Genomic DNA, 60,963 nt, shown 5'->3' with positions numbered 1-60,963 from the left:
TACTAGACTTTAATTATATATATTATATATATATATATAATTTTTCTACATGTATTTTAAACATTATATATGAAAATTATTCAAAATTTTTCCCAAATTCTCTTTACAGAAAGTTTTCAGTCCATTCACACAATGAATTTTTCTTGCTAAATTGTGTATTACATATATATAATTTTTTTTAACAAGAAAAAAGAATTTAAAACTATGTTATATAAATGTAGTTTGTATTTTTTAAAGGTCTTGTTTATTTTAAGCCTGCACTGCTTCATAACATTTGGAAATTTTCAATTTAAAGAATATTTTTAATAAATTAGAAAGAATATACAAATTTAATAAGCAATTATTTATTGTAACATCTCACAATGCTGGGCTGCAATTTTTAATCATATTTTAATTTATTTAATTTAAAATGTATGTTCTCTATCTCAAATTAGTGGCTTCTCCTGTACATCATACTTTTCCTTTAACAATCATGTCAGTCATCTATCTAACTCCTTTCAGGGGAAAATTTTTGAATTGAAATAACATATCTTCCTGTTTGAAGTTTGTTTATAGTTAATAGGGGTCTCCCACCCCTAAGGTTTTCATATCTGGTCCTGTCTTTCATCTCTCTAACTCCATTCTTGAGATTAAGACAAACAAACATGCAGATGGACAAACTACAGATGACAGTGGGAATTTATAGGTCTACAATTTTTTCAACTTGCAGCCCAATAATAAAAAAATTTGTTTAGATTTTTATAAAGTTTAATGTTTTTATGAAAACCTAAATTTATCAAAACTATATTTGAGATTTGAATGTTGTTCATTTTCTCCCCTCATTCTTTATGTAGAACTTAAAATCAAATGTAATTTTCATTTAATATTTGCTTCGACTATAGAGAGAGAAAGGCGGCCCTCGGATCCTCATTTAATATTCAATTATTGACTTTTATTATCTCTGAACTGGTTATTCCACAGTTCAGATGTTAATCAAACTGTGCAGAAAAACTGTGTTCACAAGCCTTTTATTTGGAGAAACTAATTCAGTATTTGACTTTTCATATATTTTCTTTTGCTATATAAACTAAACATTTTGCTGCACATAAAATTGTTTAGATGATACCACTATAGTTGATTCTGAAAATCACTGTGCATTTTCATGTATAACATTGTAATTGTGTATACAAATAATTTGAGTTTATAGAATTCATTTAAGTATTATCCTGAAAAAATTGTTTTATTAATGATTGAAATACTTAATTTCTGTGTAATGTTATATTTTATTTTGAATTTTAATTGAAATTTCTGTTTACTTTAGTGAATTTTGCAAGAAAGATTATATTCAGTGAATGAACTGAAGACTATATTTATGTTTATTCTTGCATATATCTATGTGATTAGAAATTATAAATACCTAGAAGTATCTAGAACTGAACAAAATATTTAAAGAAAAATTTAAACTTTAGCTTTTATCTTGTTAATCCTCTATTTATACATTAAAAGTTTGTTTATTTCAGAAAAGTATTAAACAAATGTTAATTCATTTAAATTAAAAGTTTTATTAATAAACAAAGAGCACTGAAAGTATAAATTCTAGTATATAAACTGAAGAAACCAAGATTACGAACAAGAAAAAAATTATGTTAATTAACAAGTATTTGAATCCATGTTTTTTGAATTGTAATGTGCTGAGTGCTATCATATATAATGTTAATTGATGTTGCCATGAAAGTTAATAAAAAATAATGTAATCTTTCTTTATTATAAACTTTTATTTGTTATGCATAGCATCATCAATATATGCAAGTTTTGGAAAGGTTGATTTACTAAATGTGCTAACCAACTAAATTACCAAAACATCTCATGAGGTTTTCTAAAAATTCTCTAAGATTGAGATGCAAATAATCTAGGTTCAAATTACAGCATGGAAACAGAAAAATATCTGTTTTGGGCTGAATTCTGAACTCAGAATCTTTAGTAACATGCCAAATACTGGGAGCAGAAAGTATCTGTTTTCCGGATAAATTAAACATTTGGCATGTTGCTTAAGAATGTGGATTCAGATTTCAAAACAAAAACTTGTGTTTTGTTTGTACTTTGTCATATGTTCATCTAAAAAAAAGACAATTTATTTTATATACTAGAGTTTATACTTTATATTATAGAGTTTATACAGTGTTTCTTGTTTACTAATGATTTAGCTATTGCATTAATGACATTAATATTTTTTAAACATTCTTCATTAATTCTGTATACATTTGTGGTAATATCTTTAACAACAATTTTTTTATTATTGCTGCAATTTATTTAATTTTGTATATGTATATGCATACAAATATGTTTGAGAGCTAACTGTTTAATATTTATCTTACTTGTTTTTAAGCAGGTCATTTTTCACTTTAACTTTTTCTATGATATAGGAACCTGATGTTTATAATTTCTTTCTTTAAATTTGTCTATTGGAAAGCTAAATACATCAGTATTAAAGTACAGTAGACCCTTGATTTAACAGACAAAAAAATTTTTGTTTTAAAGGAAAAATGTTTAACCATTTATTTATTCACAGACAGAACAGGATAAGATAGGTCAATGAGTATAAATCATTCACTGTACATTATGAGAATATTTTATTCATATTTTTATAATAAAACATTTTAATACATCCTGTATGTTGTAAGTTCATTGTTAATATATGTTTTTAAAAACAGATTCGATTTAACAGAATTTTGGCAATAATGGATAGGCCTTTCCCAAATAGTCCCTTAAATTGAGGTGCTTGCTTTGTTTTCTCTGAGATTTATCTGAACAAACAAATGTAATATCAAATAATACAGATGCTAAATTATTGATAATCTTAATAAGTTAAACATAATCCAATTGTTAGAAAAATATTTAAATAATTTATTAAAATATACAGTTGTATGAAATTTTGCAGCACGGTCTGCAAAATGAATTGACAGTATGACATAAAATATGCACGTAAGAACTACTAAATGACTTTAAATTCAAGCTATTTAATTTGTTTTATTATTAGCATTGTACTTTTAAGTGCACATAGAAAATTTACGTGTGTTTAATTTTGCTCACTGTTTTATTAGAGCTAACTAACTTTAGTATCATTTTCTGAAGTACTGTAATTTTGGATGAATAAAAATACTTCACTAAATTATTGTATAATTCCAATAATATTGATGATGTAACTACATTAGTTGTGTTTAAAAAAATCAGGCTTATTCTCTTCAACAACTTCATTAGATGATATCTGATATAATTAAATTCCTTGTTATTTTTGGTTTCCTCTCCCTTTCTTTTTATGTGATGTTCTTTTCACCTTATACCCATGGGATGAAAAAAAGTTAGTAAATTAAAAGTAATGTTTGGTTTATATTTTACAACTAGAGGGGTAAAAGGAAATGCTTTTTCTTTGCAAAAAATGTTTGTTAGGTACTTAGGCTTTATATTATGTTCATTGTAGAACTTATACAGAAAGAAAACAGCTTTTACAAAAATATGCTCAAGTTATTAAAGTCATCAGAAAGCTTATCATGTTTTTGAAGCATGCTGTAAAGCTGGTAATAAGAACAATGTTTCCTAACAACATTCCCATATATGAAGTAAGATTTCTCATTTGTTTCCAAAAATCTCATTCTACATAGTCTTATCTTGTTGAAGTCTGTCATATCTTCAATTTGACAGACCTCAGTCAAATACATTCTGCTTGAGTTCTTTTCCTTTCCACACATCTTCACTACAGTGTGTAACAGAAAGAATACTTATTAAAATAAATCAAGACCAATATGGAAGGATACAAACAAATGTATTTAGCTACTATTTAGTCATTTTTTGTTGCATTTCTATTCACCACACAAAATCAAAATCATTACACTCTAAAAAAAGATCCATAATTAAAAAAAGAAGCATTTGAAAGATTGAAATCTTAATGAAATGATACTATGTAAGGACAATATCCTAACATAAATTTTTAATAAAGTGAATCTTGCATAATATGGCACCAACAAAGTTTGTCAAACAAGACTGGTATTTAGCCTAATGAAACATAATGTTAGTACTTTAAAAAATAATGTCAAAAGAGATGGCATTAAGAAATTTTTGATTTGTTGATTAGTTTTTTTGTCAGGTATGTACAAAATTTCTTGAAGTTTTGTTTCTATTCACTCAAATTATGGTATATGTTATCCAGGATGTTGATATTATAGTATCAAATATATATCATTATCATCATCAAGTGGCATTGTCAAATTAAAATCATATGAATACTTTCTGTTACACAGGATACAACCATACATATACTTATAGACAGGATTGGTGAGAGATTGTATGGGACTCAGGGTAGTGTATGCCCCTACTGCTCCTAAGCAGGCCCATTTTACTATTTGAAGACTGTTTTTTGTTAATAACAAAACATAAAAAGTATTTAAAATTTTCACAGAAACAAAAGAAAACAGGCCTTCTTCATCTTATGTGCTTTTTACATATCAGGAATAAACAGTTTTAGGGCAGAGTTGACCTTTTATTGTAAGCTGTTATCAGCCTCAATACATAAAACATATAAAAACATTTAAAATTTGCTTGTAAATTTTAAATTTACATAAACATTAATAAAACTATAACTTTTAAACCACCTGTCATAGTGTCATGAAAATAATTGGCAGTCCATTGAACATGAATTTAGTGTCTCCAGTGGTGAAATACAGAACTAAAGAAAACTAACTTGACGACAGGCAAAAAAATCCAATTACAAAATGAAAGAGCATTGTTTAGTTAGTAGATAACAATACTTGGTTCAGCAGAAGCACTTACAGGAAAGAGTAAAAANGGTTTTCTTCCATAAAATTAATCGATTCTAGACTAATTTGACTCAACATTTCCAAAACACGTATAATTTTTTGGGAATAATCCGTATAAACTATGCTATAAACAAAAAATTGTAGGATTACTTACCAAGTGTGCACTGTTCAACCATGCTATTGCTTAAGCTTGTTTTCGTCGCAGAGCAGCGCACCAAACGGCGGACGCATTTTCTGATAAGTTATTTTTCTGTGAAAAATTCATTGAACTTTGGAGACATTATTAATAGAAATAATTTTTATGGCCGTTGAATAAGAAATGTTTTTTTCACAAGAAATGTATAAAATTACAGGACTGTATTAGACTTACAGTACCTAATTTAGGCCTATATACTGTATAGACAATAGTAAACTCAACTTACCCGCCTAAACTCTCCATAGCGTGTAAGTAGTTCAGTTGCTCGTCCACTATTGGTCCAGATTCGACCAATCCTGTCGCAACACGAGTCGGCAATGACATTTTACTGCATTTTACGAGTCTCTTTTAGCGTCTTTATATGAATACGGTTGCAATTTTTTCGCCGCAATATAGGAATCAGCATTATATGAACCCGCGTTATAGGGGGTCTACTGTATATATTATTGAAGAATGTTAATAATATCTTGTGGAATTTATCACCAGCATGTTTGTATAACTCTCCATTTATGCCATCATCTCCTGTTGCTTTTCCATTTTTTGTTTTGGTTAAACTTTCAAATAGTTCTTCCTTTGATAATTCAGTCCTATTTTGATTGTTTTTAAAAATCTTGTTAGCATATGTAGGATCTGTCCAAAGTGTTTGATAATAATTAAGAAACTGATTGTTTGTCACACCACAATTAATGTTAATGGGTTCTTTAATTTCTTGATTTATTAATTTTAATATTTTGAAGGCATTTGGTCTTATTTTGTTGAGATCTGATTCTAGTTGTGAAATAAATTTTGTCCATGATTGTCACCATCTTTTCCTTATTTCTCTTTTTGCAATTGCTCTGCAGCATTTATATTCTATTGCATCTTCAGCTTTTTTACTAGTTAAAAATTTTTCATATGTTGTGTTTTTCTGTACTATTAGTTGTTTGATTTCATTGCCCCATATTTTCAATTGCTTTCTTCCACAGGAATTGACTTTTACTGTGCCCAGAATCGGGTGCTGCCTTTATTATTGGTTTGATATTTTCCCATTCATTTTCTATATCTCTGTCTTCTGGAATTCTCTCCATATATTGTTCAATTCTTTTAGTATATAACCATTTGATACTATCATCATATAATAATTTTACTTTAAATTTTCATTCAGGTTCATATCTAATATTTGGTTTCTTTTTTTAGCCACCTTGGGATTCTTAATTTTGCTTGGGTGAGGAAGTAATCAGAGCCTACTTCAAATCCTCTGTATGATCTGATATGATCTGACATCTAGGAATAATTTTGACATTTTTTTCATTTGCAATAAAATAATCAATGATTGATTTGGACTGCTGTCATTGCCAAGTATATTTATGTATATTTTTATGATTATAAAACATATTCATTATTTTAAGATTATTATAAACAACAAAATCAATGAGTCTAATACCATTTCTGTTACTAGTATTCTCTCTGAAGGTTCTGATATTTTTATTTACTGGAGTGTTTCCCACTCTTGCATTCAGCAGAATGCTTCAAGATTCTATTATTCTCTGATTGGTTTGGAATATTTGGATTTCAAGTATAGCTTGAAGTAGAAAATTCAGTACAAATCAGTTGTGGAAACTGATCATGCAAGTTTATATGATTGTGAAATGACAGCCAAAGTAAAAAACTTGCGATTGCAATGCAAAAATGCATCCATCTGTTTCCTGCATTGCAAAACATGATTGTTAAACAGGCTTTACACATCTAAACATTTGCAAAACAGATTTTTTTCTATTTTTTCTTTGAAATTGTTAAAAAAACTGGATGCTGTAATGATAACTATTTGTAAATAAAAGACTTTTTTCTTTACAAAGTGTTTAGTCAATTATCTGTCAAGCAAAAGGTGATGTGTACATTCCTTCCAAACATATTTTTAAAAAGTTTTTCCCTCTCAATATTTCTGAAATATTATTATAAGAGTTTTATATACAAAAAGAGTAATGAGGTTAAAAAATTCTATTATTATCTTTTAAAGAAAACTTGTGAACAGTTTTTGTTTATTATTAAATTTTCAATAACTGTGATAAAACACATTTTGAATGTTAGCTCCTCATATAACTAATCTTCCTGACCATGAGCTAAACCTGAAGCTTTGAAGAAAATAAGCTACTGGAAAATTTTTGAGTTTCTACTTCACACCTTTTTCATGCTAGAATCTGTTGCTAGCACACATACTAGCATCAGATTCTAGCAAAGAATTAAGTGCTCTTCACAATATGCTTTTTTTTATTATTGTTTTTACATTAAAGCATTTAACTAAGGAATTAAGATCAATATCAAAAAACAAAAAAGTACCATCTAGGAAATAATCTCCAGCATCATTCTTACAAAGTTTCATTACTATTGCACAAATTGTTTTTTCTCTGTTCTAGGGTCTAAGGAAAATATTTCCAAAATTTTCTGAAGTTTTGACCATAATAAATGCTTATAATTTTGGAATCACAAAGAGCTTTAGTAAATATTTATCTTGAAGAACTTTTCAAAGTGGTTGGAATGACATATATCTAGTTATCAGCTGATAATCTGATAATTGGTTGCCAAGCTTCAAGCCCAATGTATATCTAAGAGGATGTTTTATATGACCGTTTGGGATCTAGCTCAACAGCTCTTAAAGATACGATGATCAAACCACTAAAATTGGTCAGTGTCGTTAAATTGTGCTTGAACCAACTTTTGATCAACATTGCATAAGAGCACAGAACTCTAAATGTTTGTGCTCTTATGCAAATTTTAATGAACCAATCAAATTTTTTGCATATTTTTGTATAAAAATTTGATTGGTTTGTTAAATATGCAAATAACTAGAATCGTTGAAGAAATTCAAAATCTGAAGAATGATGTCATTCATTTTAAAGCAATAAATTTCATAAAATAGAAATAATTCTCTCTGTAGTTTTGTCAAAAAAGATTTCAAAATCTTACACATAAAATTTTGTAAAAAAAATTTATTGGGTAATTTGATTGTTTCATAAGAATATTAAAAAATCTTTTGAAGAAAATTAGTAAAATGTATATTTTTAAAAAAGTCTATAAAATAATTAAGAAAAATTAGAATAATTTCATATAGATGTATAAGTTTTGAATCATAAAATAAACGTTTCATTTTTAAGCAAAATAACCTTTACTTTAAGCTTATGATTAGTTATATACAGGGTGTCCCATCAAGACTGCATAAACTTTGCAGAGTAAGAATCTCCACTTAGAATACATAAAACTATGACCCAATAGCCATACCTCTACAATCCATAGTTTTTGAGAAAAATGCAAAAGGAAAAGTATGATGTCACATTCGGTGCATGAAAAATAAGCTTTTTAGAAACACAAATACATCAGTACTTGAATACAACATTATGGAAGATGCTCAAAATGACCACCATGAATATCAAGGCATGCAAATGCACCATAGAATGACTGACTGCACAGAATCCAGCATTGTATTGTCTACAAAAGTGAATACAGCATGAAGATGGCAACCAAGATGCTTTCTGTAGTAACTGGGGTTCAATATATCAATTCCTTCAGATGGCTTCATAGGAATTCAAAGGTGGCAGATCTGGCAATCATGGCAGCCACACAACTGGATCTTAATGTTCAATCCAGCTACCTGGGTATTCCATATTCAACCAATCATCTATAGCAGTGGTTCTCAATCTTTTTGAAGGGAAACACTAAACTTTGACATTTTTATTCGCAGAACACTTACAATACATCAGTTTTAAAGCAGGGGTGGCAAACCTTTTTGAAATCAAACACACTTGATTTCAAAAAGTCTAGTAGATGACAGCATTGGCATTTGCTGATTACATTCCCATAAAAAAATTATTTTACTTTGTATTGATTTTTCTTTTGCAACAATTTTTAATTGTATATTTGATTTTTTTGCAGAACACTTGATGTGTTCCGCAACAGACCATGAATTGAGAATCACAAATCTATAGTACAGGAGAGCAGAAATGTACTAGTGCTCCATCTTGCTGGAACATAGGTCATGTTTTGCTGGTAAGGATATGTCATTGAGGAAATTAGTTAGTGCATCATGGAGAAATACCAAGTGTGAATGTCCCATGAGACATTGAGGCAACAGATATGGTCCAGTAATGCAATTTCTCAGTATGCCGATCTACACATTTACAGACCAGTGGACATGATGTTTCTGTGAGCAGATTGCATGAGGATTGGACTCTAGCCAACAGTCACAATTACCATGAGTGGTTATTGTGACTGTTGAAGACTACAGAAAGTAACTTAGTTGCTTGTCTTCATGCTGCATTCGCTTTTGTGGACAATACAATGCTGGATTGTGTGCAGTCAGCCATTCTATAGTGTGCACATGCATGCCTCTATATGTGCAGTGGTCATTTTGAGCATCTTCCTATCTAAGCATAATGTCATATGCAAGTATCGATGTTTGTGTTTCCAATAAAGCTTATTTTTCATGAATCAGATGTGACATCATACTTCTGCTTTTGCATTTTTCTCAAAAACTATGAATGGTAGAGGTATGGTTCTTTGGTCATATTTTTATGTATTTCGAAGAATGATTCTCACTCTGCAGAGTTTATGCAGTCTTGATGGAACACCCTGTAAATTATAATGATTATATGCATAATAATTATTTTATTATTTATAATGTTAGTGTTCTATCAAAATTTGTGATGGAACATCGACTGAAAAACATTTCAAAGAATTTGAACAGTATTGTAAAGATAGTCTTATAGAAGGGCGGTGTTGTAATAGTACAAGAGGAATTATTGGGTATGTGTTGAATAGCAATTTAATTTTTTTTTTATCAAATTAAATATCAAAAAATAAAATATTTATCGTAAATTATTTTTGTTCATGGTACTTAATACGACGTCAATTATGTTGTCATACCTGACGTCATAACCTCATAAGTTATAATTTTTTTTTTTATCAAATTAAATATTAGTAGGAATTTTACTTTNAAAGATGAAATATATTTTATTGATTTATAATAAATAATAATAAAAATAATTTGTTTTTAATATGTTTATTTAATTTTCAAAAAATTGCATAATAATCATTCACCATAATCTTCGTAATTAGTGCTGATAAATAACTCCTGTTTTTTCTAACTAACTAACTAAAAACTGCCAATACCAAGTCAATAAAGGTGTCAGTGAAGACCCAGGTTCAAGCCCAGGTTATAAACCTTCAGAATTGTTGGTCCCCATTTCTTACCTCTGAATGTCCCTTGTGGGTCTGGTAAAATTCATAATGGACTTTGAAAAAGGATGGCCTTGTAGTGTTTACAGACTGGAAAGAGTTTAAAAAAAGTTTGGACAAACCCGTTATAGACTTATCATAATAGATATATATTTACATTGTTATTTATCATAATAGACTTCAAAATAAACATAATGAAATTTAGTAAAAATTGGTGAAAAACCACAGATCTAAAGGCATGTTGTACACGATCAAATTTCTTGAATTCAACCCACTTTAACACAAAACGACTTTTAATCTTAATACTGTGTTGAGTAATAACAATCCACAAAACCTTTTTATAACAGTGTTGTGTCTGTAACAATCTTCACTAACGTTTTTGACCTCCACCGAGGTCTTCTTCAGGTGGTGACTAAATGGTATCCATTTAGTCGCCATCTGTTTAGTCACACCCATACACCATGTAGTCACCACCTGAAGAAGACCTCGGTGGAGGTCGAAAATGTTAGTGAAGATTGTTACAGACACAACACTGTTATAAAAAGGTTTTGTGGATTTCCATCAATTCACTTTGATAATGTAGACTATTTGACCTTTCAAAGTTCTTGAATTCAAGAATTTTAAAGTAGAATACTCTTCTACTAGATTCAAGATCTTGAAAGGCTTCATCCAATCCAGATAAGCACTTTTGTCACACAAATTGTCAGTTTGGACTGAGAAGAACCTGAGAAAGCTTAAAACTGAGTATCAGTTATGTCTAACCTCTAAAACACATCTTTTAGTTATTATTATAAAAGGAATAAATGTATGGAGTAGCTCAGCATTGACAAGCAATTCTGAGTTATTCCACAAGAATTAAAAAGTACTTTGAGAAATCAATATTCGATTTAATATTCAAATTTATAAATCCCAGAAAGGATCCTATCGACATCAACTGTGTATTGATTAAAGTTGTTGCATTTCTCATAACTTGCTACTTTTTGGCGCCATATTTAAACTACAAAACCTGGAGAGAAACCAATATTGTCATCTGCAAATATCTATTGTATGATGTAGATAAGCACGTCAAATGATGTTTATTTATTGAATCTCGAAAGTACTGTACAGTTCTATATAATCGTGTAGGCAGAATATTGTTTTTAAATTTTCTTGATTTCAGTGTTTAGAGGTAAGAAATTTGATCGTGTAGACGAGCGTTAATGACCAAGTATGTAAGTGAATGGGTAAATGAACAAAATCTGAAAATTGAAAACGATCTAAATGACTGAAAATTTTCAGAAATTACTATCAAGATTATTAGCCAATAAATTGAATTTAAAAAGATATATTGATATTTTAATGTGTGCTTTAAGTATTTCTTGATTTCTTTCTGAAATCTCTTAATAGAATAACCTAACATTCTATTTTATCATGGTGCGATAAAACCGGTTTCTTCGTCGTATCTGAGAGTAGATTCATTTAAACAATTCCCGAGTAATCTGGAATTGTTCTTGAATTCGGATAGCTGTTCCATTTTGTTGTTTCTGGGGGATCTTATAACGTACTTTCAGTTCTACTTGTCTTTGCCATTTTTCGCGTTTTGAACAACGGAGAGACTACATAAAATTTTATAGCATCCTTCGTTTGCATATTTCCGACTAAGCAATACACAAAGCAGCAAAAATTTTGTATGTCTAGCCGAGCAACCTCTGTCGAATACTGCGTACACGTAAATTTTATTGCTTCCAATCTTTCGGAAGAATAATGAGAATACATGGAAACAGGCATACTTGGAAACGCTCGTTACAGAGATTGAGCCAATTGTTTTTGTAAACCATAGCTCAAGTAGAGTATTTTATTTATTAAACAAGTTTTGTATCAAATGCAAAGGAAGATCATAGGAGGAGTTAATTTTAAAAAGTATAAACTGTAGAAATAAACAATAATAATTGTTCACACGCTGCTGTGACGGTTGCGAAGTGGTGAAGGTGCTCTAGAGCAGGGCTTCTTAAACTTTTTTTTATTCATGACCTCATTTATGATTGTGATTTTTTTCGCGACCCAAAAATATAAAATAAAGATATATACAAATTTGCAGAAACAATAATGGTGTACTACCACAGTTCACTCTTGTGTTACAATGGAACAAAGACAACTGAATACACTGAAAAGCGACAATATTACACTAGTTTACACTACAATCAGTGTTGCTGAATCGTTGTCTCGCTGCACCAGAAGTGACACAACGCGCAACTCACGAAACCTATGACACAAAGCGTGCCATTTTCAAGCTGTCACAAATTATTTTCAATATTTTGCATTAAAATCTCGCGACCCCAAATGGGGTCGCGACCCATAGTTTAAGAAGCCCTGCTCTAGAGGATCCGAGTTCGAGTCCTAGTCAGGGGTCTCTGGAATTTTTCAATAGCGATCTCTCACGGACCGCTTCCACTGCGGACTTGGAAAACCCATGATGGGTACGAATAAAATGTCCTCTCTTACGGCCGTGTTCGCGACCAAGGATCAAGAGTTAGAGTTAAAAGTTAACCAATTACCATTCATTTTACTTTTAGTACGTGAATGTTTATTGGTTACTTCTAACTCAAACTCTTGATCCTTGGTCGCGAATATCGGTATTGTCTTCAGAGCGGAGTCAAAAATTAAAAAAAAAAAAAAAAAATTGTATATTCTTTAGATTATGTGAAAATTTATATAAAAACTAACTTTAAAAAGTAATTTAATTGGATAAATTCTAAATAAATTTAAATTAATATTTAATATCGGCTTCGTTACTGACGAAAATTAAAGCCGATCGTAACTATCGCCTCTAGCGGTCAATATATGAAGTTTAAAAGTAAGCAAGGCAATAATTTAATTAAGCTAAAAAGGAGAGGAGTCGTTACATATTGGATTTTTATACCTTTAAAATGTTATTGTAATTATGTAACTACTCAATAATGGAAGTCAAATTATATTAATTAGATATAAATATACTTAGGAATACGATAAGAGCGTAGAAGTTCTCAAAGTTGTGTACAGATAAGATATTCAGTTGTCAACCAAAAGTTAATGATACCAGAACTATGAGTCAACTGTTTTATTTACTAATTTTTTTTGTTAATTTATTAAATGTACATGGATCTTCAGAGGTAAGTAGAATTCATTATATATACTTGAGATTTTATTTAATGTTTAAGACCATTTATGTAATAAGTTTAAAAAAGAATGAGTCAATAATATGTTGCAAACAAAGGGTAATTATTTACAACTTGTACATGGGACGTTTTTGAGTCACAAGTTGTAAATAATTGGTACAATTACACATCTGAATGGGATGGTTGGGACCTTGTCGGAGCTATGGACCGTATCCGTAGGAGAACGTCGAAGGAACTGTACCTCTGTGTGATTCATTGCAAAATATGACCCCTCAAAATTGGTCTACTTTAGGGTCTCCCTAAGACTATAGCATTTAACTATCAATATTTAGCTTATGCCGGCTTTGGCTCGCTTGATGTTTGTGGAATATTCGATGTTATATAGTTTCGGGGGTGTGGAGGCTTGCATCCACACAGGCACTGGGGAGTGAGCAATAGCCAGCACTGACACAGAGCGTGGAGAATAGACAGTATACTGGTTCATGGTAAAAACTGACCTTTGGTGGCAAATATCTCATGAAGGATTGCATGTGAGAATGTCAAAGTCATAGTATAGTCAAAAATTCTGTTGTTGGAACAAAAATATTATAATCACAAATACATTTGTGATTATTTTGAATTGCAAATGTAAGATGCCTTTTATTCTAAGACATATCTATAGTATTTCAGGCAGTAAAAAAATGTTTACATTTGTCTTAAAATTCTTTCAAGATCAAATACAATACTAAATTCAATGGTAACAAAGACAATAAAATTATGAAACTTATATTATAAGTATTATTAGTTTTATGTGGTAGTGAAACTACAATTGTATTAGGGGGACTGCACTAAAATGTGCAAACCTACATTTACTTCTAAACTACTATGGATGAAGAGTCAACTGTTACATATTGTATATATATAAGGTGTTCATAAAGTAACTTGTGAAATAACAGTGATCTCGGTAGTGCAGAAAGTGAGGAATCCATTGAAACTTTTCAGGACAAGTACAGAGTGATATGCATTCACGATATGTGAAAATAGGGGGTAGAATATGTGTCACAGTTATGTTTAATATAACAATAACCCAAAAATTTCAATACAAACACCAGGAATTCACAATGTTATGAGATTCTGCATGATGGAAAACAGCATAAAGTGTTGAAACAGTATGTGTAGAATGAAAAACAATAGAGATATTGGTGTTTGAAGAATGTGAAGGAGGTGAACCAAGACCTGTAATTGTTCATAGATGAGGAAGAAAATACAATATTGTGCACTTTATTGAATTCTATAGATAGATGCTTTTATACCCCACAGCTGATGTCACAGTAAGTTTCAGCGACAATGCTGCCAATGCATCTGTGAATTTGTATGGGTCTTCTGTTGTGGGTCTTGGCTCACTTGCTTTCCATTGTTCAAACACCAATATCTCTGTTGTTTTTTGTTCTATGCAAACCATTCCAATGCATTATGCTGTTTTCTGTCGTGCAAAATCTCATGACTTTTTAAATTCCTAGTGTTTGTATTGGAAATTTTCAAATTATGGTTATATTATTCATAACTGTAATGTGTGTTCTATACCTATTTTTGTTTACTATGAGTATGTCACCTTATACTTATCCTGCAAAAGTTTCAATAGATTCTGTTTTCTGCACTCCCACAATTGACATTAGTTAGTCAAGTTACTTTATGACCATCCTGTACACATACACAAGTACATTTGTCACTTTTTTTCAAGATTACATTCAAATATTTTTTCTGTAATTATTTGAGTTTTCCTTCATTTATTTATTTACAAAGATAAAGGGAACAAGGGCCTATCTAGTTACAGTACTGGTTTTATACAATTTTAACTAGTAAAAAGACATTAAACTTTGTTCTTGTTAATCAGAAAACAAATTTAGAGTAGATTACTATTTAATGGAATATTCTTTATCAATTTTCAATAGACAAAGATCAAATTTAGCTTTTAAATTATCTACAAAACAATGTATTTAGATACGTAGATATGATTTTTAGTTTTTCTTTTGACATAGATAATGTTTGATAATATTTGAGAATTGAACAAAAATCAAAATACTAATATGAAACAAAACACAAGATTACATTCCAAATTAATCTTATCTAAGTATATTAACAATATAGATTGAATATATTAATTTAAAGTCAATTAAAATAATGTATACAGTACATTTATGTATATACAGTAGAATTAGCTTACTTATGGTTATAATAACCACAAATTGTTATCATTTATATCAAATATATTTTTTTCATTGTGCCATCACCAGAGCACGAATTTGACATTTTACATATTGAGGCAGATGGGAAGCCTCTAAAGAAAGGTTGACTGCATCATAAGACTTATTATCTGAGGTGTGCAGAAAGGACAAAATAAAGACACTTTTAATATATTGTCTTATTAAAAAGTTTATAAACAAATTTTTAAGTTTGTTTTTAGTGTCCTGGCCATTTTATCAAAACAATAAATGTTATGACACCCTGTGTATATGGACAACATAAAATCTACTCATCCTAATGTAGGCATGATTAAATCACCTTTTAGAAGTTGGAATAAATATAAAAATATCATGAATAATCAAATAACAAACATAAAACATCAAAAGCTTTCACAAAAACTAGGGGGTAGAAGACATTAAACTTTATCCTTTAAACGTTATCCTTCATTTTACATGAAGGATAAACATCTTAAATTAGAAGACATAGTAAAGGCAGAATGGTCAGATGAACAAGACAAGCTTTTTGGATGGAAATTAATCAAAGAACAAAAATGCAATAACAAATAGTTTTATTTTATTATAAGATTTTCAATCATAATTAAATGAAATAAAATATTATCTCTTTGATAAATAATTTTGATTAAACATTAATCAAATTTAACAATTGGTAACAGTAGACTCATTAAGTTTATCATGTTAATAACAATAGTCAATTCAAGGACTATTGCATTAAATTATAATAGATTAAATATATTATTAATTAAGTTTAAAATAGTTGTTATGTATCTATAACTGTAAATATAATAAGTTTATTGTTTAAATTAGTCAGTCTCTCATATTTGAAATTGAAATAGTATGTTAAATTTTCTTTGAATAATTTTTATATGAATTTATCATCATCATACACTATTCACAAATTAGGCCTTGTTGACCTGTTTCAGTCTCAGTTAGACAGGGTCTAGGAGTCGTTTTTGTGGACGTCCAGGTCGTCGTCGTCCTCGTGGTTGATACTGTAAAATTGCATGAAGTATCCTACCTGGCAACATTCATGATATGTGTTGAAGCCATTTTTCTCTATATATGGAGAGTTTTTCAATTAATGGCCACGTGGAGTTGCTACAAAATATCCTCATTTCGATGATGATCCAGGAGCATATATCCAGCGGTTTGGCGCATAAACTTCATTTCGGCTGCCTGTAATCTTTTGATATCTTTCTTCTTTAAGACCCAGATTTCACTTCTGTACAGAAGAGTTGGAAGAGCCAGAGTTTCATATAATTTTAGTCTGGAATGTTTTTGTACAAGGTGTGGTTTTAAAGTGTTATTTATTATTCCTAATATTTGTAAAAATTTTGTGAGCTTATTATTTATGTCATTCTCACCTTTATAAGAAATATTGCATCCTAGATAAAGAAAATTATTAACTTGCTCCAAAATTGTATTATCAATTACGATTTTGCAGTGTATTGGCTCTGTGCCTCTAAATGTCATTACTTTGTTTTAGCAGTTGAAATTTTCATACCGTAAACCTTTTTGTAAATTATCTTCAGAGTTAGCAATTACCACCTGATCATCGGCAAATAGCATGGTATTGAATTTTATGTTGTTTGGAAGTTGAATTTCTAATGTATATTCTTTCTGCCATTGATGTATTATGTCATCTATATAGATCATATATATCTATATATATTATGACATCTATATATTTATGAAAATAATACCATACAACTTAAGTTCAACAATGCCACTTCAGAATATAGAAGAATAAATCAAGGAGTAAGACAAGGCTCTACTCTTTGATTTATTCTTCTATATTCTGAAGTGGCATTATTGAACTTTAAGTTGTATGGTATTATTTTCATAAATATTACATATATTTTGAAGTAAAATAATTGGTATATTTCTGTTTTGTAGGATGTCAAGAAGTTTGGGTCTTTTTATCATATCAAAAACTTTGGTATAATCTATGAAAGCTAAATGTGTATACAGATTAAATTTTCTTTATTTCTCTAGTAATAATTTAATGGTGAAAGCTGAGTTTATACAAGATCTGTCTTTTTGGAATCTGTTTTGATATTCCGAAAAAAATTTTTGACCTTCTTGTTTTAATTATTCATTTAGAATTCTAGCATAGATTTTATAACAGGTATTTAGCAGGTTAATGCCTCTGTAGTTATCTAATTTTTGTTTATCTTTTTTTTATGAATAGGTAGTATAATACTCTTCTTCCATTCAATAGTATACAGGCTTATTCATATACAGTTGACCCCCCTATAACGTGGTAGATATGTTCCACTTTATAAGAATTTCATGTTGTAGGAATCCTCAAATACATGAGCCAATCACAGCCCATCACATGTGTAGTTTACGGACTATGGCTGTTTGAACGATTTTCTTCCATAAAATTAATCGATTCTAGACTAATTTCACTCAATATTTCCAAAACACGTATAATTTTTTGGGAATAATCCGTATAAACTATGCTATAAACAAAAAATTGTAGGATTACTTACCAAGTGTGCACTGTTCAACCATGCTATTGCTTAAGCTTGTTTTCGTCGCAGAGCAGCGCACCAAACGGCGGACGCATTTTCTGATAAGTTATTTTTCTGTGAAAAATTCATTGAACTTTGGAGACATCATTAATAGAAATAATTTTTATGGCCGTTGAATAAGAAATGTTTTTTTCACAAGAAATGTATAAAATTACAGGACTGTATTAGACTTACAGTACCTAATTTAGGCCTATATACTGTATAGACAATAGTAAACTCAACTTACCCGCCTAAACTCTCCATAGCGTGTAAGTAGTTCAGTTGCTCGTCCACTATTGGTCCAGATTCGACCAATCCTGTCGCAACACGAGTCGGCAATGACATTTTACTGCATTTTACGAGTCTCTTTTAGCGTCTTTATATGAATACGGTTGCAATTTTTTCGCCGCAATATAGGAATCAGCATTATATGAACCCGCGTTATAGGGGGTCTACTGTATATATTATTGAAGAATGTTAATAATATCTTGTGGAATTTATCACCAGCATGTTTGTATAACTCTCCATTTATGCCATCATCTCCTGTTGCTTTTCCATTTTTTGTTTTGGTTAAACTTTCAAATAGTTCTTCCTTTGATAATTCAGTCCTATTTTGATTGTTTTTAAAAATCTTGTTAGCATATGTAGGATCTGTCCAAAGTGTTTGATAATAATTAAGAAACTGATTGTTTGTCACACCACAATTAATGTTAATGGGTTCTTTAATTTCTTGATTTATTAATTTTAATATTTTGAAGGCATTTGGTCTTATTTTGTTGAGATCTGATTCTAGTTGTGAAATAAATTTTGTCCATGATTGTCACCATCTTTTCCTTATTTCTCTTTTTGCAATTGCTCTGCAGCATTTATATTCTATTGCATCTTCAGCTTTTTTACTAGTTAAAAATTTTTCATATGTTGTGTTTTTCTGTACTATTAGTTGTTTGATTTCATTGCCCCATATTTTCAATTGCTTTCTTCCACAGGAATTGACTTTTACTGTGCCCAGAATCGGGTGCTGCCTTTATTATTGGTTTGATATTTTCCCATTCATTTTCTATATCTCTGTCTTCTGGAATTCTCTCCATATATTGTTCAATTCTTTTAGTATATAACCATTTGATACTATCATCATATAATAATTTTACTTTAAATTTTCATTCAGGTTCATATCTAATATTTGGTTTCTTTTTTTAGCCACCTTGGGATTCTTAATTTTGCTTGGGTGAGGAAGTAATCAGAGCCTACTTCAAATCCTCTGTATGATCTGATATGATCTGACATCTAGGAATAATTTTGACATTTTTTTCATTTGCAATAAAATAATCAATGATTGATTTGGACTGCTGTCATTGCCAAGTATATTTATGTATATTTTTATGATTATAAAACATATTCATTATTTTAAGATTATTATAAACAACAAAATCAATGAGTCTAATACCATTTCTGTTACTAGTATTCTCTCTGAAGGTTCTGATATTTTTATTTACTGGAGTGTTTCCCACTCTTGCATTCAGCAGAATGCTTCAAGATTCTATTATTCTCTGATTGGTTTGGAATATTTGGATTTCAAGTATAGCTTGAAGTAGAAAATTCAGTACAAATCAGTTGTGGAAACTGATCATGCAAGTTTATATGATTGTGAAATGACAGCCAAAGTAAAAAACTTGCGATTGCAATGCAAAAATGCATCCATCTGTTTCCTGCATTGCAAAACATGATTGTTAAACAGGCTTTACACATCTAAACATTTGCAAAACAGATTTTTTTCTATTTTTTCTTTGAAATTGTTAAAAAAACTGGATGCTGTAATGATAACTATTTGTAAATAAAAGACTTTTTTCTTTACAAAGTGTTTAGTCAATTATCTGTCAAGCAAAAGGTGATGTGTACATTCCTTCCAAACATATTTTTAAAAAGTTTTTCCCTCTCAATATTTCTGAAATATTATTATAAGAGTTTTATATACAAAAAGAGTAATGAGGTTAAAAAATTCTATTATTATCTTTTAAAGAAAACTTGTGAACAGTTTTTGTTTATTATTAAATTTTCAATAACTGTGATAAAACACATTTTGAATGTTAGCTCCTCATATAACTAATCTTCCTGACCATGAGCTAAACCTGAAGCTTTGAAGAAAATAAGCTACTGGAAAATTTTTGAGTTTCTACTTCACACTTTTTTCATGCTAGAATCTGTTGCTAGCACACATACTAGCATCAGATTCTAGCAAAGAATTAAGTGCTCTTCACAATATGCTTTTTTTTATTATTGTTTTTACATTAAAGCATTTAACTAAGGAATTAAGATCAATATCAAAAAACAAAAAAGTACCATCTAGGAAATAATCTCCAGCATCATTCTTACAAAGTTTCATTACTATTGCACAAATTGTTTTTTCTCTGTTCTAGGGTCTAAGGAAAATATTTCCAAAATTTTCTGAAGTTTTGACCATAATAAATGCTTATAATTTTGGAATCACAAAGAGCTTTAGTAAATATTTATCTTGAAGAACTTTTCAAAGTGGTTGGAATGACATATATCTAGTTATCAGCTGATAATCTGATAATTGGTTGCCAAGCTTCAAGCCCAATGTATATCTAAGAGGATGTTTTATATGACCGTTTGGGATCTAGCTCAACAGCTCTTAAAGATACGATGATCAAACCACTAAAATTGGTCAGTGTCGTTAAATTGTGCTTGAACCAACTTTTGATCAACATTGCATAAGAGCACAGAACTCTAAATGTTTGTGCTCTTATGCAAATTTTAATGAACCAATCAAATTTTTTGCATATTTTTGTATAAAAATTTGATTGGTTTGTTAAATATGCAAATAACTAGAATCGTTGAAGAAATTCAAAATCTGAAGAATGATGTCATTCATTTTAAAGCAATAAATTTCATAAAATAGAAATAATTCTCTCTGTAGTTTTGTCAAAAAAGATTTCAAAATCTTACACATAAAATTTTGTAAAAAAAATTTATTGGGTAATTTGATTGTTTCATAAGAATATTAAAAAATCTTTTGAAGAAAATTAGTAAAATGTATATTTTTAAAAAAGTCTATAAAATAATTAAGAAAAATTAGAATAATTTCATATAGATGTATAAGTTTTGAATCATAAAATAAACGTTTCATTTTTAAGCAAAATAACCTTTACTTTAAGCTTATGATTAGTTATATACAGGGTGTCCCATCAAGACTGCATAAACTTTGCAGAGTAAGAATCTCCACTTAGAATACATAAAACTATGACCCAATAGCCATACCTCTACAATCCATAGTTTTTGAGAAAAATGCAAAAGGAAAAGTATGATGTCACATTCGGTGCATGAAAAATAAGCTTTTTAGAAACACAAATACATCAGTACTTGAATACAACATTATGGAAGATGCTCAAAATGACCACCATGAATATCAAGGCATGCAAATGCACCATAGAATGACTGACTGCACAGAATCCAGCATTGTATTGTCTACAAAAGTGAATACAGCATGAAGATGGCAACCAAGATGCTTTCTGTAGTAACTGGGGTTCAATATATCAATTCCTTCAGATGGCTTCATAGGAATTCAAAGGTGGCAGATCTGGCAATCATGGCAGCCACACAACTGGATCTTAATGTTCAATCCAGCTACCTGGGTATTCCATATTCAACCAATCATCTATAGCAGTGGTTCTCAATCTTTTTGAAGGGAAACACTAAACTTTGACATTTTTATTCGCAGAACACTTACAATACATCAGTTTTAAAGCAGGGGTGGCAAACCTTTTTGAAATCAAACACACTTGATTTCAAAAAGTCTAGTAGATGACAGCATTGGCATTTGCTGATTACATTCCCATAAAAAAATTATTTTACTTTGTATTGATTTTTCTTTTGCAACAATTTTTAATTGTATATTTGATTTTTTTGCAGAACACTTGATGTGTTCCGCAACAGACCATGAATTGAGAATCACAAATCTATAGTACAGGAGAGCAGAAATGTACTAGTGCTCCATCTTGCTGGAACATAGGTCATGTTTTGCTGGTAAGGATATGTCATTGAGGAAATTAGTTAGTGCATCATGGAGAAATACCAAGTGTGAATGTCCCATGAGACATTGAGGCAACAGATATGGTCCAGTAATGCAATTTCTCAGTATGCCGATCTACACATTTACAGACCAGTGGACATGATGTTTCTGTGAGCAGATTGCATGAGGATTGGACTCTAGCCAACAGTCACAATTACCATGAGTGGTTATTGTGACTGTTGAAGACTACAGAAAGTAACTTAGTTGCTTGTCTTCATGCTGCATTCGCTTTTGTGGACAATACAATGCTGGATTGTGTGCAGTCAGCCATTCTATAGTGTGCACATGCATGCCTCTATATGTGCAGTGGTCATTTTGAGCATCTTCCTATCTAAGCATAATGTCATATGCAAGTATCGATGTTTGTGTTTCCAATAAAGCTTATTTTTCATGAATCAGATGTGACATCATACTTCTGCTTTTGCATTTTTCTCAAAAACTATGAATGGTAGAGGTATGGTTCTTTGGTCATATTTTTATGTATTTCGAAGAATGATTCTCACTCTGCAGAGTTTATGCAGTCTTGATGGAACACCCTGTAAATTATAATGATTATATGCATAATAATTATTTTATTATTTATAATGTTAGTGTTCTATCAAAATTTGTGATGGAACATCGACTGAAAAACATTTCAAAGAATTTGAACAGTATTGTAAAGATAGTCTTATAGAAGGGCGGTGTTGTAATAGTACAAGAGGAATTATTGGGTATGTGTTGAATAGCAATTTAATTTTTTTTTTATCAAATTAAATATCAAAAAATAAAATATTTATTTTCAGATTGGATCTGAGTAATTGCAGTTTAAAAACATTAAATGATGTATTAACAAATTTTTCTGGTTTGGAATATTTGTAAGTATAATTTATTGTTATGAAATCTATATTAAATTATAAATATTCTAAACTTTTAATAATTTTTCAGAGATTTATCTGATAATCCAATACAGAATTGTTCTAAAGAATATTTTAAAGGACTCGTAAATCTCACTTTATTGTAAGTATCAACTTTTAATGTAGGAGTCATTTTTTAATTAAGGAATTTAAAAATATTATTATTACTTTATTTATTTATTTTTTAAGGTATTTGCCATCAAAGTGTGAATGTCCTGGAAATGTTTCTGCCTGGAATGATACAGAAGAAGGAAATTATTGTAAAGGACAAAATGCTACTTGTGATGGTATTAATTTTTGATTTATTTTAAATTAATTTTAATTATAGCTTAAATTAATCTATATATAAATATAGAAAAAGAAATTGAAAATTGTTGTTTTAACATAAATATATTTCTTTCAAGTAACAATGACCAAACAAACAATTTTTGGTTAATTAACTTTTTTAATCTTTTTTCCTTGTCTTTTATGTAAATATTGTTTAATTCTCCAATTTCCATCACAGGACTTCAGAGTGGTGTTTAAATGCAACTCTGATCAGATTGATATTGTGAAAACTTTTAATACTATGTGTTATTGGTGTTGGATCCTACAATAAAAGGTCTGCATCAAGTGTATAAAGTATGCTTTTAATGTCATATTGTTGGTCATTTTTATGAAGAATTGTTTATCTTCAAGTTGCTCTACCATCTGTCTCTGGCTGGAATTTAAAAAAGGATAAAACCCAAAATTGTTTGTTTGACCATTATCATTTCAATATGTAAATAATCCTTGCAACTATATGATTTATGAAATTATATAAATACAGTATGTTCTTTATTACCAATAAATGTACAGATCATTTGATATATCTTAACTGGGCAATGCATGGTACTCAATTGTGGCTCTGGAAGTTTTATGAAGTTCAAGAGTAACTTTTTTGTAATACCAAAAAGGTATCACTGTGTATTACCAAAAATAGTCACATATTCAACACCCAATGTTCCCTTTACTAAGTAAATAGACTGGTCTTTGCTACTGCACATTTTTACAACTCGGACAAGATTTTTAAATGAAAAAAAATAGAATAATTTAAAATATAAATATTTTTGTCTTATTAAGCTATCATTTAATAGTTTTATATAAAAACTTGTCATTTATCTTCCTTTCATAGTGTTTGATTACAATATTATAATTTTGTCCAGGGAAGTGCGGTAGTCTATCCTTAACAAAATAAAACACCCTAAAATAAATAGAATAATGAACTAAAAATAATCCCAAAACAAAATAGAACAGTTTGGAATTGACTCTTTACAAACATTCTTTTCATGTTTAGTCATATGATTTTTTTATTAATCATAAATAGCAATCTTATTTGTCAAGTAAAGTTTTATATCAAATCATCTTATCGTATTTTGTTTTTTGATATATAAGAGTCATGTTTATTCTGTTAAAATAAAATTTTCTTTGTTTATTAAATCTAACACATTAGATTAAGCTATTGAAATTCGAAATCAAAGACATGCTAGAAAAAATTGGTATGCTAGATATTTTCATATTTCTTCAATATTAAAAGACATGGAAAAACTTAAATCTTCAAGTGACCTTTTTCTGGTGTTAAAGTTGATTTAGAGTAAAAAATGTCTGAAAGATAGTTTTGATATTACTTCAGTCAGTTTCATTTACAATATCCTTAGGAATTAGTTTAGGAAAGAAATTGGTTCAGTCAAAAAAAATACAAAAGATTTTTCTAGAACAAAAACATATGTTGTGTTGTCTTAAATTATAAACATGCATAAAAACATTACATGACATTTTTTATGAAAAATTAAATTACATAAATGTTGTTGTGCTTTAAAAAATATTTGTGACTGTATCAACAACTGTTTGATAATTTTATGGCATTCGTTTTGTGTAAGCCATAAAATAAAATTAAAAGTAACCCAATGTAATCAGGTGATTGTTTGGCTTTAAAATTAATTGATTATGTATGAGTATATATTAATTTTAAAAGTATTTACATTTCTATAGAAAAACAAAAATACTTATATATGTAAATATGTACTTGTAAATAAATGAAGTAGTTTATTATCTTAAAAATATATTTAACTTACTTGAAGCAGATTGCTAATAATTACTGGTAAATCTTTACTTTATTTTCAGACTGTTACTTGTAAAATTTCTTATTTGCGTAGTGGACTTCTGTTTACTTAACCTTTTCAATTATGAAAATTTTTATCTGTAATTATTAGCAAATGAGTTAGATATATTTTTAAAATTATAAATTTAAAATATGTACTTATAAGTTTGTTGACCTTTAAATGGAATAGAATGTATAAAATGAGTTATTTGGCAAAGATATAAAAATTACTATTAATTGCATGTCTTTATATTCATTGCGAACACGTTATTAAAGAGTTAATATAATTATACAATAAAAAGAATTTAAATTAAAATTATTGAAAATAAATTTATTTAAATTACAAAATATTTTTCAGTGTATTGCTCTGAAAATGGACAATGTATTCATGATGGCCCTGGTTTAGCAATTTGTCAATGTCTACCAGGTTATTATAGTTATAGATGTATGAGAGAGGTAGGTACAAGTTTTATATTCTACTGAAATTGAATTTAGATTTATTTTAAATTATTCTGTAATATTTAATAAACAAATTGTTAAGTTATGTAATTATAAATGTTCTAACAGTTGCAAAGTTGTACATTATTACTCATTTATTAATATCAGATAGTTAAAGTCAAAGAACTATTGAATTATATCACGCTGTATTACTACTACTATTATTAATTAAATGCTAATTGCCAAACAATACCAAATTATTTAGTATATAATTAATAGTAATAGTAATATAGCCAAATATAATTTGACAATCCTTTGGCTTTAATATATAACTATCAGGTTTGGATGTTTATATCAGATAGTTCATTGGAAAAATGAAAGTGGCACATGTAAACTGAGAATGAATTACATCCATCACTTTGAGTTACCCACAATTTTAATAATATTTATCAAGAACTTTCAATTCCTTTATGCTTCATATTATTTTTAGGTCCAAAAGTACTAAATAGTTTATATGTCAAGTTAATTTATCATTCATTACATTCTATATGTAAATACTTAAAAGGATTTTTATGACAGTTTGTCTTGTAACTTAAAATAACTAATATGGAAATTGAGAAACTACATATATAATTTCTCAATTCTGAATTTCCATATTACAGTAGAGCATCGATTATCTGAATCAATTGAGGACTGGGGTTGTTCAGAAAATCGATTTTTCAGATAACTGATTATGTACAATTTTGTTCAAATCCTGGTATGTCCTTATGTACCCTCTCACAGTTGCACCAGTGCTGCCAACTAAAACATGCACACCAACAAAAATAATATTGGAGTAGAGTAGCCCAAGACATAACCAAAGATTGTAGCACCACAGCATAGCGGAAATTTAAATTTGCCTACTGGAAAGCTTTCTGTTAATTGATGTTTCGGTTTATTCAGATAATTCTGAACATTCAAATAATTGATGTGCTACTGTAGTTATTTTAAGTTGAAAGGATTTTTACTTTTACTGTAACTTAAAGTAAAAATTACCATATTACTTAATTTTCTTGAATTAAGCATTTTTTGTTTTTTAAGATACAGGAAAAAAGTTCAAATTACAAATAATTTTATATATACAATTCTTGATTCCAATTTGAAATATGTCATGATGTGTCACATTTTAAATTTGATTTTTGTTTTTGGGTTAGGATAATAATTGCAATCCTGTTTTATGTTAGTGCTGTTATTTTTATAAAAAATTTTCACTATAATTGATTATAATCATTCAATTTTCAAAATCTATCACATCTTTTTATAGAAAAAAAACTGCTAAAACTTCTATGTATTTGTTTCTTCTAATTTTTGAATTTTTTTTTTGGTTTTCAATGAATAAAAAGTTGTTATTGATGAAACTAATATCTCAAATACCACAGTAGAGATAATAGAGACTTATCACATCGCTAATGGCATTAGCAGTGTGATAAGTCTCTGTTATCTCTACTATGGTATTTGAAATATTAGTTTCAACAATTTTCGAGACAAGAAGCTCTTTTATAATAGTCGTTATTGATATTTAAAATTTGATTAAAGCTAGTGGAGTGGCAGTTATTAGATTTTATACCATTGATTTAGTATATACATACAATTCATAGATATAATTCTGTAACATAAGTATAAATTTTTGATTTATTCTGATTTTTTGTCTGTGTTTTGTTCTAAAACTACATTTGATAATGTAATCCTCTATGCATGTCCATGATTTAACATTTATTATATTTTATATATCAATAAATTTTGCATATTTTATGTACTTCAGGTTGTTACTTTTTAATCAGATATAAAGAATGCAATAAAATAATTTTAATATCAAAAGAATTGAAAAAATGTCTAATATTGAAATAAAAATGATTATAATTTAAATACTAAAATTGTTAGTTTTAGATTAGGTTAGGTTATTAAAATAATTGCATATGTTAATGCAATTATTTTAATAACCTAACCTAATACAATTACTTTTTAAATAATTCATATTTTTTATGAGTGATTGGCATAAATGTATTTACTGTATTTTGAATGTAATTGATTTATTTTAATTTATTTCATATTAATTTGTTTATAAAATATATCCAAAATTTGAAAATCTGACTTGAGTTCACTTTTTATATTAGATTATGACATTAAACCTAATATTTGCAAATGTTGACATAATTTTTTTCGTTCTGGAACTGAGCAGAGGGCAGCAAGTGTTCTCCATTGTCTGTTATAATGCATTTTATTTCATTTTTAAGAAATGTCTGCTAAACATAATTGGTCTTTGGTCTTGATCCTGGAGTCTTTGCGTACTATTTTTAAAATCTAATATCTGAAAATAAGTATGTAAAATTATAAATGCTGTTCTTAAATGTTTCATTAATCAAATCATTTAATGGAAATGATTAATCATAATAATCTTTCTGAGCAATAGTTAGTTTTCCCCCATTTTCCAAAACTGAAACAAAAATCAGAATATAAATACTTATGTTTGTGTAATTTTTACACTATTCTTTATCACTTTTAATTTTTAAATGAATTATAACTACTAAGTATTTCTATTAAAGAATTAATAAATATAAGTTTTTGATGTATCAATTTATTCTACAGCTTTCTGTTTATGCTTATAGTTAAATGAAATTAATAAAAATTTAAGAGAATCATTAAAACTTTGTATTAAATTTTTGTAATAAATGTTTAACTTTTAGACTATTATTTATAAATACATTAATATAATTAATTTAAAAAATTTGAATGAAACTATCTAAAACATTTAAGCTTTTTTTTTTTTTAGTTGCCTTTGGAATTAATAATAATTATTGTTATTTGAAGTAAATTCTNGTTCTATATATATATATATATACTATATTATTAAATGTAAGTAAAAAAAATGTTACAATAATAAATAAATTAGCACAAAATTTATTTTGAAAATATCTAACATTTATCTAATCTTTTAATTCACTGGATTTTTTAACTATAAATTTGATATGCTGAATAATATTTGTATAAACTTTTATAAAAATCAAAAAGATAAATAATGCTCACAATGTAAGCCAGATTTACTTTTTTTAATTTAAATTACTATTGAACCCATTTTTAATCTGCATTAAGATTTCAGGGAATAACTAGAAAAGTTTTTTTACTGTGTATACTAATGAATAGTTTGTATATTATTATTGTGGTGGTAGCATTATAGATTTTATTATGAAATCTATAATAATACCAGTAAACTCCAAAAATTCTCAAAAACTGAGTTTTTGAGGATTTTTCCATAGAAAAAGCATTATATTTTTAATGCCTTCTACTAGGGAATGCAATCAGCCTAAACATGTGTTTATATATATATTTTTAAAATGAAAGCAACTACAAAAGAACTAAAAATTTAAACATTTTTCCTTTCCAAAGAGCTAGTTTTTTCTTTAAAATCAGTTAACTAAGAGAGTTAAATTGTCTAGTTCCAAAGAATACAATAAAATGTTAAATTATTGAAAAATTAATAAAAAAATTCATTTTAATACTAGAGTACAAAGGCAACATTAAACAAGATGAAAATTAAATCATAAAATAAAGGTGGTGGCGTCACATGATAGCATTTGGATCTTGTAAGGTCTCAATCCATTAATCGCTTACTGACTTTATCGCATACTAGGGAGGCTTTGCTCTGTTAAGTTCACTCACCCACTTGTTTTTATATTTATTTTTGAACATCTATTCAAACGTTTATAATATATTCAATTTTTGTTAAAAAATGTAAACATTTGTTAACTGAATTGGTTGATAAGCTACCCATAGGTTTTGTCTTCTTAGTCCCAATATAGACTATTTATAAAAAAGTTTCATTGATTCCTGGTGCTATTGTTTTTTTCTGACAGAAAAAACATAGATAAGGTGCTATCCTATAAAACATTTAATCCAGTATTTATCAGTGTGTTAAATACTGGAAAATTGTCGTCTGTATCTATATGGGACAACAATTAACAAATTGGATTGTACAATTGGTTCTAAATATTTTTCCTTTACATGCAATCCAAATGTAAAAAATGCTGATGATAATTTTTTGAGAAGTGTTAAAGAACAAGAAGAATCATTCAAGAGTTATATAACAATTTAATATACTAGTTTCTTTAATGATAAACCAAATTTCTTGGATACACTTAACTTTCTAATTGATATAATAGTTTAAAATAATTTTTGCTACTCACTGTTAAATAATTCTGTGAACTGTTCTTTATATCAGATATTTTCCATGTGATATAAAGAACAGAATTTATATCTTTCATATAAATCTATTATTTTCTTAAATACAATAGTATAAAATATAAATAATTAAATTTTTTATTNTTACATACTGGCGTTTCAATTAATACAGGAAATCAAATGATACCGATATATTTTTATAATGAAGCACGTTGTATTGTAGTTTTTAATTGTTAAATATAATAAAACTGCTGAGAGAATTGCAATCTCTTGACCAGTAACTTTGTTTTAAGTGAATAGGTTTCGTAGGATATTTTATACAAAATGGTAATTATTTGATATGAATCTGCTAAATCAAATGAAAACTTGCTCATCAGTAGCCGATTGAATAAAACCGTTGAATACTCATCGTGGGTTCACGCCTCGCCAACAGTGGAGTTTTTCCGAATTTTCTTCACATTTGTAACACTTAACTAGGTACCAGTTTCCCATAAAAAAACCTCCCGGGAGATATTTTCCTCGTCAGATAGCCCACGTGTCACGATATTTTCAACTTTGTTTTCGGCTGAGATTCTGTCGAACTGAAAAAAGAAAAACCCGGAAATTGCGACAGTTTCAGTTGTATTTTCAGGTAATGCGGAATCTGGGCTTATTTTACTGAAAATGATGGCATTCGTGGCTACAAAAGAAGCCAATTATCAATACATGAACACTTACACTCCCGAGAGATGTTATTTTGATCTCATATATTTACTATAAAAAAACGGCAAATATGCGACACTTCAGAATCTTAGCGGCGGGATAAGATGTGGAATTGTTTCCATATTAATTAGCACACCGCTGGCTTGTAATACTGAAAACTTGCAAGTGGAATCAAGTCTTTGCTTTACACTGAATCAAATATTTCACAAACTGTGCGTAAAATGAAGAAAAATCCGGTATTTTTATAATCCCATATCAAAATAACATATATGACAGGGGTACCAACATTTTCTCTCATAAATAACTTATTTAGTAGAAGACACTTGAAGCAAATTTAACTGCATCTAGAGAGACTAGACTGCTAATTCACTCCTCTCACTAATCCGGCAAACTCTCCAGTATGATTCTTCAGCCTATGCGCTTCCGTTTACACGAAAATGTTAAATTATGTCACATATATTGTTTCCATCTCTGTATATAATATTACATTTCAACACGCCCTATTATTACTTGCCTGCCTCCAAAAAGAATCGATACTGCAAGGCGCAGGTAACGCCTTAATTAATCTGGAACACTTTGCAAGGAATGACCTGATCATCGAGAATACTGTAAATTCTCAAAAGAGATCGTTATGTAATTCCGTTCATATTTTTCCAAAGTAGTTTAATTATTTAACAGTACTATTTTATAAAATTACATAAATAAGGGCTGTAAGATACTAATCTGTAAAATTCAAAAGGTATTAACTTTTTTATTTGTAAAGTAATCAGAAAGATTTTACTTTAATTTAAAAGTTTGTTTTTAAAAATACATTTAATATTTATAACATTTAAGTTTTGCTCCATTCCTTTTGAAGTTTCTTTAGACTTCTCTTCATAAGATTTTTGTTATTATTTCCTTCAATCTTTTCCACTTCAAAGAAAAACTTTTATAGTTTTTTGCTGTTTGTTCTGTTGCTTTTTTAGTTTACTTTTTAGTCGACCCCCCTATAACACGGTTGATTATTCCATTTTATATGAATTTCATGTTGTACGAGTCACTTAGATTTTACAAATACGTGTGCCGGGTTGTGAACGGCTCACGTATTTGTAAAATCTAAGTGACTCGTACAACATGAAATTCATATAAAATGGAATAATCAACCGTGTTATAGGGGGGTCGACTAAAAAGTAAACTAAAAAAGCAACAGAACAAACAGCAAAAAACTATAAAAGTTTTTCTTTGAAGTGGAAAAGATTGAAGGAAATAATAACAAAAATCTTATGAAGAGAAGTCTAAAGAAACTTCAAAAGGAATGGAGCAAAACTTAAATGTTATAAATATTAAATGTATTTTTAAAAACAAACTTTTAAATTAAAGTAAAATCTTTCTGATTACTTTACAAATAAAAAAGTTAATACCTTTTGAATTTTACAGATTAGTATCTTACAGCCCTTATTTATGTAATTTTATAAAATAGTACTGTTAAATAATTAAACTACTTTGGAAAAATATGAACGGAATTACATAACGATCTCTTTTGAGAATTTACAGTATTCTCGATGATCAGGTCATTCCTTGCAAAGTGTTCCAGATTAATTAAGGCGTTACCTGCGCCTTGCAGTATCGATTCTTTTTGGAGGCAGGCAAGTAATAATAGGGCGTGTTGAAATGTAATATTATATACAGAGATGGAAACAATATATGTGACATAATTTAACATTTTCGTGTAAACGGAAGCGCATAGGCTGAAGAATCATACTGGAGAGTTTGCCGGATTAGTGAGAGGAGTGAATTAGCAGTCTAGTCTCTCTAGATGCAGTTAAATTTGCTTCAAGTGTCTTCTACTAAATAAGTTATTTATGAGAGAAAATGTTGGTACCCCTGTCATATATGTTATTTTGATATGGGATTATAAAAATACCGGATTTTTCTTCATTTTACGCACAGTTTGTGAAATATTTGATTCAGTGTAAAGCAAAGACTTGATTCCACTTGCAAGTTTTCAGTATTACAAGCCAGCGGTGTGCTAATTAATATGGAAACAATTCCACATCTTATCCCGCCGCTAAGATTCTGAAGTGTCGCATATTTGCCGTTTTTTTATAGTAAATATATGAGATCAAAATAACATCTCTCGGGAGTGTAAGTGTTCATGTATTGATAATTGGCTTCTTTTGTAGCCACGAATGCCATCATTTTCAGTAAAATAAGCCCAGATTCCGCATTACCTGAAAATACAACTGAAACTGTCGCAATTTCCGGGTTTTTCTTTTTTCAGTTCGACAGAATCTCAGCCGAAAACAAAGTTGAAAATATCGTGACACGTGGGCTATCTGACGAGGAAAATATCTCCCGGGAGGTTTTTTTATGGGAAACTGGTACCTAGTTAAGTGTTACAAATGTGAAGAAAATTCGGAAAAACTCCACTGTTGGCGAGGCGTGAACCCACGATGAGTATTCAACGGTTTTATTCAATCGGCTACTGATGAGCAAGTTTTCATTTGATTTAGCAGATTCATATCAAATAATTACCATTTTGTATAAAATATCCTACGAAACCTATTCACTTAAAACAAAGTTACTGGTCAAGAGATTGCAATTCTCTCAGCAGTTTTATTATATTTAACAATTAAAAACTACAATACAACGTGCTTCATTATAAAAATATATCGGTATCATTTGATTTCCTGTATTAATTGAAACGCCAGTATGTAATACAGGATATGTGTATTTTAAAAAGTATATTTTTATCATTCAGAAGTTTTCTGTTCGGTCTCAAAACATTTACAGGATATCAGATATATTTTATAGGAAAGCAGTTCTATCAGTTTGATTTTAATGTTTTATGTTCTAATTCAGTGTTTCTCAACGGGGGCGATATCGCCCCATGTGGGCGTATTTTCATGTTGAGAGGGCGATTTGTAACAATTTATATTTTGGGGGGCGAAAACAATTTTCTGGGCGATATAGTAAAACATTATATTAAGATTAATTAAATATTTTATTCGTTATATCGTACAACAATTAATCAAATAACATTATACTAGTCACTAGTCTATTCAATGCAGTACGAATTTGGCGTTAGCCCTGGCCCACGGCATTGGAATTTTGAAGTGAAGGGGGCGATACTACGTAACGGTTTTATTGAAGTGGGCGACGATTCGTTAGAGGTTGAGAAACGCTGTTCTAATTAATTGTTTATTTAACGAAGGACGCTAGCACACTTAAGCTATATAATTATTCATAATTACGATCATTACTGATGAGCTGCCACTACAATGGGATCATTCAACATGAATGAGGAATGGAGAGCGATGTCCCGATCCGTATTACTTAATATGTGGATTGAACTAGATCTCACGACGATAGCTACTATTTCCGTTATACGAGAATAACTTTTTAAACTCTTCCGCTCTATCTTAACAAAGCTAAAGGTATCAAAGAAAGGACCTGCCATGTGTTTCAGTGTTACTTTATAAAAAATCGGCATCAATCAGTTGGGGGGATTATAAAACGAGTTAAAGAACACATTAAACAAGACGTAACGATTACTGGCTGTATTAAGCACGGAGGAAACTGTATTGATCAAGCTGAACAAGCGAAGTATGTGGTCAAGACAGCATCTTCACTAGATAACAGCTAAATGGAGAACGGTTCTATGGTCTGACGAGTCGAACTTCCTGATTCATTTAGGAAATATTGGAAATAAAATGATTCGAGTAAGTACGGAAGCAAACAACACAGAGTGTTGCTCTCATCGAGTCCCGAAATCATCATAACTAATGATACGGAGTTGTATTTCTGCCCATGTTGTATGTAAGCTACATAGTGATCAAAGCCGAAAATTATATTTGGAATCAAGCCTTCCTTCTAGGATATTGTTTTTCCGGAATTGTCCATTCCAGTTCTAGCAAGATAACAACTAACCTCACCTATTCACTACGAAAAGTTAAGACAGATGACACTGTGACAAATTCCAGATGGATAAATTTTATGAAAGCAAACTAATTATTTCAATACTTTAATATTTAAACGATAGTAACGTATTGCTGCGTTACGGTTGTGAAAATAATGTAACAATAGTCAATACAACAGAGGCAATCCTTAGCACATTTTTAATATACAGTACAATAATTATATAAGTTGTATACTTTCCGTTACATTTGTTTAATATCAGCATAATTTTATTTTGAAATAGTTTCTTCTCTGTTTTCAAATGACAAAACTGATATACAATGTTTACATATTTAACTAATTTCTGACCAGACTGAAAACACAAGGATTCTAATAATTTACAATTCTTCGTGTGACATTTAAACCTAAACTACAGGAGGTCTCTTCTGATTGAAGTATTGAAATTTCTGTTGCGGACATCATTTCTGTCAAATATCCAGAGCTTTGATCAGTAAAGCCGAATTCTTATTCTAACCAATTCTTAACTTTTTACAACTTCCAAAATTCTTAGTAGTTCAGTCGGCATACATTTTGTATACTCTTGTGACACAATCTTTTTGTTACGTCATTACTGTCGGGGTTACTCAATTGAAACATAGGTATACGAGTTGGTTTAAATAAATATAAAGTTTCTAAAGATTTTATCATAATTTTCAGTTCCAAACTCAATTAATTTAATCGGAAGTCCAAGTCCTTTATGATAAAGCAGTACAGTAAAGCCTCGCTAAGTCGAACTGCATTAACTACCTGTTTACGGATTCTGGGCATAAGATATAGGATTTTCCTATATCTTATGCCCAGAATCCGTAAATTGCCTATTTTCTCGTGTATTTTCCATCCTTTGATTGTCCTGTAATCTTCATTTTCTTTTAAGCAATAGTCACAAGTACAGTACATTCAACGGTACAAGTACGGTACATTCTTGAATGAATATCGAATCATGTTGTTAGCTTAACAGACGAGAAAAGTAGTTATATGTCCATATCTATGTTATAATATCGCGAAAGGAGTTTAGTTACTTCATTATGAACCACAGCCCGTATCATTTTTAACGTATCAACATTTCGCGTAGCATTTGAATGAACCATTTTATCTAGTCAACACGGAGTCGGCTGCAGCTGCTTAAAGTATGTCCACACCTGTATTACCCCGAGACGTGTAACTCCTCGGGAATTTTTCATGAGCTTATGAAGGACCGAACTCATAATGGGTATAATTAAAAGGCCCTCTTAATGTCCACTGGGAAGAGCACTATTTAAAAAAAAAATATATTATTTTAAATTCAAATGACTTTAAGTACTTCATATTTTAAATCATTGTCCCAGAAGTTGGTTTGTAAGCCGTATGTAGAAGTCATAACCTTTCTGCCTATACTAGTGCATTAATAAACCTTCACAGCAAGCCAATTACAATAATTTATCTACATGATTACAAAGATAAATTATTCAACGTCTCATTGTATTTGATCTTCATAATTTAATAATCTATCTATTCGTGATAATTAGTTTGTTAATCATTAGAATAAAGTCTCCGAACACAAAGTTCAATTGCAACGTGATTTAAACTTTACAGTATATTATTATTGCTTATGAATAACAACTCTATAAACAAAAGTCCAGCAACGAGTTGCCTAACTTTCCCGGTAAAAACGATTAAAGTCTAGAAAACATATCAACGAAGTTTAAAAAAATGTCTGTGGCATCTGTCGTGAGATTTTATTGGGTTGCAATTTGAAAAATTTGTAGACCTATAAATTCCCCTGTGGCCCTCTGTCTGTCTGTCCTTCCTTAATTTTGAGAACGTTGTTAGGTACATAAAATTTGAAACCAGATGTAGAAAGATTGGGGGCAGAAGATCCCGATTAATAATAAATTAACTTTCGCTTTGGGCCAGAAGTCACGTTATTTCAATTCAAAACTTTTCTTCTGGACGGAGTTAGATACATGACTGGCATGAATTCAATGTTAACAGGAAAAGTATGATGTACAGGGGAAAGACACTACTAAAGTGCATTATTAAAATTGCAGCAAGGCATTGTGACGATTTCATAATAAATAATTGGTTTTAAAAATAACTTTTATATTATTAATTATAATAAAAAGCAAAAGGTTTAATTTTAAGGGTAGAGATGACTTATTTGATAAATAAAAACTTGGCTTTTTGAAGTATGTCCCCACCCTTAATATCTCCCGAATCAATAGTCCGATTTTCCTGAAAATTTCTAGAAATATTTTCCCTAATATATAAACCTCTTTGAAAACTTTCTGAAATTTTTGGCGAAAGGCACAGGAGTTATTCAGCTTTAAATGGGGTAAAAAATTGTAAATCATAATTCATAAACAATTCTATAGCTACAATTAAGTTGTTATTAGTTTATGATGTAAAATTATGTAAAGGGCTCCCAATCTTCTGTGCTCATAGCTCCGAAAGGCCTTAATCCGTCACCGAAAGTGAGTCCTTATTAAAAACTTTGTGTCATTTAAATGAGCAAATGGAAAATTAAACTTTTGGGTAATCTAGAATAAAAATGTTTTCGATAATGCTAAAAGATCATTAAGATTTGATTAATTTTTATTCATATTTTATCTAAATTATCTTCTTCAATAAAATAAATACGATAACAACAATACTTTCTATCGTTGTTTTCGAAGTATTGAATCAATGTGATGAAACATCGCAGAATTCCTCGGCTGAATATTGAGTACAAAGTTTGAATTGTAGCACATTTTGTAATATTCATTTTTTAATTTTCACTAAAAGAGCCTTTTTAGCAAGCCTACTATGAGTTCGGCAAGGTCTACAATGGTGTGGCCGGGTGGTGAGGGATAGGGCCCAACATATCTGAAAGGACCACACCCGAAAAATTCCAGGGAATTTATTAACCCGTCTGGATTTATTAACCCGTTCTCGAATTAAAAATAATTAAGTAATCTACTGTTAAAAACTCATACAAATAGAATCCCTAAACACAAGGCACCCCGAATTTTGCCTTAGAATGCAAAATATACGGGGCATTTTTTTTTTACATAGATTTGACTGTTTAACGATATTAAAATCACTAGATGAATCGAATGCTCATCTGCAATGATGCTGATAAAGCAATAATACGCATCAACTAAGACCATAACAACCATTAAAAAATACAAAGACCGCAATAGTTGAATGTATTTGCCGTATAATTTGGAAAATTAATTCGTTCTTCAAATTCTCCTGCAATGCACAACCATTCCTGCTCAAAGTTTTCGGCCACACGTTATGATCCACGTATCTTTTATAAAATTTTATGCCTCTTATATTGCTGATTACGTTATCTATATCTATCATTATTAATTCGTCTAACTTTGGTCCAATTACTGATCCTATGCTTATTCCGCTTGTCTGTGTATAAAAATAATTGTCAACTTCGTAATAGTTACTTCTATATGCAAATTCTATTAAATTCTATCTTTTCATGGTACGTTTTAAAACTTGAAAGCAAAACTTGAAGCAAAGAACAAATCAGACGAATTAAAAAATACAAATGAAAAGACAGAGAAAAATCAAAGATATGAAACAAATAAATATAAACGACTAGTTAAAAAATTCCAATATCCTACCATTGAAGAATTGGCAGAATGGAAAGAAGGTCTTATTTTTAAATAAAACAAGAATAGATATTCCAACAAGCATAAGAGAAATATTACGCAAAGGATTAGACTTTAATGGTCCTAATAGATGGAATGTTTTAGATATAATACCAAATCTAGACAAAATAAGTAATAATCTTTCGGATATTGAATCGAGTATGATGAAAATGAAACTAACTTGTAAGTAATAAAATTAAAAAATACGTAACTAAAGAGGGAAAAAAATCAGTTGTCAAAGATAAGAATTATTTTCAATATCAAAATCAAATCAGAAAACTACATAATTTTTTGAAAGAAAATGAAATAGAAATCATAAAAGCCGACAAATCCAAACAAATTGTAATAGTTACCCAAGAATGGGTTTAAAACAAGAAACAAGAGATAATACAGAATACAAAATTCAGGAAACCCTACTGAGGTTATATATTTAGAACTTAAGAAAAGAATTACAGGAGAAATTAACAAAAATGAAAAATGGTTTATTTTAATTGAAGGAAATGATCGCATACCAAAACTAAATATACAATTAAAAACTCATAAGATGGGTGAAAAAGTTGGGCTTATAATAGACTTTAAATATTCAACACTATATAACTTAGAAAAATTCCTAAAGCAACAACTTAAGCAGTATCCAAACTCAAGATTTGCAATTAAAAACACAGATGAACTTCTAGAAGAATTGAATAAAATTAGTATAGAAGAAAACTTTAAAATAGCAAGTCTCGACATTATAGACATGTATCCGTCAATAACGTGGAAACTTATAGAAGATAAATTAAAAAATCTTGAAGTTAAAAATGAAATAATAAGTTTAATAGAATTTGCATATAGAAGTAACTACAGTATTTCGAAGTTGACAATTATTTTTATACACAGACAAGCGGAATAAGCATGGGATCAGTAATTGGACCAAAGTTAGACGAATTAATAATGATAGATATAGATAACGTAATCAGCAATATAAGAGGCATAAAATTTTATAAAAGATACATGGATTATATTCTAATAATATACAACGAAACAGAAATAAAGATAGAAGACATCAATAAACAAATTAATAATATACAGGAAGAGATAAAATTTAAAACAGAAATAGAAGACACAACCAGAAAAGAAATCAACTATTTAGACATTACGATAAGAAGATTAAATCAACTAAATAAAATTTGATGATAAAAATTGCCAAGTGCCTGAAAATAAATACAGTACAATAATAATTTGTGTTTGAATTACTAGTAATGAATAAAAGCTGTTCCTCGTTTCCAGATATTTGTACTTTAAATTTCGACTTAGTCTTTATCTACTACTAAATATTGTTCAACATTTGGTCCCAGTCCTCATTCATCGTCTTCTCAAACCCCTATATCATCAAGTGAGTCTGAATTATATAGCAAACGCTTTGTTAACCATATGGTAAAAAATAAAATAAAATAAAATAAAATGTACTTTTTTTTCTCAATATCACAGTTACTTTTTCTTCTGGTGTTATAACTATCATAAATGTCTCCTGGTGTGTGACGTACGGTCGCGACACATCTAATAATTCATCAAACGATTTTTTGCTCATTTTAAAGTATCCAAAAAACTTTATGGAATAATTTGTACATAATTCTTCATATATTTTATGAAATTGACCTTTTAATAGTCTTATTAATTAAAGGGTGGATCCATATGTTCTTTTTTATTTTTGCAAACGTAATAAGTGCATCCTGTGTTTTTTTTTTCTACAAAATTCATTTCATCCTCACCAACAGATCGCATTGAAATAATTTCTACCGGTATTTCTTCCTCTAGTGCGCTCACCCACTTTCAGTCAGAAGTCTTCTCTTACTAACGTTCAAAAGTCCACAGCACGACCGAAAAACTGCCCGTTGGCACCTAGCCTAAGCCACCAACTTACCTCTTTGATCGAATCCAGGAGGGTCGAAAAATCCCAGCAATTTTCCTGGGGGACCATCCAGATGCCCCGTTATGGACGTCGATAAAAGGCTTTCTTAATGTTAACAGGGAGAAGAGAGTCAATAAAAGCAGGCCTATTTGTTAAAAATATATTTTTTAAACTTATAGACAAAACTTATATTAATTATAAATAAGCACATGAATTTTTAGCTTAATCTCTGAAATTACGTTTAAAAAAATAAACAGAAAGTATTAAGGATAAAATATTTCGTTTTATATAACAGCCTTAAATCGATTAATTATTTTTACGTAACAATTGGTATTTTTTCCAGTAAGTGCAATTAAATAACAGCTTAAACCTCTACTTCTAGAATATTTTATTAGCTTTGAAACTCTATATTTAATTTACAGCAACATCACATTTTTTTCAAGTTTAAAAGAATTATTTATACAGATTTATTTTTGGAACGTATTATCTTGTTATCGGCGATTTTAACTTATGTTTTATTACATCACATGGGGTGCGTTTTGTACAATAAATTATAATGGTAAATTTATAATATATATCCTCAATAAATTACATTCTAAGATTTGGACGTTTTACATTACAGAAATTCTTGTAATAAACCATAAAACAGTACTTCATATCATGTGGAGTGAGAAGACTCACTTAACGGATGAAAGCCGAATTGCGATAGTTCTGCTATTAAAGGTGGCATCTGCAAATTATAATCTTCATGAAGATGTAGAATTATGGAACAAGGAAGAAAAAGATTGGATTGGTGGTTTCACTCAAAACAACTCATGGGCGATTGCAAAGGGGTGCCTCCCGAGAAGACTTTCATAGGAAATTGACCACTATTTATGTATTAATAGGTTGAAAAACCTTGGGAATTGTTCAATTGTATTCTGTTCTGGATGTCGGGCCTTACCACCCGGTCGCCTCATTGTGTGCCTGGAGAACCCATAATGGGTTTGATAAAAAATCCTCTTAGTGCCCACAGAGAGGAGAGTGAAATATATATATATATATATATATATACATATCAAGGCAAATTATTTACCGAAACGACATAAACATCAACCGGATTCTATTGGATATGCCAAATGAACTGCTTGATTCATTTATCGGATTGTAACAAGACTAATTAGCCTTGTTACAGCCCGATAAATAATACAGCAGTTCGTTTGGCATATTTACAGAAACGTTAAACATTTAAATTTAAATCTAAATAAATATAAAGATAACAAGATAACTAAAGTGCGTGAAAATGCTATCGATTATTTGAAACACACGAATCTCGTATTTATGATTATTTCCTAAAAGATTGAAACAAACATATCATTTTGATACTAATGCAGATAGATAACCCTTGTCACTTGAAGTCTCACTAGAAATTCTAAATAGTCACTTTTTTTTATCTATAATTTAAAGCAGTGACAACCCATATACCATGAAACACTAGTCTATCGCGAGCTTCTCACAAGGTTAACACTATAGTGGGTCGTCGAAGTGCCACTAAAATATATATTTACAATATTTACATGATATTTAATTGTAAAAACTGAAAGAGAATATAATGATATATTTTATCACTACGTTCAACTAAGAATTAGCTATTTTCGAAATTATCATTGGCTCCGAATGCCCAAAATAATAATTTTTTTCTCGAGATTAATTTTGAAAAGGAAAGAAAAGAGATAGAAAATAAAAAAATTACAAACAATCTATTGTTAAGTTTGGCAAGTTTTCGCGAATTGGGTCATTTCATACTATATTTCTGTCATCGCAAATTTCTCTTTGTTGACAAATATTTCAGCTATTTACAACTTTTTCTGATGACTTTTGCTTTTATTTTTGAGATGTTTCGTCAAATAAACTAGTATTTATCAGAAAATCCGTCAAAAACGATGGCATAAAAGCATGCCACTAGAAAGGTGAATCCACTTAAAACAAATTCTGCTCTTCAACACACTGATAGTCTACCTTAGCATATATACCAGGAAATTACATTCAGAAAGAAATGGATTTACCGAAAAAATACTTAATTACTTTTTCATTAGAAATGTTTAGAAGTGAAGACATTTGATAAAATATTTACTGTAAATATATATATATATATATATATATATATATATATATAAGAGAGGTTGCGGCCCAAGTTTTCATGTTTAAAACGTAACGTCGAACGTCAAGCGCCGCTTATAAGATAGCGGCGCTTGACGTTCGACGTTCACGTTTTACAGATGAAAACTTCGGCCGCAACCTCTCTAATAAATACACACGAATACGTGATTAACAGTAATTTAAATGAATACCATAATAATTTATATTTGTAAAACAAAAGCCACAATTTCAAATTATAATACTCGTATTAATGTTAAAATTTTTTGCAAATCTTTGTAGAATTTCGAATACAAAATCGATCCAAAGATATAGAGATATAAAATTTTATTTTGTAAGCCACAAGTGTTGAATGGTATTTTTATACTATATTTTAATAGAATAAAATTTTTATATAAATAACAATAAAAATAATGTTGTACTATCTGTCATAATATTAAAATTCCATTAACTAAAAAACAATCTTTCAAGAATTCCTAAATATTTTTGGAATTCATAAACATTATTCCTTTTTGTAAAATCAAAAGGTAAACTAAAAGTAGTTTATTATTCTAATTTGTTAGTGTTAATAAATAATACATGATTATTTATTTGCTGTTATTTATAAATAAAAGAATAAACTTTTAAAATATATATACTGTATATATTTTTTTAACTTTAAGCATATTCAATTATTAAGTGTTAAACAGTAATTTTAAAATTTGATTTATGCACATTAATTTAATTGTTAAGAAAAATAATTTTCTTTAATTGTTAAGAAAAATAAACTTTTGGATCTGGTGTCTTTTGTAATGTTAAATCAGGCAAATTATAATTCCTGAATTTTCAACTGGAAATTTGACATTAATTATAATTATTTATGTATTTTCATTAATTTTTTTAACTGCTAAAATTAAAATAACAATAAATTTTAAATATTTTTCTGTTTGTTAAATTTATGTTCATTCTTCTTTTGAAAATTATCAAATATACAAATGTTATTTACAGAAAATGAATAAAATTCTGTGTGGAATAGTGCAAATTCAGCAGTTTATGATTTATCATATTTTATTTGATAAAATAAAATATGAGCATCAAGAGAATAAAATAAATAAATCATATTTTATTTATCAAATAAAATATGATTTATCACATTTTATCTGATAAATAAAATATGAAGTGAAAGAGAATATATCAAACTATATACTTATATAAAACAAATATAAATTAGGTTTAATTAATGATATCAGCATTTATAAATTAAGAAACATATGTATTTCCCATTTGAATAACTATAAAATATTAAATAACATTTTAATTATTATTGAATTTTCAATACAAAGGGTATTCAGTTGAAGATCAATAAAATTAAATTGTATTAGTTACAGTATTAAAAATGTTGCTATTTATTACATTTCCTACTTGTTTTAGTAAGATAATGATTATTCCTGCATATTCTACATTATGCTATGTTATAAATGATTATTCATTTATAATATAATTTTAAATATTAAATTAAAATTTTTTTTATAGAAATGAATAACAGATGTATTGTTAATGGTTAATGTATTGCAAAATGTATTGCAAAATGTATATTGTGGAAATATATAGAGTAAAATTAATAAATTTGAAATCTTGAGTTGTATATATAGAAATATTTTATAAAGAAATTGCTATAAATAACCCAGGGTTTGAAGTTTATCAGTTGTATATATTTGCGCAAGAACAATTTACATCTTTAATGATAGTTCTATACATAATTCAGAACAAATCATCATTAAATAATGATTATTCATTATAAATCTGCTAGCATTTGAAATGTTTATATACAAATGAACTATATATTATTTATTTGTATAAGAATATATTGTTTGCATTGTATACAAGTAGCATGTATACGTATATTGTAATGTATACAATGAATAATGTATTTCTATATGGAAGCAATGAAAAGAAAACTTCGGTATTTTCCTCTTTAGAGAAAAACGAATATTCTTTATCTTTTAAGTTTGCAATTGTATAAAGTATTCCATTTATATATTTTGTAATTTTTCAACAACTTGTATTTATTTTTAATTGAATACCACTTTCTTTTATTTTAATAAATTGTCGTTATAATTCGTTAAATAAAAATGTTAACAGCAATACAAATTAAAAAAAAAAAAACAAAATCAATTTACGCCATTTTTATTTCGATAACAGCGCCAATTGTAACCGAGATCTATAAACATAAGGTCAGGACACCAATGTTCCTTATGGAGCCGCCATTTTGGATCAACAGTTCCAAGATCATAAGTAAAGGTTTTAACTAAATAGGTTTCAAAATAAAAATCTATGTCAATGGTTCGTATAATAGAAGGTAAATTTATTTAGTTTTATAGAGAATTTAATAAGTATATTTAAAAAATTTATTAAACAGTAGACAATATAAAATATTTAAAAGAAATCTCAGTTAGTAGCACGATACTGTATTTTCTAATTTCACTAAAACTGTTACTTCAGAAAATACATGTTCACACTGAATGACAGTATATACAGGAAATAGCATTATTTGAATCAAAATATGAATTTATAAAAGAAATAATAATTATAAAATATGCACTAAATTTCAGTTGAAGTTTTCTTATCGAATATATTAGAGCAATCTTGTATGGCTGTTGTTCTTGATAAAAGAAAACATCAACTAGAAGAAGAAAATAATTTTCTGTAGTCTTATATATTTTTTAATTTGAAAAAAAACAATGTTTAATGTCCTAAAAACATTTGTTAAACCAAGCTGCACTTATTTGGAGTTAATTCTCTTTCTCTTAGTGGGTTTTTTCCTTATTAACTTCACACAGCCTCGAATTCTCAGTTAGTTTCCATTTATCAACAAGAAATCCAACTAATTGAAATCGAAAGAAACAATCAGCTTCGCTATAGAAACACGGTACACATAACCTCAAGAGGATCCAAAATGGCGACTGCCGCAATGTATTACGGTATCGTGTCTAGACCTTATGTTGTTTATAAACCTTGCTTGTAACAACAATAAGTATCTTCTTGATTATCAAATATTATGTAATAATTTTATTATTTGATTAAATTTAGAATTACATTTAGAATTATTTAAAAGAAAATAAATAAATAAATAAATTTACTTACTTTAAATGAAAATTTAAAATATCTAACTCAAAAATTCTCATAAATCCGAAATTGCTTTCCTAATTCTTTCAAAAGTTTCTTCCGAAATATGTTTTCAATTGCATGAAAGTAAATAAATTATTTAAAAAGTATTTCGTTTTAGAGGATTGGATACTAAATTTCAACTTAAAAAATTGATAAGAGATAATTTCATTCGTTAGCCATTTTAATAAATTAATTTAAAATTCTGACGACATAGAATATTTCTTCGTCTATCCTATATTATAAATGAGAATAACTTCATTTTTTTTTTAATTTATTAATACAGAAGATAATTTTTATATAAAAATTTATTTACTAAAAATCTTATCGAATTAGGTTATATTTTGTATCATTTTAGTCAAATAAATTATCATTTTTGTAACCATGTCATATATATAATTAGACTAAGTATAAAGGCTCTATATCATTCCTAAGGTCACTAAGTAGTTTCATTTCGCAATAACTAGAGAGATTTCGATGAAATTTGATACATAAACTGACAAAAAATATATATTATCGGTACCATTTAAATTCGTGTACATCAGATGATTAGGATTTAAAAAATTCAAGAAACTTCCGACAGTTAATTTTTTTTTCTTTCTTGTTTTGAGTATAAAAATATATAATATAATATAATATATATATAAAAAAAAGTCAACTAAATTCCTTAACAGTTAAGGAACCGACTAATAAATAACTTTCATGCTTTTATTTAAAATTTAATTTTGTAATTACAATTCTTTACAATTTTTTATTTATTTATTTTTTTTACAATTTTTAATACAAGTTTTTACATTGATTTTAACACTTAAAAGTCATCGAGAAAGATTTTTTTAAGGGCTTTTTATCTGGAATTTTTTTTCCGATTTTGTAAATATATGACAAATTGTTTATATAGATTNCTTTTTTTTTTTTTTTTTTTTGGCCAATTAGACCTGAATGTAGCCTGCGACATAGTGAAGGACAGAACTGTGCAAAAGAACTCTCAATTCTACACTCTCTGCATTGGTATAAATATTATATAATGTAGAATATAACTTTAAAATTTAACGAAAATAAAAGATTTAGCAATTTTTAACACGGACAAAATAAAAAAAAATTATTATATAATTGCAGAGATGAATTTAATTACATATATATATATATTGTACATATACAAAAACAATGCATGAAATATATTAATAATTTTCTGAATTTTATGAATTTAGATTTAAAATAATTAATTATTCATGTCTTTTTTTTTTGTAGAATATTTAATTTTATTTATGAAATATTCGATGGGCTAAATTCCATTTTTTTTTTTTTTTTTTTTCCTCTGTAAATTTTAACACAAACCAGCAGCGTAATATAATCTATTGCAGTGTGAAACAAACTGCTTATACTGTACATTATTATAATCTTTCCAATATGGAAGAAACATCTAAAAATATACATAAAATCTTATAAAGACAAATATTAACACAACATAAGCTGCTAGATTACATATTATTCTAATGTTAGACTATTCGTCGCCTCTTTAATTTATTATTGTTATTATTTTTTTTTTTTTTTCGGAACTTCTTAGTTAAGTTTGGCAAAAATAGGAAATCTGAGTGTAATGTCCTGACAGGCGAGATGTCCAATACTTTAGTTTATAATGAATTTTCTAAGTAGCAATGCAAATATTCCGCAATTATGTAGAAAACAAAACAATGCTTAAATAGAAAATGCTAAAATACCGCGACTAAAATCATTGTATATCTCACCCTAATGGACACCACTCATGGAATTATTGTAAATCCATTGAATTTTTTTTTTTACCAAAATCATGTTAATTTAGGATCGATTATATAAATTTAGATGTAGTTATGCAATTGAAATTAAATTGCTTGGATTTTAGGAGCGAAATGATCATATTGCACTGTAAAATAACATTTTAAAATCTTTCGTGAGGGAATTTGTAAAATTAAAGAGCTTACAATCACTTTTCAGGCCAATTAAATTGCGTACCAGAAGTTCTATAAAAGTCGTGATTATAAGGAGCATAAAATCGTCTTAACTTATGAATGATCTCATTAGAAATTTCAGGATGCTTTCTTCCTTTGCTGTCGTTTAAACATTTATCAGCAGTTTCATTTCTGACACAATAAAAACCTTTTGTTTTATTAAAAACAAAATGATCCCTGGTTATTCTATGATTTATACCTAAAAATTCTTCTATCTTCCTCATTTCGAGATAAGGATCTTTAATGAGGAGGTCGCCATCCACTACGTGAATCTGATTCCTAGAAAACAATTCTAACCATCTTCTAAAATAGATAGAGTACATGCTGATACGAACTGCTTTATAGCTGGTATTGATACTCCCATCGGACTGGATAACCAAATCTTCAAAAGATGCGATGCTTCTATCTCTTCTCGCCTTATTGGCCGCTAATTGAGCATAATCCGAAATTAGTCTTGTAACCGGATCTCGAACTATCAACAGTAGTTTAATGGTTTCATTCATGGAATGTATGCGCCATGGTACACTCTCCGTGATAAAATAAGCGGGACTCTTTTCTAGAGTTATTTGATCCGGGAATGAATAAGGCATTTTTCTTCTATACCATTCCAGACCCAATTGATATTTGGAATCGTCGTCGAAAAAATGGACTTCATCTGTGGCTTTCTGTATAGCCGGGTGTATATTCAGAAACTCTAACAAGGCTCGCGTGCCACCTTTTCTCACGCCTATGATGATGCATTGTGGCAATCTTCTTTTGGTTCTAGGAAATCTGACGTGATCTCTCGAATCTGAAGGTATGTCTGAAGCCTGGTTATAAGAGGTGACACATATTATTGGCGCGTTAGGGAAATATCCTGCATAAACGATCCTTAACGCGATCAAAAACGACGTAAAAAACAATATAAAAAAAGCTGCAAATAATTTCCCTTTGGTCAAATAACAGTTCTTCTTAGGTGTAGATGCCGCACACGTTGGGATTCTAGTATGGGGAGAGTATGTAGAATAAGACCAGGATAATGGAGTCACCTCTCTCGTCGTGGTCATGTTGGCTTCGGCCCATCTAAAAAAAAATAATTAAAAAATATTCTTTTAAAAATTTACCATTAAAAAAATCAACTCTTCCATAGAATATTAAATTCAGAAAAGAGTAATTATCAAAATAGTTTTGTATACAGAACCAATATTTAAAATGTCAAACATTTAATAAACAATGTTAAGTGGATTACGAATAATAAAATATTTACGCATCAAAACATTTTTGATATATTGTTTGGCGTAGGTTTCTACAGTTACAACGTTGTAGCGGTAGGTAAAAATAACCGAAATCGTTCCTAATTGAATTTAGTCTTTTATCCATACGTAAGAAAATCGCTAGTCCGAAAATAGTTTCTGCTTAATATCAGGTAAAAATTATTATTTAAACCTTTATTTCTAACACGAAAATATGTATATATATATATATATATTTATACATTTCGAGAACTATACTAAAAATTCATTACGATTTTTATAACGGTGCCACCTATCACCCATTCGTACATTGGTTGACCTTGGCCTGGTTTGTACACGTATACAGCGTGTGCGTGACGTAATCGAGCACACGTCCGTTGGAACACTTCGAATTATTTTAATTTTTTATAGACATCACCGTTACCCGGACGATCAAAAATTAATTTATTTTCTTCCTCTTTTTTTTTTTAAATGGAAAGAATACACTCGTACAAATGGCTTCCTCCTTCGCCATATATATATATTCTTTACTGATAGATTATTATCGTATATTTTTTAAAATTTGAATCGGTTTTAAAATTAGCCAAATGTCTAGTGTAATAGTAACATTTTAGTTTATCTGTAGCGTTGTAAATATATCTGATGAAGGGTGCAACGTCCACCAGTTTCGATCACGTCGAGTGAGTAGGAGTGTGTGTATGTGTGTGTAAAGAGTAATAAAAAAAAATACCCTATTTTTCTAATTTTTTTTTATAAAGTAGAACTTAAAGATAGTCTTTCGACATTCCAGAATCGAAAACAGATACCGTACTTTGTATTTTTTTAAAAAATATTCAGGAATTCGATTATACTGATACGTCGAAAAAAATATATATATATAAAAAAATTATCAAAAATCGCTTAAGTAGTAAACGATTTTTGTGAACAGTTCTTTCAAGTTTTTTTAAATAATTTTAAGTAAGAAAAAAAAGAAAGTATATATATATATAAGCTTATAGAGGCATCGCGGAAGATGGTCGATCCTTAAAACAAGCAAATGCTCTATAAATTATTAGAATATAAATAAAGAAGAGTTCGTGTTTAGTGCACGACCGTATATATATATATATTTTTTTTAATGTAAGGTTATTAAATTAACATATTCTTCATTTAGTTAGATAGAGAATGTAATACGATGTTAACAAGCAGTTGTTTGTCTCCGATTTCGAGGAAGTGTTTTGATAAGATTACAATTAAGCTTAATTTTTAAAAAGTGTATGTGTAAAATGACGAATTATTTCCATATATCGTATAAATTGTTATTTCCTTTTCCAACATTTAAAGCTAGGAATGAAATTATTCTTCAACAGTTAGAACTAATAATCCACGCCAAGTTTAATGCCAAATATTTTTAAATGAGCCTAATAAATACTTGATGGAATCTTAATTGCTAAGTATGGAACTGTTAAATCTTATTCATTGTTATCAAACGCTCATAAATATCTTGTCACAACGTACAGAACGTCGATAAAAGAAAAGAAAAAAAAACAAAACGTGGCATTCCGGTCTGTACTGTACTTCCTCCAAACGCTTACAACTTCACTTTATATAGAGTTTTAACGCGAAAGGGATATATCTTTCTTCAACCACGCGTTTAAAGGTCGTCCAATCTCGACACCCCGTCACGATAGACGAGTCATTTATCTGATTTGTAACGAAGGGTGGTCGTCATATTTTAAACTTTCTTTTTTCCTAAATAAAAAGGAAAAATATCTCTCGATGACAACAGTCTAACAGAGCCTTCATTGTAAACTTTTCCCAGAATAAATAAGGAATTTATAACAAAAAAAAAAATANTATATATAAATTTTATAAACGTTTCTGTAATTGAAATATATTAGAATTGAATTTAAAAATTCGTTAGAAATTTTACACAATTGTAGTCTCAATGAGGGGTTTAGTTAAAGTCTTTTGTTAAGTAGCTACCGGAAAAATGAATATTTTAGTGAATTAAAGAGGAGATAATTCATTAATTCCTTCCTCTTTACGTCATTTTATCGTTGAATTTCGTTACAGATTTCGATTTCAGTGTAGACCGAATTTTCTTGGATTACAATTGTTCAAACAGTTAATCGGATCAATCCTTCCGATAGAGAAATAATTAAATAGATAAAATAATTTTTAATACGATCAATTTTCGGTTGAATAAAGTCGTCGAGCGTTCATCGAATCGTCTTTCGTGACAACTGGGTGGAGCGCTGTCATTAGAGTCACACCCGTTTGGCACCCGTTCTCGACACCGCCCTCCACTGTTGACTACAGCTTCTACATTTCGCCGGTAGGAGCCGTTTGATCTGTAAGTTATATAGTCATTAATGATCCGATTAATAAATGAATTTGTGGGTTTTCCACTACGGGGATATGTAAACCCACGCGCAAAACCATTGTAGTTCGTAATAGTACACTTAGCTTTTTTTTTTAATATTCATACAGCGCTTATGCAAATATAACACGGAAAGTTGTTAGGGATGCGGAAGTTGTAGTTTAACACTGCCTTTTTTTTTAAAAAAAAAAAAGCCTGATTAATAGCAATTTAGAGGCTAAGTTCTTTAACTTTTTCAATTTCTTATTCAATGCAAATAAACGAGAATATTATCACTCTACTTGCTTTAAGCAACGTGATCTTTACAAATCTTTTTAGATATAATCATTTTAATTATTATATTTTCAGTAATGATACACTCAGTTCACGTTTCTGTTATAATTTAATATAATTTTTTTTAATATAAAACACTAAAAACTTATTTTTTTTTCTTTAAATACAGTGTACAATCGACCCTCCTATAACACTGTTGATAATTCCGTTTTATATGAATTCCATGTTGTACGAGTCACTTAGATTTTACAAATATGTGTGCCGGGCTGTGGACGGCTCACGTATTTGTAAAATCTAAGTGATTCGGACAACATGAAATTCATATAAAACGGAATTATCAACAGTGTTATAGAGGGGTCGACTTGTATAAAAATCATTTTACCGGAAGATAGAAGTAACGTAGATTTTTCCCTGGCAAAACTTAGGGACCTTACCCCTGTAAAATTAATGTTATTTTTACATAGAGAAAATAAAATCGTTAAGACTTTTATTAATAAAGAAGCCTTCTACGTATTCATTTCTTTAAAATGACTACAGAGACATTCTAAGAGGCAAATGGGGCCCGAGATAGAGCGGACTCATTTTCTCTCTTAGAGGGTCTCTGTAGTCATTTTTCGGGACCCCATACAAGCTCTTGATAGCCACTCTGTCTTTATACCGAGATTTAAAAGGTTATAAAGCGATTAATACTGCATTCTAATGCTTGAAATTTATAATTAAGCTGAAATAAGATATTTAATAGTAGTGTATAAAAGTATTCTTCTGATATAAAATTGACCACTTGGAAAACAAACTAAAAACATTCTAAGTAAAGAAGTAAACTAAAAATTACTTTCGTAGATTTAATAGATAATGTTAAGAGTATTTATACTATCACAACTAGACGTAAACTAGAGATCTTTCAAGTTCAACTGATGTATATAAACTCTAAGATGAAGATAAGATCTTTATTCACATAACAGATATATGAACGAAGATACCATCCCAGGGAAAATCTCAAAAACTGTGTGTTTTTTATATTCAAGTTATAAACTAAAAAAATAATTCAAATAATATGTATTTTCGAGTTTTTTTTAAATATTTTTATTTAATATTTAAGCACTAAAGTATGCGATGGAAGCAATTGGGTATCTTATCAAAGAGAAATTTAATATCCCTACAAAAATTTTTCGTAATTTTATTAAGGAACCATTTACTTCGATCGTAACAAAATAGCCTATTGAATTCTATTGGAATTTGGTGTAAGTTTGACCAAAAATTCTTTTGTTCTAGATTAAGTAATCTGTAATAGAGAAAATTGACGAAAAGAAAAAAAAAATATGTCATTTATTCGATAGACTTTTTAAAAAATTTGTCATTTTTCAATTGTAAAGAATATTAATCGAAAAAAAAGGATATACCCTCGACAATAAATGTCACGTAAAAACGTCACCCCAGTCTACAACCATTGTCAACATTTTGAAAGAAATACATATTTCGCCCTTCTGTTTAGTGACAAGAACGTAAAATTGGAGTATTTTACGAGTAAAAAAAAAAAAACATAGAATAGTAAATGTAAAAACCTAAAAAGTACAAAATAAGAAGAATCTTTATATACTGCGGAAGAAGAATCTACCTCTACGTCACCAGAAAAAATCGACTACGTTAAAAGTCACGATATTGAATATGTAAGTACTTGGATACGGATTACGTTCAAGCCCGGATTTTCGAAAAGATTTTTAAGTGAAGTGAATAATATTTCCATGAAAATAACTCTTTTTTTTTTTTTTTTAACGAGTTTACAATTGTTATAATTATAAATTTTGACATTTTATTATTGGAAAGATGAAGAAAAGTGAGAAGAGTAGTAGTAGTAGTTTAGATCTATATTTGAATAATGTAAAAAGTCTTCTCTAAAAGGTAGAAATTCTTCGGTGGTCTCAAGAAAAAATAGTCATATATGTAAATTTTTGAATATATGAATAATAATAAAGAATTATTTAAGCTATATTAAGTATATTTATATATTCTTTCAAAGCAAAAATATTGATAGTGGAATATATAAACGAGAAGTAAAATATATATATGGGTATTGAAACTTGTAGATGCTCAAGCTCTATGTGATTCTAAATCTTATCTTTTAGGCCCTATAAGAAAACATTTAAGTACTGTTTGAGTCTATAATTTAAGGAATGATTATTCACAATAAAGAATTTTTAAAGATGGGTCAACTTTTAACTAAATTTTTTGACGTTTCTGAAAGAATAACCATTGTAAAAATGTGGAGAAAATCGTAAAGCAGACATTTTAGTCCTTGATTTCATAAATGAAAACTTATATAATTTTAATAATACAATCGACCCCCTATAAAACTGTTGATTATTCCGTTTTATATGAATTCCATGTTGTACGAGTCACTTAGAGTTTACAAATACGTGTGCCGGGCTGTGAACGGCTCACGTATTTGTAAAATCTAAGTGACTCGTACAACATGGAATTCATATAAAACGGAATAATCAACAGTGTTATAGGGGTGTCGACTGTATTGCATTAAGATTGGGATTCCGTACGTGTGTAATAAATTTTATTTGTTGGAATTATTCGGACTTATTAATACAGAAAAACTAACATCATTTCTACTGGAACACGAATGAAAATTCAAATTATCTAGAATATAATGAATCCTAATTAAAAATGTAATTATTGAAGTAAGCGCAAAATACCAGAGTTTCGTGCGTACTCACAATGCAATGCGTACAGCGTATTAATTAAGAGAGAGAGAGAGCGCGCTTAATAATCTAAATCATGCTTGTAGTAAAAACATGCACGAGCGGGATGTCAAGGTCACAATAACTACATACGCAAGTCACAATTTTGATTTTATTAATAATAATTCTAAAAAAATGCACGCCACTGGGATTATCCCGCCTGACAATTCATTACGTGAAATTAAACGAATCCCAGTAGCAAAGACAATCATTTCGAAATAGGCAGACTAAAAAAAGCAATTGTAATTTGTCTTTTTTTTATTATTATTATTCTACGTAATGTATAATTATTTATTAAAAAGTGTACAAAACTAACAGGATAAAATAGATATAATTTCGTACAATATCCTTCAACTGATCTTCAAAATTGGATACTCGTATCCTCTTGAATATGAGGATATGATTTAGATATCCATATCCTGCTTAAAACCTTCTCTATCTTATTTTAGTATTGTAGTTCAATATCAGCTTAGAAAACAGCAGAAGTGTCTAAAAATAAAAACCAAATAAAGCATTTTAAATAAGATATCAGAAATGACTTTCAAAGATATCTTTGCTAACATCGATAAGATATAAGATAGCTTATAAGATTGACCATTTTAAGATATCTTTATACGTTTCTAGCTTCAATTGATAACAGAGGATATCTTAATTTCAACTTCAGAAATCATTTTCGAATGTGATATTTCTCCGTTTGCAATTACTATAGAACTGTACAGTAGTCCTTTGTAATAACTATAAGGACAGCTGCATGGGTACATAATAATTACATGTCAAGGAATATACTGTATATAATACATCTTGATATTTAATTAGCAATTATTGTAATTGTTATACATGCAAATATATACAATTATTATAAAATGATACATGGAAACATGCACTGCACTTCAGTAGTTAAAATTAGATTAATATTATAAGTATAATGTAGTACTGTATTTGTAAAGGAATATGATAATATTACATTTACTTGTACAGCTTCTAAAATATCTCATTGGCATTTCTAATACATACAATATTTCCAAAAATAAATTCTTTATATATACATAGAAAGTATTTCTTAATCTTTCGAAATTATTCTTTAATATGGATTCTAAAATCTTACTTTCTAATATTATCATCACATATTTCCACGTAATGATATCGAACAGTTCACTATTGATTTTATACATTAATAAATTCATCATACTAGCTTCCTAGTATGGACGTTACAGGCCTACCAATTCGTACTAACACGCGAACAGATATATATACCACGCATAAAGAAACAGCAGCTTATTCCTTTAATTAAAAATCTAAAAATTTCCTTCGTTGTTAAGTCTATAATTAGTGTACAAACTTAGAAGGAAAAAAACCCCGAATAAAAAAAAAATAATAATAATAATAATAAACAGGATTCAAAACATATACCAGATGGCAACTGGCAACACGACGTGGTGCTCAGGTAGCGGAACAACGACTCTCGTGACGTCATAGAGTAAGTATATAAACAGATGGCCTATAACGGATGTCAGCCATATTAATTTATAAACCGTAGAAAGTTTAAACATCTGCCGCAATAATTTACTTGACGGATTTCTCATTGTGTTTTCCTTACCCTATTTAAATCCTTATTTATAGACGAAATGAAGGTAGCCATTTGTATGGTATCGACTTTTAAAATTAAACAAATAATAAGAGTTTAATTACTTAAACTTTTCTAGACTAATAAACGAGGTCTAGTCAAATTTATTATAGTTTGTAACCTTAAGACGTGACAATGGCAGACAGTACCATATAGCAGATGTTCACACAAAGACATTTACTGTCTGAAGTGAACGAGGGAGGGGGGAAAAGAAAGAAAAAATAAATAAAGAAAAAAAATGGTGATTTAGTTTTGATTTGTTAACCGTGCAACAACCAAAAACGATGCTTCTCATAACTACGGATTGATTACTACACAAACTATAGTCAAATTTTTTGTAGTAATGCACGACTTCCTTACGAGAAACTTTCTTGTACGAAATCTCCCCCATTTCCGTTATTGAATTTGGAAAAGAATTAAACTTTTTACAATAGGTTCGGGGGGACGACATCCTTTTCTTGTGATAGAAAAGGACTTTCCACGCTTCTGAGCTGGTGACGAGAGATACAAAAAAAAAGAGTCTCTTACAAAAGACTCATTTTGATATTTTTTCAGCACAGACGTTCTAACTTAACCCCCCAAAAATCGCCCTTTTTTTATTGAAGTAAGTAGAATCGATTGCATCAGTTAAAGCGCATAATAAAAAAAAAAAAATGTCTCAACTCTGGATATTGATATGGCAACAAACTTTGTAGAATAGATCAAGAAATCTTTAACTCGATAAATTATTATTTTTACGTGTTGAGAAATAATTTATATATACTGCCGAAGCGTTCAAAACCACCTGCTTATTAACGTGACCCAGTTTAATACTTATTTTTCAGATAAAAATAATAAAAAAAAAAATTGCAACACTATCAATAACTTTGTTAAAATACAACCGAAACTGTAGCTCTATCGCATTATATTTTAAAACATAATTACGATAGGAATACTACTTAACAATTTCTAACTATTCCTTTATTAATAATTGAAAATATTTGCTTTGATATTTCCGAGTTCTGTTATGAATATGCTGCATATTAAATCACCTATGCACATTTTATGTAATTTATTTTGCATAAGTGATGAACTTTGCTCAACGATTCGTTACTGACCAAAGATAAAGGTATGGAAAATTCAACCGCAACTAGATGCGTACACCTGTTAAGTCTGCGGGGTGTACTGTATACAGTACACGGCGGTTTTCGTATCGATTGCGCGTGGCTTTTAACATCACTCTCTACCAATTTATTCATGATGGGCCAACGAAATTGATCAGGAAATAGGTAATGGCCGTCTCTGAATAGCAGACCTAACTGTAAAAAATATATATATATATATATATTTATACATTTCGAGAACTATANGTTGAATTAGTCTGTTCGATTAGTTCTAAAGTGTATAAGATTAGTTATATAACTAATTACAAATCGATTTAATGATTTTTATAAATAAATATATAAATAATTTAATTATTTATTTATTAAATTTACAAGCAAAAAGTCTAAGAAATATATTCATATAGCTACTTTAATTAATGATACTTTAACAACAGAGCCTGTTATATCTTTAATTACAATATATAAATTAACCATATATTCTAACGAGGAACGGATTTTACACATAAGCTAAACAGGTAACTTAAGGCCCTCGTTAATCTATAGCTTAGGGCCTCATTAAGGCCCTAAGCTATAGATTAACAAGGTAAAGGGAAAGGCCCTATTATATGTTATAACTAAAATCACAACAAGTCCTGATTCTAACCATTGATGTGATCTAATTATGCCCTCGAGGGACTTAACACATACCTAAAACTAGGAAGAAAATTCTCAATTTATAAAAATAGTAGTAGTATTTGGGATTTGAATAATGCAAATTTATCATAATTTTACAAATCAAAATTTATATCGGACCTATATCTTCACAGCTGGAGACAGTAGGCTTTCGATTTAAAAAAAGATATCAACGTGTCAGAAGTTATATTCGATAAGAGAAGTGGAAGAAATTAAGCCAGTGTGGAAGTCGAGTCACGTCCTGCACAGATCAACTCTTTGGACAAGACGATCCAAAACGGAAACAATTTTCTGGCCGAATTATCCCGACAGACTCCAAGGTAGAGAGTATCGACAGAAAAATAAAAGGTGAGAAATCGTTTACCCGAGAACCCCTATAGGTGATACACGTACTACTTCGGATCTGATATAGTAGAGAGAAGAAAGTAGGAAGGGAGGGAGAAAAGGGGTAAAAAAAAGAATGGAAGAATACTCCTCGCATATTGACAAAAAAAAAAAAAAGCTATCCAGATTTGTTAAGTTTGCTGTAGATGGCCATGTGTTGAGTGTAACGTACTGTACTGTACGCGAGCAATAATGCAATGAAACTATACTACCTCTATACAATCTACGTCACGATTAACGACACGAAACTAATAGCGAGAGAGTGCATTTGTAAATTTGACCACCGGATCTACAACTCTAACGGCATAATTGACTACATTATGATGAATAACGAGGATGACTCCCAAAGTCAAAACGAGAGTTTACGGAAGACGTTAACTAACACAACTTTTGTAAACGTCATAAGAGAATTGACTCACCACGTGACGTCAGTCGTCCGACCTTGTCAAGTCGATTGAATAAAATTAGTATTTTCCCCCTTTTTACTGCTCTTTTTTTTTCAATGGAAGACGATCAGAACCGGATGTTCGTTGTGGCAGATCTTTTATTCTGTTCTCCCGAGGGCCCCCGAAACTGTTTCGCTTTTAGCAACGACCCTACTAGTACGAAGAGTTTTGGAAACGAATATTTTTTTTATAAAGTTTATAAGTTAATAACTGTCCAAGCACTTACATATACTTATATTTGATAATAAAAATATTGATATTAAGTTATCGCCAGTCCAAATCATCTTCAACAGTCAGTTTGTAGCCATTAATCATCATAGTTTTATTATTTTTATGTTTTTCTTATGTTACATTCGCTTATAAAGCTTCTGTTGTGTTAAGATGAAGTCTAACAAGATTTATATAAAGTGCAATTAAAATTTGACAACTTCATCACTGTTTTAATCACTGCTTTGTACGTGATAACTCTTTTATTTTCTGATCGTACATAATAATAAATATAAATAATGAAAATTGCATTTATAAATCACATATCATAACTAAAACTGCTTTAATATATTAATTACAAAATCTAGTTTATTCTAAAATATTATAAATTATAAGCAAGTTTCATTAACAGTATTAAACTACGCTATGTTTTCATTCTTTGTAGTGACGTGAAAGACAGACAATGAGTAGAAGACAGACAAAAATCTATTTAAGAAAAAGAATTTAAATTAATTAAATTTTTATAATGAATATTTCTATAATACAGAGCGTGAAAGACAGACAATGGAAGATTCTAGTTAATGCTTTATCTCTATTTTTGGCTTCAATTAAGTTAGTGAACTTTGTTGTTTAAGTTCGTGTTATTTTAAAACTTTGTGCATTTTCTCTAGACTAGATCGAAAGGAGGAGGGAAGAAGGGAAAAAAAAAGGCATTATCATCAACAAAAGTGCACATAAACCATAAATGCACGCGACATATTCAACCAACATTGCTTTTCAATAAACGGGCCGACAAAGTACAACGTTCGTATCCACTAATTATAATCAATAACTCTCCTACCAATGAATAAAAAGGGTAGAAAAATCTAGATTACATCACTAAACTCGATCCAATAAAAGTCGAAGTTTTACGTCCACGCGTTTACTCGCTATTGGATCATGTAGCGACACGGACATTGTATTCACCAATCGGCATCCCTTTCTCTATTGGTCAACAGGAAATGGATCATAAAAGACAGTATTTGGTTCTAGATCAGGGATGTTAAATCGGATTAGGGTTTTAAATTTCAGACCACGAAAGGACATGAGTCGAGTCATAAAGCTAGAGATCGAGGCGACGACATATCGTGTAATAAAACTCTCTCTCTCTCTCGTACCTTATGAAGTAAAAATAAATGCCTTAATCTGGTCTTATTCCCCTTTTCAAGAGAGAGTTAATTAACATAATTTATTCAATAATAAAAAAAATACAGTAGACAGTGTTTCCAATGGATTTAAGAACCTCCAAGCTTACAAAAAAAAATAATAATTAACCAATAATTATTTTACTCGAGACGTGTTGACCGGCTTTGGGCTATCGAATCTTAGTCTATTTCCTGGTGTTTATCGTTTGCAGCATCCTACCGAGATTAGGTAGCTGCTGCTGTGGATATGTCTATTTTATGAGACGAACCCGGAAAGACAAACTCCTGATACAAAATGCATCCCGTAATACATGGGATAAGAAGGAAAAAAAATGAAGTTTTTTCCAAAACGTATTTTGAATATATTTAACGGAACATTTCAGGTTATAGAAAATATCGATTTTTCTTTTCCGTGTGCCTGCATTCGTGCAAAGTTAGTCAATTTTTAATTAAAGTTGAAAACGAGATTATGGATAAGTCTATTTGAAACGACAGGATGCAAAATATTTGATGCAGCTACGTATCAACTGAGAAGTTTAAATATTTAAATATTTCAATTTTTCATATCAAATTCTCCCCCTCTTCTTCTTCTTCTTCTTTTAAACTTTTAAGCGCCATGTTTTTATCGTATTACGATGATAATTATCTAATTTTTATTACACGAAAGCCATTTTGAGTACATACAAGTCGACCCCCCTATAACACTGTTGATTATTCCGTTTTATATGAATTCCATGTTGTACGAGTCACTTAGATTTTACAAATAAATGAACCGTTCACAACCAGGCACACGTATTTGTAAAATCTAAGTGACTCGTACAACATGGAATTCATATAAAACGGAATAATCAACAGTGTTATAGGGGGGGTCGACTGGTACTTTAAGCTTTTCTTTACGGTATAGACGAAAGAAAACACATTATCTATTGTTATTATTATATTATTTTATGTATATATATAACCTCGTTATTATTATTTTTATCTTCAATACCACAAATTTGTTCACGTGACCGCAATTATCGATAGTCGCTTCGCACGCAACAGGTAAGTCTTCCAACTTAAAAAAAAAGCTAAATATTTATTACCGAGGGGCCATAAATATATATATATATATTAATCAATATCGTTCGCGCTATCAATCGAATATACTATTCTTCATTAATTTCGCTTCGATAATGTTAAAAAAATAGGAACTAGTTGTCGTAGTTTTGTAACGTATCTCTCTTTACAATCGCCTCGCGCTTCGTTACTCGCAATCTAAATAAATCTTTCGTTTAGAGGTAAGGTTGATTCATACCGGAAGCATATTGGCAAAAGTACCGTTTACCTAGTAGATTTATCGAACGTTTAGTTCGGTGACGACATCGACACGTGACGCTACTGGCAATGATACTATCAGATACAACCGGAGCGACAATAGCCATAAGCTTGACATCTGTGTTACGAGGATCCAGCTACATTAACAACAAACAGATG

At 29.2% G+C, this 60,963-nt stretch overlaps 2 protein-coding genes across 5 annotated transcripts in view; one reads left to right on the top strand and one right to left on the bottom strand.

Annotated features, from left to right (window-relative positions):
* The first annotated feature begins 12,998 nt into the window (after window positions 1–12,998).
* Window positions 12,999–25,690, top strand: LOC111624124 (all-trans retinoic acid-induced differentiation factor-like). 2 transcript variants are annotated; one of them, XM_023366910.1, is made up of 7 exons: window positions 12,999–13,322; window positions 19,282–19,443; window positions 22,763–22,881; window positions 22,954–23,025; window positions 23,096–23,167; window positions 23,254–23,351; window positions 25,542–25,690. In XM_023366910.1, the coding sequence occupies exons 2-7, from the start codon at window positions 19,414–19,416 to the stop codon at window positions 25,664–25,666; spliced, it is 516 nt and encodes a 171-aa protein (XP_023222678.1). In that variant the 5' UTR covers window positions 12,999–13,322; window positions 19,282–19,413; the 3' UTR covers window positions 25,667–25,690. The 2 variants fall into 2 exon arrangements, with proteins under 2 accessions (XP_023222678.1, XP_023222677.1); XM_023366909.1 differs by lacking the exon at window positions 19,282–19,443 and having other exon boundaries at window positions 13,001–13,322.
* Window positions 25,691–46,560: 20,870 nt separating this feature from the next.
* LOC111624122 (heparan sulfate glucosamine 3-O-sulfotransferase 5-like) overlaps window positions 46,561–60,963 on the bottom strand; it is a 50,575-nt gene continuing 36,172 nt past the window's right edge. For all 3 annotated transcript variants that reach the window (XM_023366908.1, XM_023366907.1, XM_023366906.1), the window contains one exon: window positions 46,561–48,315. In XM_023366908.1, the coding sequence (XP_023222676.1) occupies window positions 47,229–48,299 (1,071 nt within the window). In that variant the 5' untranslated portion in view covers window positions 48,300–48,315 and the 3' untranslated portion in view covers window positions 46,561–47,228. The remainder of the gene's footprint in view (window positions 48,316–60,963) is intronic.

Source organism: Centruroides sculpturatus, unplaced genomic scaffold (assembly GCF_000671375.1).
Source record: "Centruroides sculpturatus isolate CEXI.00-Female unplaced genomic scaffold, Cexi_2.0 scaffold214, whole genome shotgun sequence".
Lineage (NCBI taxonomy): Eukaryota > Metazoa > Arthropoda > Arachnida > Scorpiones > Buthidae > Centruroides > Centruroides sculpturatus.
Note: the sequence above shows the minus strand (reverse complement) of the source record. Positions and strands in the feature narration are given on the sequence as shown.

Coding starts and splice junctions, on each gene's coding strand:
- LOC111624124 (XM_023366909.1), top strand. CDS start 13,257: ATGAGTCAACTGTTTTATTTACTAATTTTTTTTGTTAATTTATTAAAT. Junction 22,882..22,953: donor AGTACAAGAGGAATTATTGG/GTATGTGTTGAA, acceptor ATTTATTTTCAG/ATTGGATCTGAGTAATTGCA. Junction 23,026..23,095: donor TTTTCTGGTTTGGAATATTT/GTAAGTATAATT, acceptor ATAATTTTTCAG/AGATTTATCTGATAATCCAA.